A 70568-nucleotide genomic window follows, 5' to 3' on the forward strand; every position below is an offset into this window, starting at 1 on the left:
CGGCCAAGACCGACATGGCTACTGCCTCGGCAGCGCGCACACTCAACCCGTTGATGGTGGTCCCCGGGCTTGAAGCTGAGGCGGCGGGTGACGGCCCGTGCTGAATAACTGCCGCTGGGGAACCGATGGATTCAGTAGAAGTATCTCTAGAGGCTTCCTCTCCACCTGCAGCTACAGACAGACAGAGCAACATTCACCCTTAGAGAGGTGAGCGAGTAAAAATAGCTCATTAGATGGATGAGATGACAGATGAATCTTGATATAAGAAGTGATGTAATACAGGAGGGTTATTAGTGAGTTCATGATCTACCGAAGAATGCTGCCTTCTTCTGCATGACAGTAACAGGGCAGTCTTTGTGAGCTAGAAGAAGCTGCTTCAACTGTGCCACCTCATTCCTCAGTAGGGACACTTCATTCTGGTGGCAACAAAACATACAACGTACAAATGATTTCTAGCCTCATCAACAAAAGCGCATTTAAATGTCTTATACACAGTCTGGAGAAGTCTCACCGTTAAGGAGACATTCATGTTGGCGAGATCGTCTGCCTTTTTCTCCAAAGAGTTTACCCAAACCTTTCGTTTTTGTCTGCAGCGGGAGGCAGCTGCCCGGTTTCTTTCCAGAAAACGTTGCCTCCTCTCATCAGGGTCCATCTCTGCTGCACGGCGGCGGCGGCCCCCTGTTGGCTGAGCAGGGGACACCTGGAGAATGAGGAGGGGGTAAAAGTAGGCTTGCAGAGAAAAATGTGACCACTTGTGGGAGCTGAACTGCATGCTTCTTTAAGTGGAATTTCCCTGTTGTGATATTCAAAAGGTACTGTATATACAAAATATTTTTGTAATATGTTGCATTAATTGTGCATTTTTCATACATAGTAGATACTAGGCGAGTGCAGAGTACACAACTTTCCTGAACTGACAGTGCATATCTCAGAGTCAGGAATAAACGGTAAGCATTCTGTTTCTCTTTTGATCCACTCCTAGTCTTCCTCTTAGAAGTCTCTGGCACCTTAAAAATTTAGCATCAGTTTGTTATAGTGAGCGATGCGACTAGCAAAAAAAAAAATACAAAAAAAGATGAGTATACATGTATAAAAAAAATTTGCTCTTTTATCAGGCATAATTGCCCAAGTAGTAATAGTATGGATCTGCTCAAAATTTGGCAGCAGCTAATAATTCAAGTTGTATAAAGTCCTGTGTCCGATCACCTCTAAATCACAGTCTCGTTCTAAGATGACTTTGTACCTGTGGTTGGGCGGGTGATGGTGTATCAGAGCTTTGAGAGAGCTGGCTGTGTTCCTGCCGGTGGGGTACAGCTGATCCACTACTCGCTCCATCTTGTACCACTGGACCTTGATTAGATAGAGCTGCTTTGAGACGCTGCAAAGGCACACAGACAATAATCCATGTAGGTCAGATGATGCCAAGCTTACAAAATTAGATGGCAACATTTGTGCTAATTCTGGTTAGTTTTTCAACAATGTAGCACAAGTTAAAAAAACAACACAAACTTAACAATTTGTTTTATTTTTATTTTTTTTAAATGACAGCATAACTAGTGATCTCACCATCTTGGTCTCGGAGTGAAGGCTGTATCCAGATGGGGAGGATGATGCACTGCTGGCCCCTCCAACAGGGGGTCCTGGGATTCCAGGGATATTAGGCACCGTGTTCACTGGCCTTGCAAGCTACACAACATCCAAAAAGTGGGAAAAAAAAACAACAAGTCAAATACCATTTGTTTGTGTGTGTATACACTTACTACGTATGTACGCATGCATTTAACAACTAAATTACTTACAGATATTACTGAGGTCATCTGCACAGGACTGGGCAAAAGAGGGACCGTCTGCCCATTAGGAAGATGCCTCATCAATGGATAAGCACTTGTGGGGGAGCTGTGACAAGATTACACACTTGAACATTTAATGGACATTGCAAAATATGATGGGTCATTAGTCTGATTAAATATATGTGTATTTTCATAACTGACGATAACCTTGTGATGGCGGTATTTTTATTTTTTAGAAGAATTCTGAGGTTTAATTGGAGTTTTGAGACGTTTTGCAAATACGGCTGCAGTCAAACAAACATCCATAAAGCAAACAGGAACGTAAAGTAGTTTACCCGAGCTGTCTGTTGGAAGGTGGAGCTTGCGTGATCACAGAAGTTGGAGAAGGCAGGGTCGGGTGTAATGGGTCATGGCTTGAGTGAAGGGGAAGAGAACCTGGACGCACAATGGTAGAAGTAGGAGCAGAGCTTGCCAAAGGCTTTGCGAGAGTCTCCTGTTAACAAATTCACAAGAGATGTTTATCTGTATACATAAACAGTAAATCTTAAAGGCACTAAAGTGACCATATAGTTTGTGGGTTCACTCTTACCCTTGAGTCTCTGCTGCTCTCAGAAAAGCTAGACGAGGAATCAGGACTCCCAGGAGGGGAGGAATCGACTTGTAAAGGACTATCATCTTCATCTTTTACTTCAGACGGTGTTTGTAATGATGCGGCCTTAAAGATCAAAAGGATACATAAGAGGAAGTCTTTCGGCTCATCAGAAATTATACAATATAAAACCTTAAACTAGCTTTAAGGAAATAGAGAAAACCAACAGAATGCCAATGATTCAACATTCTTTTTCCCCTCACAGAGTGTTTTGGCCTTTGCTCTTCATCCTGTGCTTTGCAAAACTCCTGCTCAAAGGAGCTGGCCAGCTCATTGAACAGACCAACCTCCTCGCAATTCTTTAGGAAGCGTGTGGGGGTGGGCGTCTGATCTGAAAATACATTTTTTTTTTAAACAAACAAAAAACATGACATTAACTGTACACATAGGCCAAATAATTGATTCCATGTGTGTTATAATATTACAGGTCTTCAGAGTGCTGAGACCTCAATTACCTGCGATAATAACAGAGTCTGTTCTGGCAGGACCAAATTTCAATGTCATTTCATGCTTGTGTTTGTGGACTGACAGGTGGTCTTCATTTGTGAATCTCTGCAATATACAATAAATAGAAAATATAATGGTAGTATTAATATAAGGACACCTTTATATATCAAATTTAGGTAAAGAACCAGTGATGAAAAAAGGTCCCTCAGATCAACAGCATCATAAAACAGCAGAGGAACAGAAACAACATCCAACAGCCTCCTAGAGCATCTGAGTTATGTCTTCACAAAAAGAAAGACCTAAGTATTTAACAAAGAAGATGACACAAGTATGTAAATTATTCAGTATAGGAAGCCCCAAAGGATTATGGAAAATAAATAAATACATAAATTATTTGTATTGTTTTTTTTTTTGTTTTTTTTTAGAAATGTCACAGAGGTGATCTCCCCTGAATCAGCTGGTCTTTACTTTATTCAACATACATGGCTGTGTTCTTGTGAAAAATTGCTGCTTGTTTTGGAGAAATAACGTATAGATAACAAGAGATAATGTTGAAATGGCAGGGGAATAAAGTCTACACCATCTCAGAGTGCATACAGTGCATTAAATAATGAAAAGACAGCTGATAAACCTTTGCTTACACCCCCAAAAGCCACATATTGTATAAAGGCCTTAAAACAATGACATCCCATGATATTATGTTATTGAAAAATAATAGGAATAAGAACATAAAAACTGATGTGAGATGAACACCAGTACCCGTTTCCTCAACAGAAGAACCCAATGGCGCCACAATAAAAGCAGTGTGCTCATCAACCTATTTACTGTAAAGCATTTTATATCAAAAGGTTAACTACAAACTCACAGCAGTGATTCTAATGTGCTTTTTTTGTGTTTACATTGGGTCTGACCTGCCAACTATATCCTTAAACTTTTTTTTTTTTTTTTTAAGAAAAAATATTTCACAGCATATTCATCAGTATCCTCTCTTTGCCCTAGTAAAGCAAAAGTCAAAATGAAATGCGGAATACTAGTGGAAGAAAGATGTTTTGGACAAGCAGCTCAGTGTACATCTTATTACAGCCGAGAAAAGGCTTCATTTACACTTGTATGTCATTCTGCTTTTGAGTGATCAAGAGGGTGCATCTGTTAAAAGCAGGTGTATCACACACATCAACAAATCAATCAGTGCATCTGTTTTCTCCTGCAATAAGAGTAAATGTCTTTGTTATACTCCTGTCGTAGAAGATTATATTGTGTCAAGTGAAAAGAGATTTCTTTTTTAGGAACAATATATATTACATGCTTACAAATCTTACCTGCCCACATCCAAGGGCAGTGCAGACAAAGGGTCGATCATCACCCATCTCAGACAAATGTTCTGCAAAAGAGAGCAAGAAACAGCAACTGATTTACCCGTTTATGTACTTGCTAAAGTTGTCAAGACAGCTGTGGCATTAGAGGCAATGGTTTAATACAACTGAAAGCTCAAATAGAGGCACCTTCCGATTAACTGATGCTGGTTTTAAAATCACTGATAATCATTACTCCGACGCTGTTATTTCAAGTGAAAAAAAAAAAAATCCCACACGTGTAGTGTACGTTTTTGACTTGCATATCTAAATGCAAAGCATCCGTTTTAAAATTAAATTTTTTGGCTAAGCACGCTTTATTTCATGTGCTCACATATCACCTTTAACATTTAAATAAATGGTGGGAAGGAAGGGACATGGCCAGAGCTCAACGATGAGGCTGCAGAGCCAAGCAACATCTGACACACTGGTTAAACAGCGTCAGTAAAGGCTGATTTATGGTTCCGCGTTACACCGACGCAGAGATTACGGCGTAGGCTACGCGGCGACGCACACCATACCGCGCGCGTCGCCGCGTACCCTACGCCGTACGCTACGCCGTAACGTACGGCGTAGACTCTGCGTCGATTTAACGCGGAACCATAATTCAGGCTTTACTGACGATGGATATGTTAATCCCAGGTCCCAAATCTTAGTGACAAATAACGGACGACTCCATTGTGCCTTTGAAAGACGTTTATTTGGTCAGTGTTGTGCAGGTACAGGCGCTGCTAACAGCTACACGGAGATCACTCACACTGAGCTCCGCCAAGTCAGGCGCTAGCGAGCTAATGCTACAGGGTCCCGTCCGTGTCTGCTGCTGCACTTCGCAGGATTTGCACCACAGACTTCACGAACACTGAAATAATATAACTCGATATCGAAATACAAGTTGGGGGGCTCGGAATGAGCCCGGACTCACCAGGTGTTTACACTCCCCCCCTCCCTGCTGCGGACAGTAGCGCTCCGCCGCTGCTCGTCCGGTGTTGACACATTTGACACTGCCATTAACCAAACCTCGCGAGATCAGGACCCGAGCGAGCACGTTGTTACGTAACAGATTGGATGTGGCTCATCTGTCGTCTTAATATTTAACCATCTTGCCTCTTTATTATTTATGTGACATCTTTATTCCAACTGACGTGTAACCTTATGGCGGATCCGATGTGTTAGTTACAAAAAAAAAAAGTGTTTAAAATGATATATTTTAAAAGGGAATTTTAGGGTGTTAAAGGGGACCTATTATGAAAAACACGTTTTTTCTGTCTTTAACATATATAAAGTGGTCTCCCCTCAGCCTGCCAACTCAGAGAAGGAGGAAAGCAACCAAATTCTGCAGTGTCTGTACAGCCGCCCGGATGAGCCATCCAGTGTGATGTGGCTTCTACGAACCGTTCAGATTCTGCTCCCGACCCTTTCGTTACGTAACCAAAATGCAAACCACGCCTACAACTAAACGTTTCCTAACTGCATGCGAGCATCCGACTATCGCGTCGCACTGCGTGACATCGGACGCTCTCTGTCCATCTCCCTCCAGCCAGCTGCCACTTTATTGAGGTTTTTGTAGTGAAATGAGGAGGTATCATGGAGATAACTTCTCATTTCAACTAACTGGATCAGCCGTTCCTCATCCGTGACCGTTTCCTACAGCGCTTTCAACCGCCTTTCAACGCGAGAGACATGAAGAAAATAGAAGCGGGGCGTCCGACAAATGTTCAGCTCAAAACGGCGCGGCGCGTTGCGCAGCGCTGCGGCCAGTTAGGACAGTCCAATAGAAAATAAAGCAAATGGATGGATGGAATTGATTTTGTCGCTAACGCTCGCTCGCATCGCATGCAGTTATGACACGGTTTAACTCTGCCGGCCGGAGCTTCCGCCATTTTTTCGTAGCGGCGCATTGCATCATTCAGGCAGCCAATCAGCACAGTGCCTCATTATCATAGCCCCGCCCACTCAGAATCCCTCATAGATAATGAGGTTAGAGAATGGGAAGATAAAGACATGGCTCAGAGGCTGAATTTCTAATTTATTTAGCAAAAACAATCAAAAGCTTGTTTTTAAGACATTCAAGGCCTGTTTAAAATAGGGATTAGATGCCATAATAGGTCCCCTTTAAATTATTGGGGTGGGCACCAAAACTAAAAGCCATCATTACAGGATTTTATACTACTGTTGTAGTATACAGGCTCAGAAATACCTACTTACTTTTTTTGTTTACTTCCTAAATAATTCAGGCTCATTATTTAAACATTTTCAAGCCCAAGCTCTTTTCTTTTAAAAAAAAAAGTAGGATTCTAATATGATTTGAAATGGCAAGTTAAGAAAAAAGTACAATGGTCAACAAAGTTTCCACATGTTACATCCCACTCCAACTAATTTGTCTTGTTGTTGCAAACCAAATTGCCCTTCAGGAACATTAAAGATTTTCAAATCAAATCAACCAAGGTACCTTTGAACTACTATTTAAGCTGGAATGAATATAGTCAGACAAATGTGACGAAGTGATGACTGTATTTCAACAACCAGCCAAAAAGCCTTGGTCATTGTGAAACACGTGTTCAAGAGGATCAGCAGGCTTGGGCATACTTTTATGTACACCACTACAGAGTCAGAGTTAGTCCAAGTACATGAACTCACAGGTTTGTATCCTGACAAGAATTGCATTTTTTTTTTTTAAATATCATACACATATTAAACTTAATCATGCAATGTCTACATCTTACTGCGGAAAGCATTAAAAGCCTTGTGATAGCAATATTTTATTTTACCAAGACCACTATAGCACAGGTGTGTTCATTACTTAGCTGACTTCCTCATCCAACTAAACTGTTTTCTCACATCAGTGAACACAATTTACAAAAGCCTTAATACAGCGATGAGAAATATAAATGGACATTGAACGGCATTGTGCTGGTGTAGACAGTTTTGTTACATTCATTAATACAGTACTGACCGAGATCACAAAAGTCAGCTAACCAGAGGACAAATAAGCCTCACCAGTGGTTATAAAGTAACAAACTCTAGCATCTGAAACTTTTAAACATATTAAAACAAACTGAAGCCATAAATATTACAAATATAACACCAGTTTACATCAAAACAGCTGAACACCCCAAAAATGTCTATGATGGTTCCAGGTTTGAACCTTGGCTGAGGATTGTGAAGTTTTTCTTTGGTTCTCTGGTTTCTTCCAACAGTCCAAGATCAAATGGATGTTGGGGTTAATTTGCGATTTTCTAAATTACAATCCGATAGTAAGAGCAAGGTGGGAGTTTGCACACTCGTCTTGTTTTTGGTCCCACCCAAATGTGAGTTATGGAACACCTAATTAAAGGATTAAAACCAGATTTATACAGTTCTTTGAAAGCTTTAGACATACAATTCTAGTTAAAACATTACATGTTCCTCTCTTGTGAGACAATTACACATCCAGTCATTCATTTAGTTAAAAAAAAAACAAAAAAAAACACACACACACACACACACACACACACAAAACCCTAAAACCTTAAATCTGTGTATTGAAACACTGAATCTCTACAATTAAGTTTAGTTTAGTTTAGTTTGAAGTTTGAAGTCAGGGGCTGACAGTTGGGTATGAGATTTCCAATTGTATTTATTTAACAGCAATTAGTCTGATCTTCAACATGTTTATGAAGATGTATGACCCAAACAAGTGATTTCTGACTCCATATGGTCTAATTTTCACAAGTACAAGATTGCAAGAGCAAAACAACAATGCACTCTTAAAAAGAAAACAAAAAAACACTACTGCCTCTGCAGTACGATGAAGATCACATGGAAAACACACAACTTTCTGGTGTAAGCTATAAAATGCGGGGTAAAAGAAACTTTAACAGGATTTAATCATTATCCAATCCGGTGAATCTAAGCCACAGCAACTCAAAATCTTTGATGGAAACAATACATTAAAAAAAAAAAAAAGGACATTTTGAGAAAATGTTGGAAAGAATTGCAACACAACAAAGTACTCAAGTTGTTAACACCAAACAACAGCAAAATAATCAAGTTAATCATCTGGAATGGCCAAGCCAAAGATGTCACCTTGCTCCAATAAATGCTGAGGACAGACCTGGAGCAAACAGGCCATGTCTGGTAAACATGAATGATCAAAAAAAGAAAAGTCTATTTCTTAGAGGCCAATTGCAAAGAAATAGATTGCTTGGTATGGAATAAACTTTTGAGGACACAAACCTTCAAGCACTACTGTTGCAGTGCTTACAGGATTTCTTTCAAATGGTAACACTACTGATCAAACATTCGCTTCACTAAGCAAACTACTGCAAATAAAGAAAAATGTAAAATAAGGACTACATTAATGCAGAATTTTTCCAGTGTTATCTGCAGAATTTGTACAGCCAAGTTTCACAATCATGCAACCAAAGTCTCCTTTCAATATTTACTTTCCAATCTTTTTTTTTTTTTAAAGGGCATTGCTGCACCACTCCAATTATTCTGCCACAGATTTAAAATGTTCCATGTCATGCTCAGATTTATAAATCATACATTCCAACATTAAAAGAAATGTAGAAGTATACACATGACTGAGAAAAATAATGTGCCTCTTTGACACTGTTCAACTGTTGTTAAGATTATACATCATTAAATAGAAACAGAATCCCACTTTTCTCCGCCGACTCTTTAGAAGACAGACGGACACAAACACAGCCACTTTTCTTAGGACCTTCCTGCATAAACCTCCATTTATTTTGTACAACCTAGCTGAAACCAAACCTCAACCCTAACCATTACCATATAATCCTAACCCTAATCTAAATTCACACTTTAGCTTAAAACCTGAACCGCAGTCCCACAAATCACATTCTGCCTCACTGGGACAAGAACTACTGGCCCAAACAAGGTCAGTGCTTATACAAAAAAAAGAAGCTCACAATGAGGCAGCAAAAACACATGTAGGTACATAAACATACAGTTATATCATCTATTTGTTCATCCAATTTCAAAACCGCTCAAAAAAAAAAAAAAAAAAAAAAAAAAAAAAAAAGGAGGGTGCAATATATGATATCCAGAGCCCCTGTATGTTGCACAGAACACCGGCGTCTCTGACCTAGATCACAACTAGACATTGAACCCCTCAGTAGCTCCTGGGCTTCTCCATATTAAGAAACCAGACCAATGGTTTTTGGTTTTATGAAGCCTTTTCAGTTCAATAATGTGATTTCATCAGTTGAGAAAAATGTCACCATCAGAAATCTTTTGGCATGAGGACGACCAACTTAATTTTAGGCAGGTGATCATGATTTTTATAGCTGATCAATATGTTAAATGGTCTTAAAATTGTATAGCACCTTTTTAACCTTCTCTAGGTTCAACAAAGCATTTTACGATGGGTTTCTCGTTTACCCATCCACACAAACACTCACACTACATTCACTTTATATACACAGAGCAGTGCTTCAACTTTACACTCTATACTGGGAGTTTATCCCGTACGGGGCAACGCAGGGGTCAGTGTCCTGCTCAAGGACACTTCGACGTGTGACAGGGCTACACATCAATCTGGCCAGGGACTCGACCCGCTAAATAACCATCTCATAATCAAATCAGCAATACTCAATTTAAAGTATCAGTGAAAGTATGAAATGTTTCTAAATACATCTAGAGATTATTTACTCTTCCTGATCAGTGTCAGGTCTGTAACAATATCAGGAGATTGACAGTCCATCCATTTGTCTACTTACAGATTATATATACTTACTCCTGCTTTAACACCCGTCTAAAGTTTTCATACACATTTTCTTTTTAGTTATTTTGGTGAAGTTGGAGGAATGTTCTGTTCTTTGCCACTGTGCCTGGGTCCTCGCTGCGGGGAAAACCATTTGCCAGTATTAGCCCCCCTCTGATGCTCCCGCGTCTTCATGCCTGAACCTCTGACTCGGCCAGGTGCCTCTCTAAAGGTCCGTGACGACTGCCGAGGAGGCCCTTTCTCCCTGGGTTTCTCCGAAGTTTGCCTGGACTTCAGCCGAGGATCTTCCACCATGTTGACCTCAAGCTCTTGCAGCGGCTGACCGGCTGAAGAGACGGGAGGGGAGGGAGAAGGCGTCTGTGCTGGTAGTGGGTCTTTGGCACGTCTTTGGCACACCTCTGCATAGCTGAGCTTTTTGAGCCCCTGGTTAAACAATGAGAGGAAATAAAATAAAGAATCATGCATACATTTCTTCTAGGGATGTTAACAATTAATCGATTTTCGATTAATTGCTGTTATGAAATTACCCGATTAAAATTAACGATTACAATTAATCTATTTATTTATTTATTTTTTTCGTTTAATTTCACCAGCTGGTATTACGCCCGGACCACATTTAATGCGACACAACGCGCTGCGCCGCGCACATAAAGTTAGAAGAAAGAGACGGCGGATATGTTTGGTTTTAGTAACATGCTCAGGCAATGAGTCTGCAATGGCCCAGACGGGAGACACATGTAGCTCAGTGCTTAACTTTTATTTTTAATCCACTCTATATTCTTCTGGTTGTTCTCCGATATGCTCCCCTAAAGCCTGAATTATGGTTCCGCCTTAAATCGACGTAGAGCCGCCGCCGTAGCCTACGGCGTAGGCTCTGCGTTGTTGTAACGCGGAACCATAAATCAGCCTTCACCCGGTACATACATAGGTTTCTCTAAACATCTGTCCCCGCTACAGTTTTAACTAAAAGAAAATGTGCTCCAATACAGCAGGTCTCATAATTTTATTTTGAACACTGCCAAAACTCTAACTTAAAACATAACTAGAACTTAAAATTTGCTTGACACAAATGACACTATTATGGCTGCTGCTACTACTAATAGCCTTGAAGTGCACTTTATATTATATTCCTTGTGGTACAAAAATGTCTTTTTGTTACTTTTGTATCAAATACATATTTGATTAAGGAATACATTAAAATGTCCTTTGTATTTTATATAAGCAAAAAAAATTATGTTTGTATCTCAGATGGGGGAAAAACGCCGCTTATCAACTAATCGATGATCGATCGATAAGGTTATCAACTGTCAATTAATGAAATAATCGATAATTTGCACCCCTAATTTCTTCCCATAGTAGCATTTTCCATATAATGTGTCACACATCACTTCTTTCTCCATATGCATCTTATGAAACACACGGAAATGAGCATTTGCTTTTAACCCAACCCATCCAACTAGGAGCAGTGGGCTGCCACTCTTCTAGTGTCTGGGGACCAATTGGGGGCTAGTGGCCTTGGCCAGGGGCCCAAAGTGATTCACCTCCATTGGCATCATAGGATCCTCCAGACCCAATCCCACCTCTGTAGCCGCTAGGCTACCACTCCCACTAGTAACTGTTATCTGAAGGATTTTGGGTTATAAACTAATGTAACAGAGAGCTAAACAGAGAGCTCATGTTACTCTAGATTTGGAAAACATGCTTTACCTTCTCAGATGCTTGAGTAGGGAGAGATGGGGAAATCGTTTCTGTGGAAACAGCTTGACTGCAGGTTGGAGGGACATGTTCGGCAGCTGCCGGAGTCGGGGCGGGCGTGTTCGAGGCGAGGTCTCCCTTTGGCGTTGAAGACTCGGCTTTTTCCTCTTCTGTTACAGGAGGAGAAGCACTGAACAAAAAAAAAAAAAAGCTTGTTTTAGTGCACTTCTCTTTTTTCATACACTGGCATCTAGAGTATTCTGAAGAAAAAGTAACCTTGAGCTTGGTAGTACTGCAGTCTGTTGCACAACAGGGGCAGGTTTAGTAGCTGGTGTCTCAGCATCAAGTCTGCTTACGGTACTTTCTTTAGTGTCCTTTGCCATTTTGGTCAAGGAAACATCTTGGACTGGAGCCTAAAACAGAGAGTTTCAAAAATCAAGCAAATAAACACTTTAAACCTTTTTTTTTTCCCTCCCCACAAAGATTGTCAAGACTAGAAACCATGAAACAGCAAAACTCACCTTAGTCGTAACCTTAAGTCCACGTACAACATCAGAAAGGCGTATTTCTGTCACAGTTTCTCCCTGGGCAGTGGCCACTGCTCCTGGCAACGGAGGAAAACTAGAAGCTGCCAAGTCAAACTCTGGAGGAGGCGCCTTAACCTCTGTCACATGGACAGTTTTCTGTGTTTCATTAAAGCGGTGGAAAGAAGGAAAACTTTTTAGATACATGTAGCTTTTGGGATAAATACCTACTAGTTAAGAATAGCAAATGTGCTTACCGTCGTATTCTCAACTTCTTTTTTCCTTCTGACACCTCTGGGGATGCTTCTTCTGCAGGGGAAAAAAAGAAAGAAAAATACATAAACATAATCAAAAAATTACATTAAAATACAATTATGCTACAACAATAATAACTGTGTACATTTCTTTGGTACTGCCAAAGATAGGAAATGCTTTAAATTTATTTTATCTGTCAATTGCGTGAACTATAAAATGAACCCAGTTTGAGAGAGGAGTTAAGTGCAAAAAAACAAAAAAGCGGACACACACGCACATATATATATATATATATATATATATATATATATATATAAAAAACTGTTCACAACATACATAAAACACTGATTTGATATGAGGCAATCGCATTCTGATTTAAGTTTTCATTATGAAAACATTGCCTCACCTGTCCCGCCCAGCCCGGCTCAGATCTCCACTGGGTATGGCGGCCAGTGAAATGTCCTTCAGATTGAGGGGGGACACAGAGGCCCAGTTCTGTGTGGTGAAAGATGGCTTCCCCAATTTAATGTCCTGTGGACTCAAAGGACTAAATGTGACATCCATCCCAGTCTCTGGAGCCGAAGAAGATGGGTAGACATCTCCAGGTCGAGGGTGACCTTTGACTTGGTTTCTAGGTCCAAAAAAAGTACACACGACTGACTTCCATGACACAAACATCAGCTCTACTACAGAAACAACAATGTTTAGTGTTTTATGAAAACTATACAACACTAATTTTACACATACTGCTGACAGAAATGTAGTGGATACAATTACACATGGCTCGTCAGTGTTTCTATAAACAACCTTGGTCTCTTTTTAAGCTGCTTAACATTATTGAAATGCATGGAAGTGCAATGGCATAAAATTAATTTTGCCCTGATAGACCTCTACCAGCTTGGAGGTAGTAACAGACGTGCAACAATGGGGAATCAAGCTCTGTGTAGGCACAGCCCAGAATCATGAAGACAGCACTTTTACTATTTTGCACTGATATGACAGAGCAGCTGTGTGAAGTTCCACCTACCTGTTTCTACTTGTGGGACAATGTCCTTTGATAAAACTTGAGTTTGTCTTGTAGTTCCCTGGGCTGCTGTAACCATTTATAAATCCATCGCTTGGGAAAGGTGCCTAAAATGTTTAAAAAAAAAAGAAAAAAAAAAAAAATCAAATTAGATTATCATCACCAGAAAGGAATATTTCTGATGCTCTGAAAACCTCTCTAACCCCCTTTTTAGACATGCACTTGTGCTTTTCATTAATATGGTGGCAACTGAGAATGTGGGTGTCTTTTCTGAGTGAACACTAAGGAGCTTTTTAGTCCATTTGCTGCTGCAATTTGACATGATCAGATCCGGAAAGATACTTGTAATCACTGACTTCTAAAACAGCCTTCCCCCATACAATTGAATTTTCAGAAGTTCTAAAATACTTTTGTGAATAGTTCTCACCACTGGCATTTCAAAGCGAGGCACGAGGGCGGGGCTCCAGGAAGGGGACACCACAGGATACACAGGGTACTGCTGCTGAGGGCCGTAAACTTGAGGCATGTAGACTGAAGAGTCACACTGGGTCTGTGGTTGTGTATGTTGCTGGTACGCTCCTGAATCGATGGCGCAAAAGCCATTCTTTGCAAAGAACGTGTTGATGGCCTTAATGCGGGCCTAGAGAAAAAGACAGTTATGTTGTTTTTTTATCAGTGAAGAAGCAAACATTCCCCTGCAATCTTAACTTCTAGTATTATTGCTTTATCACTCCATTCTCCCCTCAGATCTCATAATCTCACGGTCATACGGCCATAAAACACTGCACCACCTGGGAGAAAAGACTAAGGAGGGTTGGAGAACGAAGGGCAGAGGAGGAGTGAAGGTGAATGAGAGTGAGGGAGTACAGCATTGAAGCACAGAGAGAATGGGAGAATTAGAGGTACAGAAGTTCCTCCCAGATAACCACAGAGCATATGGGTCCTTCCAAGCGCGATACTGATCATCACTGGGGGTTTGAGACAGACCGCTCTTATTCTAATGAAGGGTTATATAAAAAAAAAAAAAAAAAAAAAAAAAAAAAAAAAAAAAGGGCAGGACACAAAAGATCAAGCTCAAGAAGTATTTATGCAACAAAGACAAACTGCCCTAAAATATGCATTTCCATACGTTCTTGATTAATACTAGCATAGACAGTCTCATCAAGTTTCTATACAATCTAACTGCAGTAGCACCCTTCAGGCAAAGTTCACATTGCTGAGCCTTTTATTGTCTCTCTTGCCAAAGACCAAGTTTATGACCAATAATAGGCCATGGAAAAGTAATTACCAGTTACTCACCATAATTGGTTTCCCCTGGAACATTTTCACCTCCTCTCTGAGGTATCTGTATGCCTGAATGGGAGGAGAAACAACATAAACCTTCAGGTTACTGCAGATAGAATTTTGACCTTCAAATATGAAAATGAAACTTTTAGCATTTAGAATTTAGTGCTTTGTGAACAAGCTGACAATGAGGAGGTAAGAACCAAAGAAACACAATTTCTTCACAGTGACTACAGCTGCAATATTGCATTAAAAAATAAACTAACATAATTGGGAGATGTCCATCTAAAACCTTCCACCTCAAATCACATTTGGTTTTAAATAAAACTTTACGACGCACTAAAAATGACAAGTAAATCCCATGATTGGCTGCACAGTTACAAGTAACATGGTTCATATGCTACATGCAATCGGGCTTTCTTTCTGAAAACCAGAATTGTACCAAACTTGGAACCCCATAGGTGGGGACCTTGAACTGTAACCTGGCATGCACTTCCCAAGAAATGCAGATGTAAAAAAACGCCAAGATCTACGCAGACTGCACGAGTTGTCGGCTTAAGCTTGAGATACGGTTCTGCGTCAAAACGACGCTGTGCCTACGGCGTGTGCTACGCGTCGACACGCAGACCGAGAGGGCAGTGATTGCTTCGCTTGGAAGCAACGCATTTCCGGTTCGAAGCAGTCGTGAACTTTCAGCGCTCTTTTCTTCGTCTATGTGTGATTTTTGTTGTTTTGTTTTTTTGCACAATAGTTGTCCTTATCTCCTTGATTTACTGTGACCGGAAAAAGTCGGATAAACCATTCAGGAAAAGATCGCTAACTAGCGGTCGCGGGGGTACTGCACCGTGACGAAATGGAGTGACGGAGAAGTCCGAATGGTTCACGACGGTGTCACGGCGACGGCGTGTGCTCAGCGTTGGTTTGACGCAGAACCATAATTCAGGCTTGAGTGGCGCTGCATTTCCAGCGACTACTGTTACTTTTTTATTCAAACCGGATGGATAAGACTGCTGTTATGTCAGTAACAATAAATGTTTTCAAAACATTAATCTGCTTCACTTGTATAAAATCTGCACTGTTACCATGTCTGAAGTAGAAAAAGCAGCCACATAAAAGAACCCACACCACGATCCAGTGTTCGGTGGTGTAATAACAGCTACACAAATGATGCACGAGTACAAAGGCCAACTAAGACATTGGTCCCATATATAGGCTATACAATAGTTGTGTAAATGCAGAAGTGGAAATCATGCATAAACCACTTACTACTCACTAATACTTTCACCTCTGAGTAAATTGATATATCTCTTCAATGAGCAGACGTACCTGTAGCGCATCCATATCCGACTGAAATGTGATGTACCAGTTGCTGTTGTGAGCAAACTCAGCACGCAACACTTTTGGACAGTTGTCACTCTTAAAAAGAGCTTCCACTTCCTGTAAAAGGAATGCAAATAACATGTAACATTTCTGCTTCAGAATAGCTGAGCTGTTTTTACCAGTCACCTATAGTGTAGTTTACATCTGATAATAAGCTAACAATGACTCACATCACACAGAATACAGGTGGAGGGAAAAAAATATATAATATAGTTTACCTCAACTGGGGTAGTGTCTGGCACTTCTCTCAGAATAATGATACAGCGACTGTGGTTAGGGCGGACCTTCTCCCCAGCTTCATCAACTTGTACCAAAGGATAAGCTGAAAATAAATCCATTAAAAAACATTAAAAACAAGTGTTTTTTCTAAGGGGCCATCCAATTGAAATCAAACTTGGCAAGTAGATTTTAGATCATTCTATTCCACTTTTATCCACAGCAAAAAAGATGAATTCAAAAAAAATTGGTAATTCACCTGGACCAAAAATCTATCTGCCATTACTGTAATGTATCGATCGATTAGCCACCATGTGGACCTTGTACTCTAACATGTTAACGTCTAACCCTGTTAGCTTTCATTAAGCAGTGACCTTGGTGAAGTTTATTCAAATTTATGTTCAACAAATCTGTCTTCACTCTACTGCATTGTGACAACAGCAGATGGTATACCACTCAAAAGTATTCATCCTAAACTGTAGGTGTCACTACTGACGTTAATGCAACATGAATAACATTAGAATGAGTCTGAGGCAAAGTACATTCAAGGACAACTATGCAGTTTCAGCTTACCCGTTTTAATTTTAAGTTCTTTTTGTAACATTTCCAATAAGTGTATCATGTTATATTTGATGGGTGGTACAGATGCCTACAGTTTGGGACTGCACAGTAAAACGTTTAAAAAAATAATTTAATTTAATTTAATAAAAAAAAATAAATAAATGTTTAAATCGCCAGTCTTGAATCGTACCTGCAATCTCATTTCCAATAGACAACGTTTCTCCTGGATTTTTTTTCAAGGGATGCATCACAAAAAGACACTAAAATTTTAAGTTTCTCAAATGCTCCTGCACACACCTATGGGCTGCGCTGTCATTACCTTCTCCCTCAACCTCTGACAAGGCACCTTCATATCACAGGATTCATTGGCAGAGCAAGGCCAGCAGTACTACAGCCGTGTTGCCTACTTAACGACTTAAACGCTATATTAAGCATGTTTTCTGACCTTTTTAGCCACAAACCTCCAGCCTGGGATACCAAACAAACACCTCCCGTTATAAGTATGAATTTTGCAGTTTGAACCACTAAAAGTATCTTAATTTGTTGAGGTTTCACTCATACTCAGCTAATGTAAGGAACATTCAGTATTTTAAATCAAACCATTTCCACATTTTATACAGATGCCAGCTGAATTTTTCAGTTAATCTGACAGCGTTTCTCATAAAATCAGGAGTAAAGTGGCATTAATACCTCTCAGTATGTCCAGAATTAAGTTGATATCATCGGTAAGAGCTTTGATGTCCTCCAGGGAAGCAATGGTTGAGATGGGAACAAACTGATCACTGTCCATCTGGGATATCAGGTACAGGTCCTGGGACAAGTTCTCTCTGTAAACACCCAACATAAACATTACTGAAGATTTTCTGTATAGATTCTATGTATTTTACATGTTGCCTGGTAAAACAAAAAAAACAACAAAAACAGGGTTTATTATGATTTTTAAGTTAGGTAATCGGTGAAATGTCTGTATAAATATACTGATGTATTTAATCTCTTCCCTCCTCAATACTTCACAAAAACGACATGCAATTGTCATGTCAAAAGCAAAGTAGACCCACTTATACAGACTTATGACAAGCAGGTGTATAATCCAGGTGCCATAAAGTAAAAATCCTGTCCAGCAGTTGTTCCATCCAATCACTAAACCAGCTCCCTCTGCAGGTAGATGGCAGCGTTTTTACTTTATGGCACCTGGATTACAGGTCTGTCTCAGAAAATTAGAATATTGTGATTTTCTGTAATGCAATTACAAAAACAAAAACGTCATACATTCTGGATTCATTACAAATCAATTGAAATATTGCAAGCCTTTTATTATTTTAATATTGCTGATCATGGCTTACATCTTAAGAAAACTCAAATATCCTATCTAAAAAAATTTGAATATTCTGGGAATCTTAATCTTAAACTGTAAACCATAATCAGCAATATTAAAAGGCTTGCAATATTTCAGTTGATTTGTAATGAATCCAGAATGTATGACATTTTAGTTTTGTTTAATTGCATTACAGAAAATAAAGAACTTTATCACAATATTCTAATTTTCTGAGACAGTCCTGTATACACCTCTGCTTGTGGCCCATCTTGTGAAAAGATTAAAACAGATATTTATTTTCATGAAATTCTGTTGCCCCCAGTACTGACATTCATTTCCATTTTGGTGCAAACATGCATTCGGAGGTGTATAATCCAGGTGCCATAAAGTAAAAACGCTGCCATCTACCTGAAGAGGGAGCGGGTTTAGTGATTGGTTGGAACAACTGCTGGACAGGATTTTTACTTTATAGCACCTGGATTATACACCTCTGCCCACAAGCAGATGGAGATTCAGAGAAATGCACATCTACGGTAGGTAAAATTTGCCCACTTTGTCTGTTGGGACACAATTTACACCATCACTAAAATGGAATTAAATTTTTGAGTCAGGTCTGATGCCTAAAACAGCAAACATATTGTTACAAATCATATACATATATATACACACACACACACTTAAAAAAAGAAGAAGAAGAGACTACACACTACCAAGCTACCCACCTAGACAAGCAGAATTCCAGCCGTTTCTTCAGAGACTCACGCAGACTATCTTCCGACACTGGTTGGAGCTTAGAGACTTCCAAATCTGTGGCAGGTTCACCTTGTGGATCAAAGGCTAAATATCCCACGTCAGACTGGTCCATCGTGGCTGTGGGTACAGGGGTATAGTCAGCAGTGCTGTCCAGATATTCAGTGTTGTATACTTTACTTCCCGAAGAGGAAACATTTGAATAATCTAAAAAAATAGGTGTGATTGTGAAGTGAGTCATGTTTTAAGAAATACACTGTTTGTTATGAACAAACTTTGCAATTACTACATATTCCCAAAGCTACTAGTTACAACATCCTCATAAGCTAGATTTACATGTAATTATTGTTGTAACGTTTAGTAAATACAATTCACGTTCATACTTGCCACACAGTCTCTCTACATTTCTGTATTTATTACAGGGGAATAGGACATTAGTTTCTATCACATTACTGTATTACTGCATTTACATTCAATATTGAATACATACTTCCAGGCATCTCAGCAGAGGAAGGGTTGTTCTGCAGCCATGGAGAATCATCTGTTCCCTCTTGGATCTCATTCTGTTGGGCAGGGATTTCCTGCCACACTTTGGCATTGGGGTTAAGCCCAGCTCCCTTTGTAGTAACCTGCACAATTACCACAACATATAAAGAATGATATCAAACACCTGAGAATACACTTGGTGTACCTTATGCGCCACCAAGAAAAAAAAACAAAAACATGGTGAGATGCAGTCTTTTCTTAAATGGGGTGTTTTAACAAATTATATAGTTGCATGCCCTGCCCGTTGACGCATGTATACTATCAACTATTAAGAGAGGAAACTAATTCAAACTTCTTTACAATTTCCTACGGTGGAGTAGGACTTGTACTGATTAAACCCTGGAATCGGTTAGAACAGAAGTATAAACCTAAAATCTGCAAGATAAAAATAAAGTTTGAAAAAAATGACAACATGTGAAATTCCGTTATTTCCATTAAACAACTCTGCAAGTCAAATCTTAGCCAATACAGCAAATGAAATCAGTAAAGCCTTGAGTCTCTATCAGACATGTCAAACTCAAGGCCTGCAGGCAAATCCATCCCTTATTTATCTAGCCCGAAGGAACATAAACATAATGATGTACTTTCAATTCTATAATTTTCTAAAGACATACATAGACCATATCAAAAACATATATCTTGATTCAGTTACCTGCACCATGATAGCATCTAGCAGTTGAAAGGAATTAAGCAATTTCCTTCAACAGTTTTGTGGTTAAGTCATGGATTTCAAACAAAAATGAAACATATATATATATATATACACAAATTTTTTCATATCTTTAAGTAGCCTTGCAGTAGCTGTACAACCGGCCCAATTGAACCTTACCATAATGCTGATGTGGCCCAGGATGAAAGTCTGACCTAGACAGTTCTTCTGATTGTGCAAAGTCAACATACACCCCCCACACCCTTCTCCCCCCGTACACAGATCTGAGTTTTGATTGGCTCCCTGGTCAGTGTGGCCCCGCCCCTATTCGTGACGTGTACAGATAGCTGGCGAAGCCCCGCCCACCAGCTTCCGCATGGATTCAATGAGACCCTGCCCTTATCACACTGCAAGAAACACACGACCACAGCGGTCAATTAAGCAAATAATCACATTAAGTAAATTAGTATAACATCAAATTCCATGGCCTTCCAATCGAAACTCTTTGCTGCCCAAACTCTGTCATAAAAACAAGGAAATTTGGGTCCAACATGAAGCAACGCGGAGGACCACGTGGCGCCCATGCGGCTACTCCGGTTTTAAAACGTACCGTATTCCAAAAGCTCACTTCTAAATTTCATTTTCACGCAGTGCCAATGATTAATATTAAGCATGTCACCTCACCCTGATATTTCACCCTTTTTTTTTTTTTAGTGTTCACGTTTCTGCTGAGCCTTTTCTTGGAGAAGCTACTCGGCTACAACTGTTCACCGGCTAAAGGCTGATTTTTGGTACCGCGTTACACCATTAGAGCCTACGGTGCGCGTCGCCGCGTACCCTACGCCGTAGGCTCTGCGTCGATCGAGCACCGGTTGTTTCTGGCTAATAGCTCCGGGTTTATGGCGGACCGGCCCGACTTTACCCTGCTAACATTAGCTCATTTGTTTGACAGGCTGCCAGCACTACTATAAAAACACACAAGTAAAGTCCTGCTCATGTAAGGAGTGTGAACCGCCGCTAATGTTGACATAATTACAGCATGTGTTCGTGCGGAGAAGAAGCTCCAGAGAACACGTGTCTAAACTTGAGCAAAGAAATGACTGGATTACAGGTTAAAATAGCTGACAAGGCCATGCACTTACCATGGTGTTGTGGTACTCGTGTTTCTGTCGCTCCGGCACACTTGGTTTTCTTCCACAGGTCTCAGCTTTGTATATTTCTGTCCTTACTTCACTTGATCTGCCGTATTCAGTAATAGTCGCACCGGCTGCACGTGTTTCTACCAGCTCGTCCCGCTGACTTTGACCATCTCGTCAAACTACCTACTGTTTCATAGCATGTTATGGGAAACCCATATCACCAGTGGCGTCGGCCTCTCGACTGTGCAGCCCGTGGGTTATCAGCATGTGACAGCGGCGTCTCTCCGCTCAACAGGCTGCTCTGCATCCGTCTCTCATGCTGCTTTCCGTTTACCTCGGGAGTCGGAACTCGGAATGACGTCACAGCCGAGTTATCAGCGTTCCAGTTACAAAGTAGGAAAACAAGTTTGTAGGTCGCATATACCACATGAAAAATGTAAATTACACTATAGCAGCATATATATGCCGAACAATACTTGTATACGACTGATTTAGTGTGACCAAAACTAGAATGAAGTGCTACGAATTTTTACAGAGCTCTCTTCTACTGTTTACAACCGGGGCAGCCATCTTGGAATGTGAACTCGGGGGTGGTGAAGACTCTCCCACTTTCCCAGTGGGAAATCCTACTTCGAGGGGCGTTCCAGTTGAAAAATCCAACTGGGAACTGGGAAATCCCCCACTTCCGAGGACAAATGGAACGCGGCATCAGCCTCGACGGAAAAGCCTGATTTATGGTTCCGCGTTACATCGACGCACACCTACGGCGTAGGGTACGCGGCGACGCGCACCGTGGTCTGCGTTGGTGCAACGCGGAACCATGAATCAGCATTGATGTGACGTCTGTGACCTCCGAGGAGGTCAAACACTGAAGCTGCCTGGTAGACTCAACTTTTCCGTCTGTCTTGTTGCAGGATGGGGGTATTAAGCAAGTTACACAATTGTGTAATAAGTAGCATAATGTTACATAAAGTTACGAAATCTGAGTATTAGGGCTGGGCGATTTTGGACAAAAATAAAATCCCGATTTTTTTCTCTGAAAACCAGATTTTTGATATCGATTTCGATTTCTTTGGTTAAACTACCAAAGACAATGGAATAAATTGTTTCAAATATTTTATCTTTATTTTTAAAGAAAAATAGCAAACAAATTTCCCTATTGGGAATGAGGAATTTTCTTGACCAAACAAAGATGACTAGACGAGCTCTGTCTGTAATGCAAAGCTGCAAAAAAGGAAAATCGATTTTCCGATTTTCCTTTTTTTAACATCGATTGTGATTAATAAATCCGATTTAGATTTAAAATCGATTAATCGCACAGCCCTACTGAGTATTTTTAATCACACAGTCATATTGCACCTGAGACACTAATCGTACAAGGTGAAAGAACTGAATTCTTGATATATATATAAAAAAAAAAAACTAATTGGTCATCAGTGCAAAATTCATGTCTCAAACGGGATGGGATGATGGGATATAGTTTAATGTATTGTGATGGTTAGTTTTAGTGTACTTTAGTTTGTTTTAATTTGAAGCCTATACAGTTTGTTTTGTTTTGTTTTTCTATGTTTGCTTTACTTGTTTTATTGTTTTTATGTTTTGTCAGATATGATATCTATTGTGTCTCATTTGATGTTTTGTTGACGTCTTATGTTTTTACGTTTTGTATATTTATTGTGTGTGATGTTTTGTTGTGTGTGGACCCCAGGAAGAGTAGCTGCCACTCTGGTGGCAGCTAATGGGGATCCAATTAAATAAACAAATAAACAAACAAACTACAGATATTAGTTGATCCTGATTAAAAACCAAACAGAAAAAACACTAATATCCTTTGAGTCCACAGTAATCACTTTAATTATCAAGCCTACATCGACACTCGGTAACAATTTAAAAGTCATGAAGTACACTTTTTTTTTTTTACTCAATGTGACAGTAACATAATTGTACTTGAAATAAGCTTTGTGCATTCCAGATGCTTGTCATTTGTGGACAACAATAAAAATGCCCCCATCACAGAGCTCAAACATCATTAGGCCTTGGTGGTCCCAGCCATCTGTGATCCTTGTTGGTTCTGTTGTAACTGCTGGATCTTCATGTTCATTACTTCAATCACAGCTGCAAAACAGAATATAGTTATACATTTTCATGTAATATGCCATTATTATTATATGGTCAGCTTAAGATTTCAAAGAGTCATATTATTCTTTATGATTCATCAAATAGTATCTTAAACTCCAACTTTGACATCCAGTTACCATATTGTGTACTACCTAGATCAGATACTATACTTCAGTACCTGGACAATCAATGTTGGATTCACAGAAGAACATCCGAGTGACAGAGTTTTTACATCCAGTTTGCCAGAGTGCACTACTACAAAATAAAGTTGAGGTCTAGACACAAGTAACCTTTGTTACAAGTGTAGAGAAATTTTGCTCCAAGGTTCTCATTGGTAAAGCTCTAGAACAACTGAAATTATTTTTATTTCTTTAAAAACCTCCATGGTATCCTTTGTGGGCTTTGGGGATTTTTCCCAGACAAAACAACTGTTTTAAGTACAAAACTGATTCAAAATCCATCAAAAAATATTTATTCACTGTAATAAATACAGGACATCTATAGAATCGTGATGATTTCAGCTAATCAAGCCCTTAAGTCTAGATTGTGTTGTAATCATAATTATCGTCATGCACTAGGGCTGCACGATTAATCGTTAAAAAAATCGCGATCTCGATTCATGCTTGAACGCGATCTCATTTCCAAATGACGACGATTTAAAAAAAAAAAAAAAAAATTTTTTTTTTTTTTTTTTTTTAAAGATGGCTGCATAAAAAAAGGACTAGGCATATGTTCTAGGTTGTTGTAGTCCCGTCATGGTCAACTATCATGTTGTCATGTTTGTTATATTTTGTTAATGATTGTGGATTACATTTGGAGAAACATCTACCTTTCTCATCACCTGACACATATTGCACATAAATATTGTTAAAATTGTTATTGTTAAAATTATTTAAAGACAAGAGAGATGTTTATTGTTTTTATGTTCAATGTCAGCTATTACAGCAAAAAGCAGCCAGAGGAATAATTTGTTGCCTCAGAACTACAGGATCTGTTACAAGTCCCCTTTCTGAAAGGGTGTTCAACTCAGGGAGGAACAAATATTGTTCAAAATTGTTATTATTGTTTAAATTATTCAAAGGTTTGTGAAAAGAAGACAAGAGATGTTTATTGTTATTATATTTTTGTTCAGCTGTTGCAAAGTTAAAGTAATAAGTGCAATAAATTTTATATTGGAAAAAAATCGTGAGAGAATCGTGATCTCAATTCTAAGCAAAAAAATCGTGATTCTCATTTTGTCCAGAATCGTGCAGCCCTATCATGCACTGATACTTAAAGAGGCACTATGTTACAAAGATTGAATAGACATGAGATGACACTCAAATAGCCTTGACGAGCTACCAACCCTTACCATTTCACAAAAAAGGTAAAGAGCCACAAGCCCAAACACAAAAATATTCAGAAAAAAATATCACCAAAGGCTCAACAGATGAGCATGACGCCAGACCCACTCCCAAAAAACAAAAACACTCAAAACATCCAGCAATAAACCACATGGTAGAGGAACTAGTGCTTAGGAGCTGGAGCAGTTTAAATGGCTGAGGCACATTTAAGATGAGCTTGGAAAGAGACAGAATTATTGCTTGAGTCAACAGTTGCTGCAAATTACAGCAATCCCCCAAGGTTGTTTTATTTTGTACGAGGCCTTTTCAGACTAGGCGATTCGCCCCGGTTTGCCAGTTGCAGAGCTCATAGATGCATTGGGGGCAGATTTGCAGGAGTTGGTGTTTGGGAGTTGGCACTAGAGCCTTATGTAAAAAAAAATAAAAATAAAAAATAAATCTCTTCCTTCCCTCTCATCAAAGACGCTCATCAACACGAGACAGAGCTATTGTCAAAGCGGTCAACTGATATTAAACAAGCCAAATATCAGGAGCTTTTGGAGTAATCCCTGTTTGAGCTATATCCAATGACAGAGCAAGGCATGGGATGAAGTCCCCATGAGGAAGGGAATCCCAGAGGGGAAATCAGTGAAGCAAGGGGGGATGCACACAATGCTCCATACCACAATATAGCAGGGAGCTAGTTTTTCACAATAAAGATTTTTGTACTTGTCTTCAACAGACAATCTTCTGCTAACCGTGTATACTAATCCCTTCCTTCACACGTGATCTGACTTTTCCTTTTTTGATTAGCAAACAAATAGAAAAAAGTGAGATGTTTGTTTCTTCCCCCAGAGCATTTTCAAACAATCAACTGTGTCTTGTGCATGTTTGATTGGTTGATAAAAAGTAGTTGTAGAGACCAGTCAGGTCAGTCAGGACAGTCCCCCAGCAGATCCACTCAGGTATCATCATTAACTTTATCATTTGTGTGCACACATGTATGTTTATTCACTGTGTAATCCAACTCAATAAATAATGCACTATAAATATATTACATTTTCTGTCTGTCTGTCTTTATTTCATAGGCAGCACCCTGCATAAGAGATGCATGTCTCCTTATGTTCAACTATTGTGAAAACCTACCTGTTTCAGGTTTATGCCAACATGCAAGAAATGAGTCACCTAGTTATTGTTGTTACATTTTAATTTGAAGGCACTGCAATCTAGATCAAGCTTAACCTCACCTGCAGGTTAAATCACAGAAGAAACAACAGCGCATTGGTGTTTTAGGAGGTCACATGACCATCTTACGTCACACAGGATTAAACTATAACCAGAAACTAAGCTATTACCAGTATACGGTAAGTCAGATTTCCCTTTCATATCGATTATAAAATGAAAGTTGCTATATTAGGACATAATACTTTTAAATTGAGGAATATGATGATCCATATGGAAAAATAAAGAGGAAATTTGGACTTTTCATTAAAAAATATCCCGTCTTGGGCCGCTCGGTGGTGCAGTGGGTTAAGCAAGCGGCTCATATGCTGAGGCTACAGTCCTCCTGCAGCAGTCGCAGGTTCGAAACCCGGCCTGCGCACCTTTGCTGCATGTCATCCCCATTCTCTCTCTCTACCCCCTTCCTGTCTGCAACTTGAATAAAGGGCCACTAGAGCCCAAATAAATCTTTAAAAAAAAAACATATCCTGGCTTACCTTGTTTCATTGCATGTTTTTCCTGAAGAGTTGGTTGAATTTTCTCTATCTGCTTGGTGAGGAAGTCTATTTTGCGTTTGAAGAATCCTTTTGAGGCGTCCACATTCTACAATGAAAAAACACAAAATACAGACGATAACAATCTAATTGTTGGGAAAACAATTTCTTAGTTTAAAGAACACAAATGTATGCATATAAATTAAAGTGTTACCTTTTCAACATAATATCCTGTTCCCACATTCACTAAGACATTTTCCACATCATTTAATTTTCCTGGGACATACATCTAAACAGAGGTAATGGTTAAGGACAAGCACATGTTTGTAATGCATGTTCACAATGCAGGGAAATGTTTGACGTTTCTTTTTGGTTGCCATTAAGAATTCATTAGTGATTAATAGTCTTAAAACATGTGGTCTTGGCACCTTTGACTCCCACCTTTTAGCTACAAATGTGAGACATTTTGTTATTGAGCTCAAACCAAAACATGTCCTCGAAATATACTCTGCAAAACTATGGCACTGACGTAAAGGGATGTTGATGACTGTGTGAAATGATTGCCATTGGCTTCAAAAGTAGCAGGTCAGCTGATCAGTGGATAAAGGATACAGAGCTGGAGAGAGGTACAAGCAGCTCCTTTCCTGTATGCAAAAAGAGAAAAAGTAAGGTGCACAAATGTAGAAGATGGTTTCAACAACTTTGTCATTTGTAGATAATTTCAGCGCCTTTAAAAATTAATTATTTCAACAAATGAATGGACCACACTGTTCAAACGTTATAGTACTTTTTTTTTTCTTACATATAAAGGCTATGCCTTTCCTTTGTAATTAATGACAGCAAATATTAAGTGAATATAATGAAACACTTTACACACCTTTATTGTTTGCGTTCAGGACATTCAAACTATCTTTTGCGTCAACGTACTTGGTCTGGACAACCTTGAACTGAGCTATGGAAGATGTTAAGAATTCAACCTCCTGGAAGAAACACAAACAGGCAGAACAACGGTGGTGAAGTTGGGAGGAACCAGGCGGGCTGAAGCCGCGGACAGACACACCGAGACACGGCTCCTTCACCTCCCCGCCCTCGCAGTCACTCATTAAAGCACGAATGTTGCAAATATTGAGTGAAACATGCGTGGTACCTGGTCCAGTTGGTTTTTCAGTCCCTCCAGCTGAGGGAGGGAGAGGTCTAGAAGATTCACCGCCATGTTGAGAGCGTGATGACAAACGAGGCTCCAACTGTGTTTCCGGGCGTCAGAGGGAAAGGCTCGTCTTGGGAAACTGGTGGCGCCACCTGGCGGTCTGTCCATGTATGTCCGATCTGCTTATGTGGGCGTACTCAAGTGTTATGCCGAAAAGTGCATGCCTGCTGAGAAATATGGAAGCATATGAGGGCCTAATTAAAATGCATTTGCGGAAATGCTTTTTCATTTTGAGAATGTGGCTGCATTATTTGAGTCAATAATCAAATTAATATTATATAATCCGATTTGCATTTTAATTTCCTTTTTCAAGACTGCTCATTCTTGTACTTAATTCAAATTAAAAAGAAAAAGACGTTTGAGATTTAATTTTCAAATCATGCCTCAGCAAATAGTTCCCAATATTCAATTTTAAATCTAAAATTTGAAAATTAAATGCATTTGCAGAAATGCTTTTTCTGCAAATGCAGAATTGAAATATTTATAATATAATATTTTATATTTTTGAATGTAAGCCCTCATATGCTTCCATAGAGAAACGCATCCGCAGTCTTTCACCTCTCCCATTTAGTGGTGACAAAAGGTTGCAATTATTTACATAGGTTCCAATCAATCAATCAATCAATCAATCAATCAAAGTGTTAGTTGGTTAGTTATTTTAAGTTTATTTCAGTCATATATACCTTTAAAGGCAACAAGGAAGAAAACACATTTTACAATTTGACTGAAAAAGGCTCAGGCAGAAGCAGAGCTTATTATTGCCCGCCTACTACACAACTTAAGCTACACAATACATGGTGTCAAATGTGAAGAAAAAAGAACAAAAAACAAACAAAAAAACAAACATATAATATATACATATACTGTACATACACTTGCATACATACATGTACACACATAGATGCATATACACACACATACATATCTCTTTTCCCCTTTTTTCAATTACAGCCATAACTCCAAAATATTATACACATAATAATTTTTTGAACATAACAAAGGAAGTACATTGCTTAAGTTTGAGATCAACACTATTCCACAGCTGGACACCTTTAAAAGAAATACATCTTCTTTTAACTTATTTTATCGCTTTTGGTAACAAAAATCTGCATCCATCTCTTAACTCACATTTACCCTCAGACGCTATGAAAAACTTCTGCACACTGTCTGGTAGTGTTTTATTTTTTGCTTTAAACATGATTTGCATTGTTCTATAATAAATCAAGTCTCTAAACTTCTAAAGTCTAAAATTGTGACATATGTTACTCTAAAAACACACCTAAAACTAAGACGTTTGTTTCCTTTAATATTCAGAGACAGTTTTTTTACTTGTTTAAAAAATCCGGTCGTCACCCATCATCAAAAAAAATAAATCAATCAAAATAAAAAAAAATAAAGCATTCTGTTCTGTTCCCTGGTTTTGCCTTATTTAAGTTACTGTTTAGAGGTAAAAGTTCACTGCAACCACCATTCATACTGCAGAAAAGAGCCATCAGGATAATTCATAATGCTGGTTTTTGTGAACACACCAATTCATTATTCTTCAATTCTAAAATAATCACATTTTTTGACATGGTGGAATTCCAAACAGCACAATTCATGTATAAAGCTAGGAACAACTTATCTCACTTACAGGAAATGTTTTATGACAGAGAGGGGAGGTATAATTTAAGGGGTACTCTAAATTTTAGGACTTGCAGAACACGAACAACAAAGATTTTCTATATCAGTCAGTGGAGTTGAATGGATTCAGAATTAAAACAATGTCCAAACATTAACCAGTTTAAAAACAAATATAAAAACATGGTCACAAGGTACAAAGAGGAAGGGGTTTAGTGGCTTTTAGGGGCCTGCAGATAACAATATTGGGTGAATGGGTAGATTTGTTTATATTTATGTTCATAAATGGGCAGCTAATTATAATTATATGTGTATGTATGCATGTGTATATATATGTGTGTGTGTGTATGTGTGTGTGTATGTATGTATGTGTATATGCATACAGTATATATAAATACGTGTGTAAGTAGATATATACATAGATATACAGTAAAGCAGATCGAGTTAATTTCGAGATAGTATGGTGTAAATAAGTATATTTATATAAATATTTATATGGGCATGTGTGTACAAATATATAGAAATACTCAACTATGTGTATGTATGTATAGGTAAATGTGTGAGTATAGTATAGTTAGTTATTATAAATACGTGTTAATAAATGATCAGTGAATGGGGGTAGGATTAAATAAGTTTACACTTCTCACTACTACTTTTTGCACATGTAAATTAAGATATTAAGTGTTAAAGTTTGTTTTGTTGTTTTGTTTTCTTATCTTCTCTTTAATTGTTGTTTTTACATGTACAAAAATCAAATCAAATCAAGTCCTTTAATGTGAAAAGTTTGTTCGACCCGTTCAGTCCAGCTTTTAGATACGGCTCTTTAACATGACTTTTAAAATACAGAAAAGACATTTAACTCAGAACCAAGATGTTTTTTCATAGTTCATCAATGATCCAGGAACCAAAAGAGTATAAGGAAACTATCTCAGACCAAGACATAAGAAAAGAAATTGCAGTCATTGTTGCAGAATACATCAGACCAAGGATGGCGATCTTTCTGAACCAAATTATTTCACACAACTGGCCACAGTTGGTCCCAGATAATCCAGATGATCTCGTCAAAAGCATGGTGGAGGATCTTAAATGGGACCTGACGGAGGTCATCACTGCATCAGTTATGGCTAATTTTATGACATCTGAGAGAAAAGTCCAGAGCAAACGGCTCTATGTGGAAATCTCACGCATCATCAAAAATTCACCCGTCAAATATGCAGACGAGGGTTGCAAACTGTCCACCCACCCTAATCCAGACCCTGCAGCACATTTTGAACTCCGGATCAATGAGTCCTACTTACAAGTTTGGACCGAAAGCATAAATGTAAAAGTAAAATATGTAAAAGTTGAGGAGAATTTAAAAAAAAAACAAAATAAAAAGCATAATGATAACATATTTCACAGAGTTAGGAGGATTACACTTTACTGTTGTAAGGACAGGAGAACTGAAAAAAGGGAGGAAAACGTACAACATCACTTGCCCCAATTTCTAAAAATCGACATCAATCAGAAAGAAAACCAATATTGGTGAATAATTTCCACAACACAAGCAGCTTTGGTCTGAGCTCATTTATTTAAAAGGGCATATCAACACTTCAAAAAATTATAACCACTTTAAACAATATAAAACATTAAATATTGGTTTTAATGAAAGATTAAGCAGTATTTAAGTTGAACAAGCCTAAAAATTAAGCAACTAAGCTAAGCAATTAAGCAACATCCACATCAAGTTTGTGTGCTGAATCAATAAAATTAAAATGCAACGCTTGCTGGTTAGGAGGTTCAGACACAGTCTCACTGCAGCTGAATGGGGAGGCCGTAGACCACAGGGGCTGCTCCGATGAGGTATTTCAGGTTTGTGGCCTCACGTGATGAACTCATGTGCTCCAGGAGAGGCGCTCCAGACCCAGCTGAAAACCAAGACTCGAGCAGGGCTTTAGTGAAGCGATCAATATCCCGATCCGTCACGTCCCACAAGTTGCCCAAAATGAACGGGCTAGAGAAGAAAGGGGGAAGAAAAAAAAATAGAAGTAATTGAATAAAAGTTAGACATCCCATTTATAGAAGAAATTGATTTACCACTTTTGGATGAATACATACTAACAATGTGAGGGCATTAGTTTATTTTTCCTCTTGTAAATTTTCATTCAAAAAGTATTAAAATATACACCAAACAACTTTTTTTTTTTACATTGATGAAATGTGGTTTATTTTGAAATCAAACTAATCTGAAGACACTAGAACAAAAATTCCAAATTTCACCTCACTTAAAAAATAAATCTAAATTTTGGATGACAAGCCAAAGATTTGGGACCAATGTCAGTAGCTGATTTAAAATAGTTTATAAAAGAATATATTTAAGCAGTATTCATTTATGATTTTATAATCAGGTAATTTTAAAACCATCATGAAGATAAAATAGCCTCATGGCAAGATGGATTCTCCATGTACAAACCGGATTCGGTTAAAGTTGGGAAATTGTGTAAAATGTAAATAAAAACAAAATACAACGATTTAAAAATCCTTCTCAACCTATATTCAGTTGAATACACTACAAAGACAACATATTCAATGTTCAAACTGATAAACGTAATTGTTTTTTGCCAAATAATAATTAACTTAGAATTTCATGGCTGCAACACGTCCAGTAGAAGTTGGGAAGGTGGCAAAAAATACTGAGAAAGCTGAGAAAAGCTCATCAAACACCTATTTGGAACATCCCACATGTGATCAGGCTAATTGGGAAGAGGTGGGTACCATGATTGGGTATAAAAGGAGCCTCCCCAAACATGCTCAGTCATTCATCATATCATCAAAACGTTCAGAGAATCTGGTGAAATCACTGCACGTAAGCGCCACGGCCGGAAACCAAGACTGAATGACCATGATCGTCGATCCCTCAGACGGCACTGCCTTAAAAACCGACATGAGTGTGTAAAGGATATCACCAAATGGGCTCAGGAAAACTTCAGAAAACCACTGTCAGTAAATACAGTTCGTCACTACATCAGTAAGTGCGGGTTAAAACTCTACCATGCAAAGCAAAAGCAGTTTATGAACAACATCCAGAAACGCCGCCGGGTTATCTGGGCCCGAGCTCATGTAAAATGGACTGATGCACAATGGAAAAGGGTTTTGTGGTCTGATGAGTCCACTTTTTGTTTTTGGAAACACTGGACGTCGTGTCCTCCGGACCAAAGAGGAAGCGGACCATTCGGACTGTTATTAACCCAAAGTTCAAAAGCAGCATCTGTGATGGTATGGGGGTGCATTAGTTCCCATGGCATGGGTGACTTACATTTCTGTGAAGGCAACATAAATGCTGAAAGATACATACAGATTTTGGAGCAACATATGCTGCCATCCAAGCGACGTCTTTTTCATGGACGCCGCTGCTTATTTCAGCAAGACAACGCCAAGCCACATTCTGCACGTGTTACAACAGCGTGGCTTCAAAGTAAAAGAGTCCATGTTCTCCCCTGACCCGCTTGCTGTCCAGACCTGTCTCCCATTGAAAATGTGTGGTGCATTATGAAGTGTAAAATACGACAGAGAAGACCCCGGACTGTTGAACAACTGAAGTGGTTCATCAAGCAAGAATGGGAAAGAATTCCACATGAGAAGCTAAGAGAATTAGTCTCCTCTCTTCCAAAACGTTATTAAAAGGAAAGGTGATGTAAGGAAGTGGTAAACATGCCCTTTCCCAACTTCTACTGGACGTGTTGCAGCCATGAAATTCTAAGTTAATTATTATTTGGCATAAAACAATTAAGTTTATCAGTTTGAACATTAAATATGTTGTCTTTGTAGTGCATTCAATTGAATATGGGTTGAAAATGATTGTCAAAGCATTGTATTTTGTTTTTATTTGCATTTTACATGATTTCCCAACTTTAACCGAATCCGGTTTGTATTTATTCTTCAATGTTCAGTATTAAAAGTCACCTCTCTCTTGTCAGATATTGTTTCCTACTAACTTCTAACTTGGAAAACACACAATCACATTCAGATGCAGTGAGTCAAGTGTGTAAAGACGGACGTCTCACCATCCTGCTATGAGGTAGTTCAAAAGTATGCCTTCTCCCTCCTGACTGCCTCTCACAACCAGAGCAGCACTGCTGCAGCCGAACAGCAGAGAGGCCGCCTTCATCTGCTGCTTGAGGACCGACTGGCTGTTCAGGAACTTGGCACCGGCACCGTGGCCCACGTAGCTACAGTAACGGACAGAGGGATTTCATGTCAAAGCGAATGGAGGTGGAAAAAAATAAACTTATAACTCTTTATCTCCTAAACCTCTGAATCCCTTACACCCTTGTGTTTAGATACAAAGGTGTTTATTTAAACTGTGTACAGTCCTCAGTTTGCCATAGGTGGTCTGAATGCTTTTGTTCAGGAAGGGCATCAATTGCAGACAGTTCGTGATGTAAAGTAAGCATCTTTCTTCATAAGAATTGTATACTGCAAGTGTAACACCGTTATTCAGTGTAGATGGATGACAAAATGTAAATCTTACTTTCAAATCAACATTGCAGCGAGGTTTGCAAAACAAATGGAATACTTAATCTTTCTGTGCCTCATCCAATTTGAATATTGACATAACATACTCACATATATAAATCCTTGGTTGCTACAGCTTCTTTTAGTTTACCCGCATCAGGAGCGACACCACACACACCTTCCCAGTCTGGTTGGCTTTGACAAGAACGATCATTTAGTAAGTTTTTCAAATTCAATTTGAAAAAACAAAACAAAAAACAGTTAATTAAACCCCAAAGGGAAATTATTTAGATGGGAAAGAACATGTAGGTAAACATCAGTATTTTCCATTTTAAATCATGAATATTTCCCTCACCTGCAAAACCAGTCTTTGAATCGATCCCGGGCGTTTGTTAAATTGCCATCAGGGTCCAGGACATAAAACACCTTCTTTGCATTTACACCACGAGTCAGGATGGACTGAGAATCCATCTGTCAGGGAGTATTGAATCAATGATATTCATATTTACAAACTGAATATGGCTGTGTATTAATTATGACACCACCACTGGCCATTGTAACACTGAGCTCACCTCTCTCTGAACATGGAGTCCAAGCAGTGAATGCAAAGAAGGCATTCGACTCACAGAGCAAGGCTTTAAAAAGGACATGCTCTCCCATGGCAGCTTTTGAAGGTACTGCATTAAGAAAAAAGAAAAAAGCTGATAAACAGATGTTTTCCAACAGATGACATTGCAATTGCATTTAATATTAGACAACTGTAAAGCCTGGCTTCTGTCTTAATCTACATAAAGACAATCAAACCTTGTCTAAGATTAGAACCACATGAGTTCGGGGTTCATCTCTCTCCGAGAGCTTAGACATTGCTTTATGAAGAAGATGATCACACTCCATGTCCCACTGTGGAGAAAATCCTAGTGCAAATCTTCTGAGATCTTCTTCCGACAGCAGAGATGACGCAGACAGCACCGCCTGAGGAACAATTCAGACAATTTATCAACTTTGGCCTTACTTTTCTTCTAGTTGCGTGTCAAAAATAAAGCTGATGCTAAAAGTTCATGCAGCAGAGAGAAAAAAAATACCTTCAGCATCTCCTCACTGACTGCAACTCCTCTTGCAGACAAAGCCTTCCAAAGGTGATCGGCCTGTTTGGAGAGCTCAGGATCCGATGAAAGTGGGAGAAGAAGGCTCTTCCAGCATCCAAGCAATCCCTCCATTTCCTTCAACAGTTGCTAAAAGATGGCAAAGTGTTTTTAACTTGGTTTAATGGTGAAAAATCTGATGAAAGAGCACAGCTTAGTGAAATGATTACTTTACATCGGGGTGGAATACATTTCTGATTGAAGTTATAACGACCCCTCGTCATCTTTCCCATCAGTGCCGATCTGAATGTCTTACCTCTAGTCGAGAGTTGAGAGCATGCCGACCGTCCCACCACTTCGCTTTTTCAGCCACACAACTCACAACCTTTTGCTCCACCAGAATGCTGTCCATCTCTTGCACCAGCCAACTAACATTGTGCTGAACAACACAGACAAATCTGTCTTTAGCTCAAATTATAGTCATAAAAGTTACAATGAAGTTACAAGAGTATACCTCAACTTTTGGCCAACGTCCTTGGCCAAATTTCCTTTCATGTAATCCTGGTGTGCTCTCATTTCAATTATTTAAAATTGTGTGTAGACTGGTCGGTACTAAAGCCTCATATTAATTCCTTTATTGAAGCGCTTCAGTGTCCTAAAGAACCACTCTGTCCACGCCCAACAGAGAATCTTCATTTGTATTTTCATATTCAGGCGTTGGACCCCCACCAATGAGTTAGCAGCAGAGTTATGAAACGTTTCAATTTTGTATGTTTTTATTTGTATTACATTTTTCAGTTTGTTTGATAATTTCAGTTTTGTTGTTTTACCAAGTGCATTGGTAGTTTTAGTGTTGAAAAATTGGTTAGTTTTAGTCTTGGAGCTAAGGATTTACTACTATACAGACAAAAGAAAAATCCCATCAACAATCCTTTCTTCTTGATTTTGAGTCATTAAATTTGGAGAAAAAAAAAAAAAGAATCCGAAAAATAAAGCTGCATAAAAAAAAAAGTTAAAAAAAAAAAAAAAAAAAGTGCATTTTAACTATGATTCTATTTCATTTCAGTTAGTTTTGGATTCATAATTTTAGTTTTTACTCAACTAAAAGAAAAATTAAAAACTAAAGATTTTTATAGTTAACGGGATCATTTCTTTCACTCTTGGTTCCAGTGTAAGTGTTAGTTTTCATTAAATATAATTACTCTGCTTGGCGGGGACAAGAAGAAAGGAAAAACAAAAAAGGCACCAAAACAAACAGCTGCTGTCTGCATGCCACTGTCATTCAAGTCTCTGTTACATCATGCAGTGTTGTTTTTTTCCTTGCAGCCACTTAGTGGAGGATCAACATGGCCTCAGCTGGACATGTCCGCCTTATGTACCGGTAATGTCAGAGCTTAAAAGTTGCTGACATGACATCTAATATAGACTAAACTGAATTGCACCACATGTATGACTAAATCAGTTTGAGAAAACTGTTTGCTTTTCACTTTCTGAAGAGTGTTAGGAGCAAACCAGGAAGACACTAAAACTATATACTTAAATACTTGCTTATAAATCAACACTCATTAAAAATGTCAGCAACATTGCATGTTTTACTAACAACATGCAGTCCTGTGTGTATTCCATCTTCTTCCCCAGCCAGTCCACCCTGCCCATCTTAAAATTGTACGGAAAAAGAACAATGTAGTTGCAATATGTCGTTATTAAGACATTCAAATTATGTTAATACTGAAAAAAAAAATGCATGCAGCACAAATAAACAGAGTAAAAATACAAAAAGTTAAGAAATAAAAGAAGCCCCATTACTAAAATGCTTTTATCCCAGATTAATTTACAGCTACAACTACTGGACAATAATCTCTAGATTCCTAAAGCTGCAACATATGATCACCCCCACCTGTTGCTTAGATGTTGAGATATGAAGAGTGACAGGTGCAGAATCCTTCCCAAGACGTGATAATAGGATACTGTCCCCCATCTGCCCTGGTCTAACTCCAAGCACAGTCATCAAACACACAGTCACTCCTGTACAAGAGATGCAGAGGAAAAAGATCCATTACATGAATTATTTAAATAGGTTCCTATTTATCTTCAGTTTAAGAATGAAAGAATCAGCCAAAACTTGAACAGGCTTTTGAAAAAGGCTAAAGTGTCTAACATATACTTGCTTAGTTTAGCAAATATTTTATGTCACGCTCAACACAACGCATACCTGGAGGAAGGTGTTGAATTTGTTGGGTAAATTCATGGCAGTGGCTCTGAGGGAAAGATGAGGGGTCAGCAGTGGAGAATGAGAAGAGGTCCTCCATCCGAGAAACCCTCTGTTCAGTAGAGGTTGTGGACACAGTCTGGGGGACCTCATTCAAACTCAGAGAATCCATCTTCTCTGCTATGTCGTTGGTTTTCTTTTTCAGTCTTCTATCAGGATGACAAGAAAACAAAAAGGTGTTCATTTTTAAACACAAATGGTATTAATGCAACTCGGTAGAATTTTAGTAGTTGCACGTTGCCAGGGTTTTAGCAATATTTTAAAACAAGCATTTAAAAAAAAAAAGTGTAGTAAAAAGGTAAACTATAAAGTAAGAAAGTACATAATACATCAGAAGATGTGCTTACTGGAGAGGATTGGACAGATGCCGGATTGTGCGATGGCGACTTGTGACTCCTAAGGACTGGCTATGTAGCATTGCTGTAGTTATGGGGTCTTGTGCCATACTCGAGGCCAGAAGAGCACAGATGGTCGGATATATAACAGGACAGGGAAAGTGCTGAAGTGCCAGCCAGGCTGAACGGAGCAATGATTGTACATCTTCCAGTGAGACATCATCTAGGAAGAGGAGGAGAGGAGAAAAAAAATAAATAAATAAAATAAAAAGGTGTCAACAATTTAGGCAATGCAATATAGCACTAATCAACCTTTTGTCATAACATTTGAACGATATAGCATCGTTGATGAAGCAGAATTTACCTGGCCTGCTGTCTGCCTGAGCCACATCGATTTGCAGATCCTCTCTTAGATGACCTCCGCTCCTCAGTTCAAGCAGCTCATCTTGCTCCAAGTCACGCATATCCCTCCGCACCACCTCCAGATCTACGTCTTAAGAGAGATTTTTTTTTTTTTAAATATACAAAGACACTGCGCAAACGTTATCAAAACTATGAGCTGTGTTTTAAACTCTAGGTTAACTGTGTGTGCACGAAATACATACTGTTATCTTTACTTGAAGCTGAATCATCTTCAGCCTCAGTGTCTGATGTCCTTAGCTTTTCAAAGCTGATGTGTAGAACTTCCATAGCTTCCTCCTCAATGGTCCTCATTATGTCTGGCTCCTCCTCCGATTCCTCCAGTTTAGGTGCCAATCTTCTGCTTCTTCCACTTCGTGTGGAAGCGGGCTTGCAGATCAAGTAGTCATCATCCTCAGAAGAAATACGTCGAGGAACGGCAGTGGTCTTTTTCCCCTTGGCCTGCCTCTTAACTGGCATCTTGTCCACAGCTGGATCCGGGGCTGTTTTAGCACGGGTGCCAGCTCTTCTACTAGTTAGTTTTTTTGGGACTTCTGCCTTTACTTGGACCTCCGCTTGGGTTTTAGCCTCCGAGTCACTTTCGTCACTAAATTCCACCTATGTTAAAACATTAAAATATTTTTCATAAAAACTTGTGTAAATCTACAATCTTAAAATTATAAAACTTGTTCCCCTCCCGGCTAATAGCCCTTTGAGAATCTTCTTTACAGAAAACTGAAATGCAATCGCATTCAATACATTTGTATACTTACAAAATAAAAACTTTAATAAAAAAGGTCACGACGCCAAATTTAAATTGTACTGATTCAAAAGTACTGAATCTATCTTGTAACAATAAAACTTCTCTTTTGCTCACCATAAAAAGCGACTTCTTCGTCCTTTTGGGCGCGGCAGGCACAGGCAGGGGTGTGTCTTGAACCGGTGACAACTCCTCGTACACATGAAACTGCAGCTTAGTGCCGGTCCTTGATGTTTTCTGGACTGAAGAGGGGCATTTCACCTTCTGAACAGGAGTGCAAGCTAAAGTTGGCACCACTGTGTTGAAGTCAAAGGGTTTAAGATCTTTCAAGGATTTAGACTTTGCCTGTACAGGTGTCCTGAGACCCAGAGCCTTTTCCTTGGTTGAAGAACTAGTCACTCGAATCTTGGGTTTGACAGCCTTGACTTTCTTTGTCTCCTTTTTTCCGTCAGTTGTATCAGGCTTTTTAATCAAGTCTTTTGTCTTTCCAACAATGGATGAGGGGGGGGCTAATTTCTGCTCTGTTTTGCCCTCTTTATCATCTTCAGGTGGATGCCATGTCCAGACATTTGAACAGAGTTCCTCTGGACTGCAACCTTTTTTGGCAGCCAAGATCATCAGTGATGCAATGGCTTTGGTTGCCAGTAGGCCTGCTTTTACAGGCCTTATGGCAGGTGCACGTGTGGAATCCACAAATGCTAAGCCAGCTTCCAGTATTCTCCAAATACTATAGCCCTTGTTAGGCCTCATGTCCAGCCGATTCAGGGCCATGCTCAGGTAAACGCGGCTCATCACATCTTGCATCAGTGCGGGTTTAGAAACGCCTTTGGCAGGACCGCAGGGAGGGAAGAGCTTAGACAATTCTTCCTTAAGTCGCATGGTAACACTTTTACAGCGGCTGAGAGTTGTCCCGTAAAGTTTAAAACCAGTACTAGTATCACTGGGATCGAGCTGAAGAACCAGATCAGCCTGTGTAACTGCCCAGCGAGCAGTGGCATGGCTCAAAGAGGGCTCAGAGCAGCAGGGGCACCAACAATGCGCCTCATGTGTCAAGGATGGGAGCCAGCGGTTAGGCACAGCTTTGAAAGGTGGGGAGCTGGACAGATTCTCCATTACAGGGACTTTGTCAGGCCACCTTGTGTTCAGAATGTACTTCTGATCATCTTCCACTGTCGGAAGTGGAGACTGAGGTTTCCGAGCTGGACGACCTTTCCTTGGTTTGATCTTCACATCTGCTCTCTGAACCTGATCAGAAAAATCTTAAAAAAAAAAAAAAAAAAGAGGAAAGTTTATAAATCCAGGAGAACCACATTGCAAACAAATTATTTTTAAAATTGGGCTTTACAGTCTTAAGCCCCTTTCACACAGCCAGTTCGAGGCGGGAACGTTGCGCCTTTAAGCCGCCTCGCTGTTCTGTGTGAAAGTCACGGAGGCGGAATGGGGGGGCCAAGTGGCCCCACCAATAAGCCGGCAGCGGAGGTAGTCACAGAGCCGAAACGGGGTCTGTGTGAATGACACAGCCGGCATGCCGGCATGCCACTAGACGCTGACGCTGTCGTCACGCCTCTGATTGCGGAACGCCGGCATGCTGTGTGAATTTACAGACGGGAGCGGCGTTATGCCGGCGTTGTATGGTTCTGTGTGAACCAACAAAGGCGGCGTATTGGCAGGACTTCTTTACACCAATATTGCGGAATCTCTGTGTGAAAGGGGCTTAAAACAGCATTTCCCAACCCTACTCAGAAACATCTGGCTCAAATTATCAAAAAAATATTTGTGACAAGCTGATGGTCATCCAGTCAGGTGTGTCTGAGCAGGGAAACATCTCTAAATATGCTCGGCTGAGGACAGGGCTGGGAGACACTGGTCTAAAATATCATTACACAAAAAGACTGAACTGATACAATATGGAAAGTATGTGTAAAAATTCATAAATAAGAGATGTTCCAATACAGATATTAGAAATAAATCACAGATACCTCTTAAAATAAGTACAATATCACAGAATATTTACATCTATGCACCTCACCACCCAATACCACAGTTTTCAATCAGAATCCCAGTTTTTTTCCATTGTTGCTTTGAAAACCAGCATAAGTTAGATGATATTGGCTTATAACTTCCTATTTCGAGTTAGCAGCAGCACGTGAGTTGTTGCATTAGCGTTATGTTGGCAATAGTGTTATATTAGGCTGAAACATCCAACCAGGGAAACCGTGACATACACAAGTGTTTGTTAAGCCATGAATAGGATCACACGACAAAGCGCAACTTAATCAAATCAAAGCAAAAGAGGGACTGCAGCAGCAAACCCTGGAGTTTGCTTTTCAGAAATGAGAGAAATTCCTCAAAGAAAATTGGACCAGAGTGTGTTCAAATGTCAAATTATAAACACCTTTTCTATAAATTCCAGCTATTAAAATTGGTATTGGGAAAAAAAGGCATCAGAGTATATCTAAATTAAATGGTCAAAGTAGTGAATGCAATTGTATATTTTTCATGTTTTATGTATATTTATATCAAAATTATAACAATGAAAAACAAAAAAATACATTGTTCACAGACCTGAGCTGCACTCCAGAAGGTTTTTGACAGCATCTAAATCAGCTCTACTTTTCGCACTCTCCCCCTGCATCAGCTCCAACTCTGCTTTGATCACCAACAACTCGGCACATCTAAAGCAAGTTCAAAAACAGAATGCTGATTCCAAGGGAAAGACAGTTCCATCATGATGTTTACAGCCATTTATAATGACCATGTAAGCTTTGTGTTCAGTAATAAAAAGACAGAACATAACATCAAGCAACAGATGTCCAGCTAAAACTGGATGTTCGCATCCCTATTTACGTTTTAGCATGTACTTCTACATACTGCGTAAGTGCTTGTAGCTTGACGGCCAGTTTCAGGGCATCCAAGCATTGGAGTTTGGCATCATTTACAGCACCGCAGCTGCTTCGCACAGCCACCATCTTCATAGAGCAGGTCAACAGCTCTGACAGCAGCTGCCACTTTAGCACCAGGTTGTCTCCTGCTCAAGAGGTCAGAGAAAAGTGGGAGAAACAGTTACCGGTATATAGAAATGCAAAAAAGGCACCAGCTTAGTTTTACAGAGTAGGACAAAACATACCTTGGTTAACGAAGTGCACATCTGAATTGCTATCATCATTCCCACAAAGGCCCCTTCCCACTAAAGTGACTAGCAGGCTTTGGAGGAGTTTCAAACTTTCATAAAGGGCAGCATCAGGGGTGCTTGTACCTGAAACAAAAGACTCTTACCATGCCATTTTCTCACAGTGCAAATTGACAACTCAAAGCCATGCAAGTTTGTAACGGTATGAATAGTTACAAACGCTCTTGCTAACCGTGCTGGGTGATAAGGCTGCGTTGGCTTTGGGGCAGTTGAGCTGTGTCCAAACTCAGGTAAGCGCTGCAAGTCTGGAGAGCACGTGCATGCAACAGGTACCAGGTCTTTGACTGTTTTGGCTCATTGACTATTTTAAGCACCTCACACAGATACGGTACTCCATAGTCAATCTGAAATATGTCCAAACAAGAGAGATCAGTGCCTTATGTTAACTATTACAAAAGTCCACATGTTACAGTGCTACATACCTGTCCAACACTGTAGAAATACTGAGCCTTCAATAAAACAACCAGGGTGGAGAGGGAAGAAGGTCCTTCATCTGCAGAATCCGAAGTTAGAACTTTTTCAGCTTCATCCAACTGGGCCTAAAAGAAACAAATTACATCAGAAAACTCCAGCTTAAAACAAAAACACCAGTTAGAATACTGATATGATTAAGACACACTTTACCAAGGACAAAAATTTTAAATGTGCATTACCAGAGCCAACTCAGGGCTGCCCATATCCAGGAGGATGCTGGCTGACTGACAGAGAAAGCTCGCACAACTCCGAGCGTCAGCAAGTTCACGGGAAAATCCAATTCCAAGTTGGTAAGTTTCCAATGCCTTCAAAGACTAAGTAAGAGAATAAAGCAATTTGAAAAATATGTATTTATGAAAATAATTGTCAGTCCTTACCCTGAAGCACACTATGAAATGGCCATTACATAAAAACAAACTTGCTCCAACAGTACAGCTTCAAATACGGTATATACACATTTGGACGTGTATTACTCTGTTTTAAGCGGAGATGGATATAATAAAATCAGGGCATGTCAATAGTCAAATAAAGAGGTCTATGAATTAGAAAAATGTAAGTGCATATGAATAAGTAATAAAATCCTTTATGAATCATGAGAGGCACTTAGATATTTAAAAAGAGGCTCAAAGCTTTTGTCAGTTCAATTGTATATAACCAATTCAAAACAAAAATCGCACACATACTGTAATTTAGTCAAAATCCAATTAATTCTAGTCGAATCTATATTTAGAAATCATATGTTGGCCATAACAGCCTAACCCAAGAGATTGTATTGTGTCTTCACTATGGCGCAAATCCCCGTCCTGTGCGAGCTCAATACGACAGAGGGGAGGAGAAGGGGAAAATAGAAAACCTAAATTAACTAGGAAAAAAAAATGCTTCCAGCAAAACCGGCCATCTGCCTCAATCAGTTGGTGTATCTTTTTTCCTACTGTTTTTATTTTCTTCTTTCTACAAAAGCTAAGGAAATGATAAAAAAAACAACCACCAAAAAGTAACCCCATGGAATAGTTTGCACACATTTGGTGTTTGTACCTTTCCCATGAGTCTAAAGAGTGCAGCAGCCACAGCAATGGATCTGCAGGTTTGTCTGGTGTTCCTGACAGAGGGCAGGGCTCGGCTCTTAAAAAGAGCAGACCACACATCCAGAGCTCTTTCCAGTGGCTGACAGAACTCTATCAAGAAAGAAAGGAAAAAAAAAAAACTTAAGAGTTAAAACTGTTATTTTTTAGATTTATCTGACCAAGCAAGCACACATGCCTTCTAAAGCAGCAACTACTGGTATAGTTTACAAATAAAGTGTCTGCAATGGGATAAGTGTTACAAGAACAAGGAGAAGAACAAGAACGAAAACGATTGACAACATGAACAAAAAACCAAGACCAACAAAAACACTAAGATCAGGAAGTAGAACAAGAAAACGGCCATGAAGAAAATGAACAGGTAATTCCTACCGTTGTCTGTAGCCAGGTTGAATTTGAGGCCTTCATAAACCAGAGTGTAGTCACACGTTTTCTTCTTGTCTTCGTAATCCAAATCGTTATTGCTAGGGGGATTACCTACACACAGCATCTGTTCACGCAACTCTCCCCGTTTTCTATTACACTCAATTGCCTGGCACCAAAAAAAAAAAAATGTAAATGCTTGATCAGCTTTGGAAAAATACTTGCTTCTTAACAGTATAACACAATTAACACTTCTTTAAACTCTCAGCTCCAAATTGGCAAACGTTGAAGCCTACCCCCATGCGGTCATTCCCACGCAAATTACATACATTTTTTTTTTTTAAATAATAATAAATATATATATATATATATATATATATATATATATATTTTAACCAATCACCTCCTGTAGCTTCTTTTCCAGACTGCAGATATAATCCCAAAGCAAGGCATGAGCTTTGTCATCCTGGAGTCTGTCTGTGTTCTCTGGAGTCTCTGGTTCTTCTTTAAGAAGCCGCAAAGCTTCATGGGTGAAATCAACCGCCGAACTGTGCAGTCATAAACAAACATCAATGTGAGCGATGCACAGCAGCCAACAACTCTTTGATGTGTTATTTATTACCATATAGTTTAAAAGGCAACAAAAATGGATACGAGATAAGTTTCTGCAATTAATTTAATTGTAATTACTTTAGAAGATGTTCTGTGTTTGCGGCAAAAAAAAGGTTTAGTTTAAAATGTAAGTAATTTCAACACTTTTGCAAACCAAAATATTCACATTTATTATAAAAGATGTAGATAAGTAACTACCAGTCAGTCTGCTCACTGAAGTCCTGGAAGCACACAACTTGTGCCATTTCACAGAGGTAGACAGCACGTAGATGAGTCAGAGGACTCTCCTCATGGCAGATTTCTAAGAGATCACACAGTGTGTTGTAACGTTCTTGGGCTGTGTCTTTTGGCAATTCCTTATAGACACGCAACTCCTCCTCCAAAAGGCAAAGCATTACTCGCTCATCTGGGACATCTGGACCAAAGCCATCACGTAAAGTCCTTTTCCAGGAGATGACAAACAGAAGACAGACAATTGTTGAATTATTCTTAATGTTCTGCACAACAAAGTCAATAGAAGCACTCAGCAGAAGCTGCTTTATTTGTAATAGTCTGTACCTGAGTTTTAAAACCTCAGAGTTGCAGGCATCCATTTTTGTTTTCACCCAAAGAGTGACTGGCTCAGCCATGTGAGTAGTGATGTTGTCCCCAAGAGCCTTCAGCCACAGGATCACCCATTGCAGCGCTCGCTCCAATTCTCCAGCCCGCCGTGATGTAAGCACAGCCAGCATGAATGGTCGATTCAACTGGGTGTTATAAATAAATAAAACGTTACAGCAAAGCTCTAAAATATAATTTATCAAAAATATAAGTGATGCTTGAATTTGATATAATTAGTGAAATATAACCAACTCACTCTATCAACAGGCAGTGAGACGGGGCAGTTCTTCCCTAGATCCCTGCAGAGGATCTCGATCAGCTTGAAGGCCTGGTCATAGAGGCCTCGGTTGTACAGCCCGCAAGCAAGGTGGCTCACAGCAACCACTATAGTGCATATGGTGAACGACACAAGATTAATAATGAGTAAAAAAATAAATAAAATGTAAACGTCCATGTTCTGCAATTATGGAAGCAAGTGCAATCACCTGCTTTGATGAAGAGGTTCTCATTGGCACACTTGCGAAGCTCCGTCATCAACACCCCAGCTGTGGCCTGGCAGTACAGCACCACTCGGTTCAGCGTGTCGCTGTTCTCTAACTAAATACAACAAATCAATCAGTACCTAAAGCCCAAACCAGAACTGCTCTTGTAACATTCTGTCAGAGGGATCCATTTTTCCTTTAACTAGTTATTGTTATCATCATTATTGTAATCTTCATCAACAAAGTGCAATGTACAGAAACACGTACCTGCGATGCAAGCATGCTCTCTTTTGAAAACACCAAGCCTTCACAGATGCTCAAGCAAAGGGCCTGTTGCAGTCTGCTGCCTTCAACCTGTTAATCAAAGTCCAAATGGAAAAAAGCAGAATAATTATCACTACAAAAGAAAAAAATAAAGAGGGTTATTTTCTAGAAAATAAAAACCTTTTCCTCCTAACCTTTTCCTCCACACTAACCTTGTTTAGCATCCTCATTATCCGCTCTTGGTACTCCTCAAGAAAAGAAAACAGAGACAGAAGCACTGGTCCGCTTAATACCTTGTTGGACTCACTTTCAACAGCCCATACCACAAAAGCACAACCGTACAGAACTGCGTGGCCATCTCTGCTGCTCAGGTCATCTGGGAGAGACCGCAAGGCCCTGGCACACTCAGTCAAAGCCTGGCCACTCTGTTTGCTGGCCTGCATGTCAGAATGAATGTTCACTCCCCATTTACTAAGCACAAGTGCTGTAGGCTGGTAGTCAACCAAGCCTGAAACCTTGCCCTCTATTTTCTTCAAGAATTTGGAAGCCAGATTGTGATGACTGGATTTACAAAGTATTTTCATTGTGAGCGGCAACATTTTAGAAAAAACATAAAAACTCGATCCCTCTCCATCCTGCTTTAAGTTCTTTTGTTCAGAGCCCTTGTCATGAGTGAAAGCTCTGCTGAAAAGTGTGTCCATTTCTTGAAGGAGGAAAAGAGCATCTTCTTTTGTCACGACTCCACACCTACTTTCGAACTCATTCATGAAATCCTCTGTGAATACAGGAGTTTTGGAGAATGAAGGACTTGCATTTTCCATGTCCAACAACAAGAGGAAGTTTAAAGCTTGCATCTGATAGGATAGTTTGTCCCGATGACTCAGGATTTTCTTCTCTTCGGCATCCGATGACTCATTCCAAAGCACAGAGAAGCAGCCTCGCACAACACGACAGTAATCATCTTGAGCCTAAAGATAATAAAAACATTATCAATTCTGAAAAACGCACTGTATTGTAGGTGTTGGACATGCACAAGAACAGAACCAATAATTCATACCTCTTGTCTTGTGGAAAGCCTGTTGTAAAGCAGCCCAACTACGTGGGTGCATAGCATAGGGACCTCCAGGGATCGCAGTTTTTTGACAATATGGAAAATGATCTTTTCAATGTACAACGGACTGGTCTGTGGCACAAATTCAGCAGATATCTCATAGCCATGAAGAGAAAGCTCAACAAGTTTTACCAACTGACTGATATGATCAAAGTCCAGAGATCCTTTTTCAAATTGATGGTTACAGGCTCTGATCACCCTGTCACACACTGTTCGCCCCTGGAGTCCGGGCTGACTCTTGATATATTTCTGCAAAATGTAAAACAGAAAGACTCATTGGCCACTGTGAGTTTATAGTCACTCAAGTGCTATAAGATTAGAGAAACAGTACGTATTTTGGGAATAGGGTTGCCAACCCTGAAAAATAAATAAGGGACACCTCATCGGCAGAGCCGGCCAAACCGATTGCCTTCACCCTTCCTGGCGTGGTTAATTTTTTTAGCCCCTTTTTTTGTGAATGAAACGATTTTTTAACTATTTGACTCAAACCTGAATTGAATTAGATGCATATTTTTGAATGCCATGAACACATGGAAAACAAATTATTATCCAGCAATTCACTTTAATACAAAATAAAAAAAATGAACTGACTAAAATAAGTATCCTTCTTAAACAGAAACTTGTCCTGCTTAACTTAAAACTGTATAAATGAATATAAAACAATAGAAAAAAGCAGCATCTATTCTGTAATAGTGCACATTTTTAGTGCAACAACAAAAGTGCAAACAGAAAGTCTGTAGAAAACGTGTAAACCTATTTAATAATAATAATAATAATAATAATAATAAACTTTATCTATATAGCACCTTTCCTGTCATAGAATGCAACTCAAAGTGCTTTACATGTCAAGAGAAGATAAGCAAAGCAAGCAAATAAAAACAAAGCAGCTTTATGACAGTGGGAAAAAAAACAATATAGCAAACAGAATAAAACCAACAATTTGTGCCTCAAAGGCCATGACTGTAGGCTACAGATGTGGTAAAACAGAATATAAAATAACTTATGAACTCAACAGCTCAATGACATTTTCCATTGGCATTTTATGACTATTTTCTGACTCTCACAGTAATACAGGACAAAGTGCGTCCCTTTTCAGCTCAATACGTGACGCTACTTTAGTTTATAAATACGGGACGATTCCGTTTTTCAAGGGACGGTTGGCAACCCTAGTTGGGAATAAATGTGATTCCTAAAACTGTGGTTATACTAACCTCTAGTTCTTGAAATAAAAGCCTCGTCCCTTCAACGGACGCAATCCGCTTGATGTACTCGTCCACTTTCATGTTTATGCCTGTAGAAGACACGTCGGTAAAAGACAAACCGTGCTACATTTAACCGGTGATAAAGTGGTTGAAGCAGCTCGTAATTAATGTTGTAGAGTTAGCAGTTTAACATTTACGACAACGTTAACTAGAACTTACTTGATGCGTTCAACGTATGCAACGACTACTTTTTCCCCCGCTAAAAAACAGTATGTTTACCATACATAATGTTCGTTTGAGGAGCAGGTATTCCCAAATGTATGCTATAATTGCTCGTAGCGTTTAGCTTCCGACCGGCCGCCGCGCACTGCTTTTTGAAATGTGTCTGCTGACCAATCACGCAGCAGGAAGGCGGGGCGGAAGAGCGGTATTATGGGTAATGGAGTTTTACTGCCATTTCCAACTCAAGCGGGCCAGAGCCCCAAATTTCACTTGTCAGTACCACTCAAGGTGACAAAACTTGCTTATAATTTTTGAAAATATCCATGTCTGTAGATGATATTTTGGTATGATAACCCTTCCTGAGTGGCAGCTGTATCAGAGTTTGACTGACATTATGTGATTCTGTACTTGGTTAACCTACTTAACACTATCACGTACACACAGAGGGGTAAAATAAGGTAGTTTCCCGGCCAAAACGGGAGACTTGACAGCAGAGCCGCCGCAAAGGGTGTGCGAACCGTGCGACGGTGTGCACGGGGCCTCGCGCTGTGGGCCGTTTTTTTTTTCTTTTTTTTTCGTTTTTTTTTTTCGTTTTTTTTCCCCTTATAAATATCAACAGTCACGTTCCATCGTAAATTGTAGGCTATAATTACGATAAAATGTACATTGTGCGGCCAGTGTAGGCTGATTCTTACTTTACAACTGTCCTGAACGCATCAGAGCTGTGAGCCAACGCTGATTGTCTGTTAAAGCTGGTTTATGGTTCTGCGTTAAATCGACGCAGAGCCTTCGCCGTAGGGTACGCGGCGACGCGCAACGTACGTGCATATCGCCGCTTACACTACGCCGTAGGCGCTGCATTGGTGTAACGCGGAACCATAAATCAGCCTTAACAGTTACAGCAATTTACCGACTTGGCAAATTTGCTGCCATGAAGGAGTTGAGCGCTAAACTTTAAAAGAGGACTAAGCATGTACAAAGTTTTGAATGTTACCCCGTTTTCCTTATTACCTGGATTATTTTGGGTTATGGAAGAGTCAACTATGGTGAGTCAGTGTAACCTTCTTAAATAATGTCTTTATCAGAATGTTGTGGTATTCTTGACCACCTGCCTATTTGAATGTGCTTGTGTTGTTGTCAACGAGACCGCCGAGTCTATTCTCTGTTAGAGTTCAGAAATGATGTTATAGACCGCTGTGTCTATCTATCTAAATAGATTGTGTAATTTTAGACCAGTTATGTTTTTTTTTTATATTTAAGCTGCATCCAAGATGGAACTGAGTCAGTCCGTGACTATCTGAGTTTTCAGCGCCATGTGATTGACAGCTGTCAGGCTTGTGTGTGTGTGTGTGTGTGTGTGTGTGTGTGTGTGTGTGTGTGTGTGTGTGTGTGTTCTTCTGAACAAGTTTGTGACTTTACTCTGGTTTCTGCAGCATTGGCCTATAGGCTTGGCTCAATAAAAGTAAGAATAAATGTTGTTTGATGGGTAGGATGAGGTGTTGTTGAACATTAAAATGACTATCATAAGGGCCCATCGAGAATACTCCACCCCGTCTGTACTGAGACCCACGCTCCGCTACTGCAGGGGAAGGTATCCAGTATTTTGCTAATTGGAGAGTTAAAATTGCGCATATAGACACCCGATATGACCCGAAAAACCCCCAAAATTTGCGCGCACTCGCTACGCTCACGCACGAGGGCCCTCCCCGGCCATTTCGCACAGGGCCTCACAAATCTCCCAGATGGCTCTGCTTGACAGGTATGCTAGACACTTCCTCCAGCTCTTCCGAGGGGAGTCCGAGACGTTCCCAGGCCAGCCAAGAGACATAAGCTGTGTCCCAATTCAGGGGCTGCGTCCTTTGAAGGCTGGATTTGAAGGCCGATTACGTCACAGCGGCGCGCCGAAGGTTGTACCATTTCGAAGGCTCCTTCAAATGCAGCCCACAAATGCAGCCTTCTTTTCCCGCTGTTTGAAGGATCCATCGGTTGTATCCTCCGCGGCCCACCATATCCCAAGATTCATTGCGCACAGTCAGAAAAATATTTATTTCCAGAAAAATATTTTCAGATTCAAATTTTGTCAGAAAAATATATTATTTCCGCCGGCGCCGGCGGACACGCCTCTCCCTCCTCCAACTAAATGAAAAACAAAAAAAAACAAAAACAAAACTTCTGGCTTTTTTGGTTCTTTCTTTCTTTTCTATCGTGTTTTCTTTCTTTCTTTCTTTTTCTTTTTTTCTGTCTGTCTATCTTGCTGTCTGTCTATCTTTCTTTCTTTCTACTTTGTTTAGTGTAGGCTGACCAAACGTCCTCTTTTCCCCGGACATGTCCTCTTTTTACGTCCTGTCCGGGGCGTCCGGGCGGGTTTTATAAATTGATGATAATGTCCGGTTTTCCTTTTGTGTGTGTGTATATGTGTGTGCGCCCCCCAGTTATCCTTGTTTGGTTCAGCGTGTGTGACGTAATCCGCGCTAAATCGACGCAGAGCCCACGCCGTATGGTACGCGGCGATGCGCAACGTACCTGCGCGTCGCTGCGTACCATACGGCGTAGGTTCTGCGTTGGTGTAACGCGGAACCATAAATCAGTTTACGGAGGTCCCGGGAGTCGAGAGTGTGCCAGAAAGCATTACCTCCTGAAATAAAAACGGTCAAAATCATCCCCCCTGAAATAACAATGAATGTGGTTTTACTGCTATTTCAGCATTTAGAGTCATCACCAGAAAAATAACTTATTTGACAATTTTCATCTGTTTCAAGTAAATTTTCACTTGAAATAAGTAGAAAAATCTGCCAGTGGGACAAGATTTATCTTCTCATTACAAGCAAAAAAATCTTGTTCCACTGGCAGATTTTTCTACTTATTTTAAGTGAAAACCTACTTGAAACAAGTGAAAATTGATGTTTTTTCCAGTGATGAGTCTTGTTTAAAGTCTAATGAGATTTTTTTTAACTAAAATAAGACATTTTAACTAGAAATAAGACCAATATTCTTGTTAAGATTTTGAGTTTTTGCAGTGATCCATTTTACTTATCCTGTGAAGGACAGAGTCATATTGATAAGTTCAGAAAAGTGTTTTTTATTGTTGTGTTTTGATGTATTTGATGTAAGCCCAGTGGATATTTAAAGTTTACAGAAGGCTGCATTTAACTGCTGCTATGTCATTCCTGCAGTATTTCTGCAGGTGTTTTGGTCACTGCTATTATTTGTAATATATTATATTATTTGTAATCAGCACAATCTGTCCCCATATGATAAAATCCACCATCCCCCCTGATTTTTTTTTACAATTCGAGTACTGACTGTAACTGTTATTATTTTAGACATAATAAAAAAGTTGAGTAACTTCTGAGAAGCCTATCTAATTTCCGTCTTTGAGAGATATTATTTTGTAATATAACTGAATATTATATCCATACATATTAACTTTAAATATATTAAAATGATAACGAATCTTTGAGTAAACTGCGAGTATCATTTAAGTAGGCTATCTCGTGGCCGGGCTGAGTGTCCTCTTTTTTGAAAATCAAAATATGGTCAGCCTAGTTTAGTGACGTAGGACAAGGGCGGGAACAGCTGGTGACGCAATCAGGAAATCCCCCACAGGCTAGACCGTCTCATTTCACTAGCATCCGTCCAGCCTTCAGTATGGCCTTCGCGGTCTTCGAAGGCGTGGCCTATGAAGACCGCGTCCTCAGAAGGACGCAGCCCCTGAATTGGGACACAGTCATAGTCTCTCCAGCATGTCCTCCTGGGTCTTCCCCGGGGACATGCCTGGAACACCTCTCTGGAAGGTGTCCAGGAGGCATCCGATACAGTCAAAGATCCTGAATTCTTTTTAAAATTTTGACCTTAATTTATGCAACAGCTTATTTTTTTTTTTTTACAGAATTAAATGATTCACATTTCTAAATATTGTAACATCCATCCATCCATCTATCTTTGTCCACTTATCCGAGGTAAGGTCGCGGGACAGTAGCCTATGCAGGGCAGACCAGACTTCTGTCTTGCAGCCACTTCTTTCAGCTTATCTGGATCTGTCTATCAATCTTCCCTCACTCGTGAACAAAACCCTGAGATCCTTTTTTTTTCTCCCTTATCTGCGTATACTGTATATTAATCATTAATACCAAGTTTGGTAAAAACCTAATGAATATATATGTATTTTAATCTTTTTTTGTGTATGTGTGCATGGGTGTGCATGTGAGTGTCCCTCCTTCACCATGCCTCTTGGCAGTTTACCATATTTTATTAGTCCTTCAAGAAAAGGAATGAGAAAGAAGAAGAAAAAAAAGGAAAATTCTGGCGAAGAGGACTCTTGATACTTGAACACCTCAGCTTGGGGCAGTATCTGATACCCAACCTAGAGAAGCCACTTCACCCTTTTTTTGACTGTGGACCACTGTTGAATGTCTTGGCCTGATGAAGCCAACAGAAGCAAGTCGTCTGCAAAAGCGGAGACCTAATTCTGAATCTGCTTACACATAGAACGTGGTTTGTGCTGTGCACACCGCTGGGTAGACACAGAGTCGGCGCAGAGTCGGCACAGAGTCGGCGCAGAGCAAGGCGCGCATGCGGGCATCGCGCACATATTTGTTGCAAGTTGCTAGGCGACCGAAAAAAGTTTTTCTGGTGTGGCGCCCTTTTCCCACTCGTTTGGAGGTACAGTAGCCTACAGCTCGGTTTGAAAAATTTATCTGTCCCTGCTTCAAAGAAAAGCCCTGGCTTTAGTTCTTCTTTTGAGGAGGAGGAGACGAGCAGCAGCAGCAAGGAGGGTATGGGTCCATGAAATCTTCATGGCAAGACAGGATTTGGGGGAATACAGGCTTGTACCACTTTTAAACACACCTGGTATGTCCAAATGCTGGGAGATTTCTCTCCACTTTTGTCCTTTTTTATTGAGGTCACGATAGGTCTGCAGTCTTGTATCACACCAGATTCACAGCCAAGATAATTTTTTCCTCCATCTTGATCATCTCTGATCTACAACCTGCAAGTTTTTTTTCACCCTCCACCACCTTCTCTCCTATTGGACGCGCCGAGATGTCGTCACAGCGCGGCACGGTGAAATTAAAAAATCTTCAATTCGGGCGCAGGCAGGCGCGGCGCAACGCCGCGGCAGGCGTTCAATGTTTTTGAAGCCAGGTATGCCTGGTCTGCTGGAACCTCTCTGCTGCCCCAGGAGTCCCACAGCCAAAGAAGCCCTACAGCACTCCTTCTTTAGCTTGACGGCATCCCTAACCACTGGTTTCCACCAGCACATTCGGGGATTACCTCCACGACAGGCACCAACCACCTTACGCCTACTGCTAGACAATGGAGGCGCGGAACATGGTTCACTCAGACTCAATGTCCCTGCCCTCCAGACCCTACTAGGTCTAACTGGCATCCCCCGTCACCACCGGAGCCAACTCACCACCAGGTGGTGATCAGTTGACAGCTCTGCTCCTCTCTTATCCTGAGTGTCCATGGCATGATGTGGCTGCAAGTTTGATGACAGAACTACGAAGTCAATCATTAATCTGCGACCTAGGGTGTCCTGGTGCCAAGTGCACTTGTGGGCATCCATCCCTATGCTTGAACATGGTGTTTGTAATGGGCAATCCATGACAAGCATAAAAGTCCAATAACAAAACACTGCTCGGGTTCAGATCAGAGGGGCTTTTCCTCCCAGTCACACCCTTCAGGGTCTCACTGTGATTGCCTGCATTAGCATTGAAATCCCCCAGCAGAGTGAGGGATCCACGTCCGGGCAAGGGCAAACGGTTGTCCTTGTTTTAATTTTTCACATGGTGTTTTTTGAGCTGCTCTTTGTTTGGGTCCTCCCCTAGCCCCTGGTAGGATCACCTGGTAGGGACAACTGAGCTCCTCAGATCGTTGTAAAATGCGAACCCCTCCACCACTATAAGGTGGTGCCTCAAAGAGGAGTATTGTACTATCAAATAATATAAAACATAGAAAGAGAAACATAAGAATGTAAAAAAAAATGACAAAGGGAACAAAGCATGAAGTACAAGTTTATTCCAAACTTTATTCTTTGGTTAAACTACAATAAACTGCATTATATCTGTTTTTCCCCCACTGTTACATCTTCCCCTCACAATTCACAATGTTATAAAGCTGTTGTAGATATGTTGTTAGATATGTTTCAATGAATGGAGTGATTTATTCATATTGCACTCACATTGAGACATAGTTTACAAAGTGCTTTAAAGGAACAGAATAAGCTCATGTCCTGAGTAATACGGCTGAAAAACTATTGCTGAACTAAGCCTCTCTTCTTGATGACATGCTCCATTGTAGCCTTCTCAGAAGTATCCAGGTTGATGTTGTACTTGGCAAGGATTTTCATGATGGGCCTGAGCTTGATCCACCACTGGGTCTTTGGTATACGATGTCTGCGAATAACAACATTCATAAATGGAAGGAGGGCCGGGCAAACAACATGATTAAATTCAAGTCCAAATATTGCACTTAAACCTTAATTAAATTATTTTTTAGACATCTACAAGGAGTGCTATTGCCAACATGTATAAAAGATACATATTGATCAAACACTGATTCTAAATGTAATCTTGCTTTATCATCCAATTATAAGATTAATAAAGACATTAGAACTTAGAAATACTCTTAGAAATAAAATCCTGACATCATTGTTTGAGTAGCAGTGGGCAACACCGTTTCATATGGGACAAAGGCCATTGGGTGGTTCTGCTGGAGGGAGAGCTCACTGATCTAAACCTCTCTTTACTTAAGGGCAAAATAGTAATGAGCAAGAAAACTGAACACATTTCGATATGAGCAGTTCCATATCAATCAGGACTTGCAGACTGGCTCCCGATCCAAACTACTCTCAGTCCTGCAGCTCTGTGAGCAGTTTGGAGATGAAGAGACAGGTGTCAGGAGCAGCCAGATTCACAATGAAGAAAGAGGCAAGATGTTCTTAGATACCACATTCTTGCACAAATGAGTCTGAATGCTGATTAGTGTTTTTAAGATTTTTCAAAGGTCTGTGTGAATGGTCACATTTTTTCCCTCATACTGTGTTGACAAAGTGTTCAATAATTGGGTTGTGGGTCTGAAAGCAGTGCAAGACTTACTCAAAGTCAGTCTGATCTTTGAGGTCTGCCAGAGGCTGGAAAACCATAGCTCTTTTCCGCATTCCCAGCACGCATGCTGAATCCGAAGAATTAGCAAAGATACGACCTAGGGGTATGAGTTGAAAAATACAACATACATTAACACACTATTCACAGTGGGTGAGAACAGCAGCAGTCAAAACAGTCCATGCTAGAAGTTCTAACCATGTCTGTAGCATTCTTTCAGCTTGTCAGTCAACCAGAGAACGGATTTCATCCCCATCTTAGTGCCAAAGTTCCTGTCAAATGGACTGGGTGTTCCACCCTAATAGAAAGGAATAGATTTATATGCATTTATGAAACTTAAGTATTAAAGTAATGAGCATGGGCAGGACAAACAGATGATCTGGACAGATTAGCACACCTGCTGCATATGGCCGAGCACGTTCTTCCGGCAGTCAAACACACCCTTTCCTTCCTCTGAATACAGGCTGTAGATAAAGTCAGTAGTGTAGTGGGTATTGGAGTTCTCATTTCTAAAACAAAAGTTGAATAAAAGAAGAAACTGTAAGCCCCAAGGAACAATGTAGAGTTGATTATGGTGCTAAAAGGAACCATGCCAGTTCCCTCACACCTCAGAATGAGTCCTCTCTTCACTGTGGTTTTCATTTTATCCACCAGATGTTCCACGTTCATCTACAAACAAAGCATCTATCAAACAAATGAGCTTGAAAGTACAACATTGTTGAATGATGTCTGTCTGTTTTTTTCACCCTTTCCTTTGTTCATTCATCAAAACACATACAGACCTCGAGCTCACGAATGTTGAAGGGGTCTTCAAAAATGTAAGCAGCATCAGCACCTGATGCTAAGCCAGACATGGTTGCAAGGTAGCCACAGTAGCCCCCCATTGTCTCAACAATGAACACTCTTCTTTTGGTGCCAGCAGCAGATTGCTTGATCCTGTCACATGTCTGCAAAAGTACACAGGTGACAGGAAAATAATAAGGTGAAAAGGGCAGCTTTGGGATTACCTTGTATTTTCTCGATTGTGTTTAATGAGAAGTTTACCATGGTTATGGTGTTGAGGGCAGTGTCAGCACCAACACTGAAGTCAGTTCCTGGAACATTGTTGGAAACAGTAGCAGGAACAACGACAATTGGAATACAAAGTTCCTCATACTTTTCTCTACTTTGCACCATCTCCAGACCTCCAAGGAATGCCTGGAAGGTGGAAAGCAGATGAATGCTGTTAAGTGCGGAGAAGAAAGTTTATAACAACACACAACGTGGTCAGAGTCAGTGATGTGCTACTCACCTCAAAGCCTCCAATTAATATCATGGCATGAATATTGAACTTAGCGATGGCCTGACTGATCTCCTCCATGTGCTCATGTGGCAGGGATCTTCATGACAGAAAGAACACACATATTAATAGATAGCTCAATTGTAACTCTAAAATAACCATGTCAGCCTTTACACAAGAAAACACTAAAAAACTTTTTTTCTTTGCTCAAACACATTTTTCCCATTTTAACATAGGAGTCAATGGAGCTTTTGGACCAGCCTCCAGCGGTCAGTAGAGGAACTGCAACAAATCTTAGTTCCACATGAGCATCAATGAGGAAGTAAGATGGTTTGCACTTGTTTTTTGCATCACTGAAATCCATCCATCCATTTTCTATACCCGCTTAATCCTGTACAGGGTCACAGGGGTCTGCTGGAGCCTATCTCAGCTCATTACAGGTGAAAGGCAGGACTACACCCTGGACAGATCGCCAGTCCATCACTGGGTCATCTCTGAAATGATTACCAAATTAAAAATTCAGACATAACACCTGTAACTTAGTTTTTGGGAAGCCTGAAACAAAAAAGTTAAAGGGGACCTATTATGAAAAACACGTCTTCTCTTGCTTTAACATACATATATATAAAGTAGTCTCCCCTCAGCCTACCAACTCAGAGAAGGAGAAAAGCAACCAAATTCTGCTGTGTCTGTACAGCCATCCAGCCATCCAGTGTGATGTGGCTTCAACGAGCAGTTCAGATTCTGCTGTTTTCGTTACGTAACCAAAATGCAAACCACGCCCACAACTAAATACCGTGTCCTAACTGTATGCGAGCGTCCAACTTTCGCGTCGCACTGTGTGACATCGGACGCTCTCTGTCCACGCTCTGTTGTCATCTCAAACATGAGTTTCTCCCTCAGGTCATAGCGGGTTTCTTTTATCTGGAACAGGTCCTGAATGTAGTTTGGAAGCAGTTTCTGCTGGGCTTTAAAGGCAATTAAAACAGTTTTCTGCTCTACTATATCATGGAATTTTAAAGTATTATATTTAATAAAGAGATTATTTTTTGGTTTATAATAGTCAGATCTGTTAATTATCCTTAACGCTCTTTTCTGTAACAGGAAAATAGGCTTTGTATTTGTTTTATAGTTACCCCATACCTCCGCACAATAAGTCATGTATGGGACTATGAGTGAATTATACATCAAAAACTGTGCTCTTTGACAGAAAAAATAATTTGTTTTATTTAATATTGCTAGGGTTTTGGACATTTTTTATTTTACACTATTTATATGTGATTTCCAGCTACCAAAAGTTTATCATCAATTACTACCCCCAGGAACATATTTTCATATGTTGTGTAAGGAAGGGTAGAGCCAAGTCCAATGGCTGAGAGAATTACATTAGTATGCAGAAGTGACTTGAAATTGGACTGGAACGCCCCCTGAAGAAGGAAACACTTCAAACACTGAACCCATTTTACTTTTACAACCCTTCTGCCTTATCTTATTCGCATTAAGATTAAAAAGAAACACATTTTACTGTTAGGGGACATGTAATACTGCATGCAATGTTGTTATTAATTAGTTTGATCGATATTTGAGTAAACATTTTAATAAGTTTCTTCTGGAGCATCCATGTTTTTTTTTTAAAACCTTGTTACTGGAACATTGTTCACTAAAGTGTGACATCAGTCCCAGTTTTAAAACCCAGTTTATGAAAAACACTATCTATTTTCACCAAAGTGTGTCCCAGATATCTCATATATCACCTCATGATATGATGTCAATTTCTGAAAAAGGAAAAAGGATCCAATAATAATCATCAAAAAATGCACTGTTAACTGTGGTAAGGTAGCTCACCTCTATTAATATTATTTAAAAAAAAAAGCTCACCTCTTTGTGCCGAGGCTGGAGCCTCCCTTTCCGGTCCATCCTGCCACCCCAGACCAACCAATAGGCACAACCTGTGTAACAACAGAGTATGTGCTCTATCATACATTTATGCCAGGTTTTGTTAGAATAAAACTAGTTCACTCCCCAAACAGAAATCCCCCTGCTAGGCTAGGTGTGTGCCAGCACATTACTTTTCCGCGAGCCAAGCCGTCAAAGCTGTCGTGCACTCCCAGCATCTGGTGGCCTTGGAGGAGTCCGGTCCTGACAGCTGAACGCACTGCTGCGTTCATTCCCGCACATGGAGCACCCACATTCAATATGGCGATGTTGATGTTGCTCTGGTAAAGGGGATAACAAAAAAATTTTGATGGATAACCAAGAGGAAGTATATTTTGAATATGAGTATGAAAATAGTTATATTCTAACCTTAGTTTCCGGGGGGCGCACATGGGCCAGCATTTTATATGTGTTCCAGTTATTTTCAAAACTCCTGATGTCAAAATAGATAAATATTTGAAAATCCAACAAAACACATGAGATTTTAAAAGAACAAGACAAAGGTGCATGACTCACTTTCCCCTGAGCTTCACAGCATCCTCAAAGCGTCCTTCAGACATGGCTACGGTGACATCTTTAGTCTGAATATTATGTCAGTTTTCAAACATAAATTCAGTTATTTCTTAGATAAGTACATTTGTGAATTTAAGTAAATCCCCCATCATAAATTCCAAGTTTCCCCAGTTCTTCTGTCTTATATGTTGAAAGGGACTGACTCACCACTTGCACACACTCCATGAGGGGGAGCCTGACAGCATGGTTTCCAGACAAGCTGACCACACAAGCAGGAGTGTCAGGTGTGGCCTCCAGCAGAGCCATGACAGCCTCCACACCCATCCTGCTCGCCTGAATCACAACCATGATATAGGGAGAACGGGATAGTGCATTAACAAGAATAAAAGCTACAAATAGACATAATAATAATAATAATAATAATAATAATAATAATAATAATAATAATAATAATAATAATAATAATAATAATAATAATAATAATAATAATATTGATGATAGAAGTAGTTTAGTAGGGTATTACCAAGATTCTATCAAAAGCGGAGGGAGTTCCTCCTCTCTGTACATGACCCAGGATGGTGGTACGAGTGTCAAAGCCAAGATTCTTCCCTATAAGCTGCACAGACACAAAGTTTATGAGCAGTCTGCTGAGTCTGACTTTAGAATATCATCAATTTTGGTCTGTCAGAGTTCTGCTATCACTGACCTCTTTGATAGTATCACAGGTGATCGGGACATGCGTGCGATCCATTGCTCCCTCTGCAACAATTATAATATTCAAACGGGAGCCACGGTTTCTTTGCTGTAAGAGAGACGGAATAAAGATTTAAGATTAACGTTTGTGATGTGTTTGAATTCGTCAAACTGATCGAGGATGTGAGGATATAAAAGGAAGATATTTTACGTCTGTGAGTCTTCTGCACAGATGTTCCTCCCACCCGATATCTGGGGGCATCTCTGGGATAAACACCCAGTCAGCGCCGCAGGCCAGAGCTGTCACCAAGGCAAGGTAACTGTAGACGAATGGTCATCGTCAGGTAAAGCTCTGTTTGCCAAATGGACTTTTAAAGAACTATCTAAAGGTCAAATTTTGTGTCAGACTTCTATAAAGGGGGTGGGCATAGTAATATAAAATTGCAAACATTTCATCAAAAAAACGATAACTTGTCTTAGCTTTATTTTTTTTAAGATAAATGTCAATTTGGAAGATCAAGTAAAATCTCTTTTATCTTTCTCTTGTTTTTGCTGCCACCTGGCCATAGTTCTAATCACCTGACTTCAAACAGAGATCATAAATACAGCTTTATGAACCAATACTCACACTGTATCCAGACATGCTGTACTCACCCACAGTGCCTGCCCATTACCTCCAGAATAAAGGTCCTCTGGTGACTGTAGAAAGAAAAGTTTTAGGTCAAGATACATGCTGACTTCAGCTTTGAAATGTAAAAATGTTAGAATTGATACCTCTGAGCTGTGGTGGTGATGGCGTCCACTATCTCTATGATGCGATGCAGGGCAGAGTCAGTGCCGATGGTCATGTCAGTGCCACAGAAGTCATTGTCAATGGAGCCAACCATTCCAACAATGTTGAGGTGGGAAGAACTTTTAGCCTCATTTGCTGTGATTTTCCCTGCATATAGATTAAAATGGCAGTGCTGTTGGGTATACCGCTTCAGCCAAATGTTTGTCGGAGGAATGCATGCTGTGCAAACTCATGGATGTTACCCGTTTTAAGAAGGTCTGCCAGTAATTCTTTCCACTCTGTTCGGAACTGGTTGGCACCTGTCAGACTGCCATCACCTCCAATAACGCACAAGTTGGTGATACCAAGCTTGACCAGGTTACATGCAGCCTTGGTGCGGCCCTCCTTTGTGCGGAAATCCTGACAGCGGGCACTTCCAATCACAGTACCACCCTGATTTTGCGCACAGAGGAAAAAAAATTTAACTCCAAAACAATAATGACACAGAGGCATGTATGGAGGGGGGGTGGGATTATCTTAAAGTTATAAAGTCCATGAAGTCTTGCTATTCAAAAAACCCTCTGTGATTGCAAATTAGATTTGTGTTTGGTAGATAATAAACATACCAAATTTTAACATGTTTTGCATTTTGTATTCTTTCTCACCAGCTGCAACATCATTGACACACTCTCCCAAGACGCCAGTTCGATATTGTCTCCCCCATCCACCAGACCCTGGTAACCCTGTCAACAAACAAAAATACAACACCTCACCTCGTTGAAGATGGTTATTACTTGGAAGGAGCTTTAGGCTCATTGACGCATGTATATTTTTACTCTGGCATGGATGACTACTTCAGTCCAGCAAATGTTTTACTGTTACAACCAGGCAATGCAATAGCATTGACAAGCAATAGGTGATTAGAATCAAATCATGTCATTGATTAACTGTTTACATAAGTTTCAAAGCAAAAACAGGCAAACATACACTGGTTCCACATTCACATTCAGGAGCATTTATGTTTGAGATATATTACCTTTTGAATTTTTTTATTTCTAGGATGGATACAATGCAAACTCTTTTTCAGTTTATTTTTTGTTCCAGCTTCTCTTTGCGCTCATCAAAGTTTTCACAAGTTTTAAAACAAAGAAAGTAGTTTGTACCTCATGAACAAAGTACACCTTGGCTCCCGTGGACAGTCCCACTCGAACAGTGGCCCTCACGGCTGCATTCATGCCTGCAGGAAGAGTGTATGCATGTGCTGATTAAGATAAATATGACATGGTTCAGTTGTTTTCATTCACGACTTTCACCATGTTAGGTTTCATTGTGAATTTTCAGGGAGGATGGTTAAAAATCAATATTCACCCCCCATTTTTAATCTGTTCCCTTTGTGTTTGTTTCTTTATTGGTGCTCTTATTGGGCTTCCATCCCCTGCAGTCCCCTCTCTGTTAAAATAAATAGGAAATCACCCTCTGTGTGTGTTATATTTAACTTAAAATCGAAGTCTGTTCAGTTCCCTGTTATTAAGCATAGTAACCTGTGTGGGCTAAATTGATAGTCTTTCCAAGCCACACATCTACATGATGATAAGCTGAATTAATGCTGCACAATTGATGGGCAGAATAATTTTAGAAATTCTTTTTATAGATCTTACGTTAACTTGTTTATGCAGCTGCCAAACATCAGATCAGAGGAACAAGCACCATGACTTGGATCATAACACAACGAGATGTTGTCTCATCATTTCATTTGACCTTAATTTCATCGTTGGTAAATTGTCAGTGGCTAATTGTCGTAAACTTGTTTTGCTGGAAATGGAATGAGCCTAACTCTGCCCTTAAGAGGAGGTCGCTTAAAGGACAAGATGTGGCTAGATTAACTTTGAGGGTGCCAAGAGCATCTCCACTTACATTGCAAAGGAGGATAGGTTAGGGAGGAAGGGGAGTCAGACTGCCCTCCTGATCTACCTCACCCATTTACATGCATGATAGAAAGGTCATGTCTCTAAAATAACCCTTCATATCTGATACTGTCCTGGACGGAAATTAAGACGGAAAAGAGAACACTTAGATGAAAGGATACCAAAGTTGTAGTAAAAATGAAGAAAAATAAGGGCTAGCCAGCTTTACGTTACTGTGAATGTCTTCAGGTTTTGGAAAGTTCAGATAGAAAAAGAGATGGATTGCTCAACCTCTCACATTTTCACACCACAGGAGCGTAGGGTCACTAGCCCACCTTTCAAAGGTCACAGTAGACATATTCCTCATCAAGTTAAAGGTCAGGGGACCGTCTGCCTCATGCTGTGGTTCTAGCAACTCATGGCACACTTTTACATAAGTTAACTATATCTCTAGTGAAGAAATCAGAAAGGTTAAACAGTCATAAAATTTAAGGGAGATTTGATTCAGAGATTTGATTTGATATCAAACCCTAATTGTGATTGAATGTTGCTGTAAAGACATGACTGACCTTGCTGCTTTTCAATGAACGGTATTTCTCATCAATTATCTAACAAAGAGCAGCACAGTTTTGTCATAGCAAACACAAGCATTAAATCTTAGGTCAAATCCAGTGATAAGTATACAGTTCGAGCTTGTCCAACAGCCGCCCACAAGTACAAAGCTGTCCAGACGTAAATTCTGAGCTAACTGAATATTGACTCACTTTGCATCTAATTTGCATGTTTTGAGTCACTAAGTGCTGAATAACACACAGCATGCCCTCTATGCCCCCTGCTTTGTCCCTACAACCTCATAACGCCACCCTTACAAACTACGCACTTACCCTGGGCATCGCCTCCTGAGGTCAGCACTGCAATTGCTCGACCCACACCCATCTTGGTGGTCTCAACGTGAGCATGTTCTGGTTCTGCCATGGTCCTGGAACTCCTGGAGCTGAAGCTGGCTGAGAGAAAGAGGCCTTTAGTGCGAAAACTCCTGCGTCCCTGCAGTGCAGAGCACAACACACCTCTAACACAGTCTGCCTGCTGTGGAAGCAGCAGTTGCAAAAGTGCCCAGCTTAACTATCCTCTTGGCAGACAAGTGGGCACAGATAGTTGTACTGACGCATTTAGACACACACACACACACACACACACACACACACACACACACACACACACACACACACACACACACACACACACACACACACACACACACACACACACACACACACACACACACACACACACACACACACACACACACACACACACACACATACACACTCGTGCCCAGAGCCTATTAAAAGTAATTTGAATACTTCTCACTCCCTTCTAAATGTTAATGTGAATGTTAATGAAACATACTCAATGTAATTATCTTTTATACTCATTTTAAAGAAATACTTGAATGTAAAATATATTAATAAAAGTAGCAGTAATAATAATTATATGTGGAATCTGACCTAAATTTATCTGGCTTTTTACATATCTACATTTCTTTCACATTTTGACTTGCATGACTAAAAAATTTGGAGTGTAGCAAATCCAGGAAAACTGTAGTATAATATTGATCAATTGTTTTTTTTGTTGGTATGTTGCCGTTTTATTATAGAAAGTGAGGAGTTGATGTCACTATACTGCCATCTTGAAAGGATTCAGAGATGTTTATGACGTTACTGATCTTTGGTTCATGACTTTGTGATGCCAGAACACCACTGCTGTGTCGTATGGAAAGGTCATGCAGTTCAATGTTATTGATCTCAATCAGTTTCTCCAAATACCACTGCATGGTGCTGGTATTTAGCTTCTCCCGGCACAGTCCCTTTCCTCTCATTTCCTCCTTCTGCATTTCTTGCCCAAGAAACTGCTCCATTTGGTCAAAGTTAAACAAATAAACGGCTCTCTCTCTGTGTCTGTCTATCGATTTTTCTTGAGGTACTGCTGTCAACATCGCTGCCGTGGGACTGTATCAATGGCTAGCGTGTGCTTTCAATATGGCAATGCCTTCTTGAAATGCTTGCATTGGGTGAAAACATCATGGTGTCTTTCTGAAAGATTCAGTTTTCTTTCAGCGGGAACGACTCTTGAAGATGGTTATAACTTTAAGTCATAGGTTACCCCAGGCTCAAATTTAAATTTGAACTATTTGGCAACTATTCAAAGCTGTTTCACTCTTTAATATTAATCTAATAAACATGATAAATGTCGTGACCCTGGGGTTAGGTCAGGTTATCTTTGGTCACATACACTCATCTATGTGGTTCATTCCAGTTACAGTCTCTTATTCACTGGACTATTTAGAGGAGTGAGGACCATCTCTGCCTTCCCCACCAAGGTAAAGCTGCCAAGACGTTTGCATAAAGTGCATAAAGCTTCATCCTACCTTTGGCTCTGCTGCCACAATGTCTCCTGTCATGTCTGATTCTTATCGTGTACCTCGTCTCTTGTTTATAAAGGAATGTGGATTTATTCCAGAGACGGCAGCTCAGTCGCTTTATGTGCAGGGATGAGAAGCTGTGCTGCATCCTGCTGCACAGCTCACGTTTTTTCAATAGCTCATGGTTTGGTCCGTGGTCACCAGCTCTGCTCCTGAAATGTTCCAGTTTCTTCAGTTCCTAACTATTTAAAGCTATTTCAAGCATCAACACATTTGAAAGAATTCATCTCCCTGAAGGAATGTTTTGATATGCTGCACCATTATTCACTTCCAACATCATGCAAGTCACACTCACGTCCTGCTGACGTCACACTCCTCTGAATCTGTGTTCCATTAACCTGATAACATGTTGCTGCATGTCAGGTGGTTACTGGGTTTCCATGTTCATTTTCTAGTTATGCACTTTCATTTAATTTTACGTCTTGAGTTAAGTTGTTGTTCATCAGTGGGGGAGGGGTGGGTCAGAGCCCAGACTTGTTAAGTATTGTTGATATAATGAGTTCAGGACCACGAATATCTGAAAGTAATAAAAGTCAATCGCTAGAAGTTTCCCATAATCAGTTGAAAGAGGTACAGTACAGACCAAAAGTTTGGACACATTCTCATTCAAACAAATGGGGAAGTGTGTTCAACCTTTTGGTCTGTACTGTATATATGTATTTAATGTTTAAGTTTTTTATGTTTACAACTGTAAATAAAGATAAATTATTTTATTCAGTCGTAAAACGCACCGTCACCATCTGAGGAGGTAGAACGATGTAATATTACCCAAACTGTGCAGCCCCTTTCATGACTCACGCTAAAGTGCAAGTTGTCATCTTGTTCACATGATAAACACTCTCTGCAGGCTTGTTGCTCAAGCATTATTTCTCTCTATCTTCTTATTTACGGAATCAACCTTCACTTGGTTGCATCCTCCATCCGTCATCACAGACACGGTTTCTCGTACTCGCCTTCTCTTGTGTTTTGCTATGTGGCCAAATTGATAGGCTTCAATAAGAGACAAAAAGACCACTGGGTATTCTAAATGTCCAACTCTGAAAGCCGACAATTTATACAGCAATGTGAGCTTGTTTGTAATTGCTGTATAAATACATGTAAACACTTATATAACTGCAAACTGGCTACTTTTGCTTTCTAATGAACTCTTCTTTTATAGAATAAAATGGAAAAGAATATCATTATGAGCCATTTGTTCAGCCACTAATAATGAAGTCAAATTCAAAATAAAATCAACCATGTCATTGTAGAGTAAATGGGGTGACGTGGGACAACATCAGCGCACTACGAGGAGATTTCAATGTTTATGTAAGTGGAATCAACAAAAGATTCAACACAAGATTTGGTAAATAAGATAAATAGATAAATAAAGATAAATAAGATGAATTGTAAAGCTTTACACATCTAACCTTAAAACAGAGGATTTCTCTTAAACCCCGTTATTTTATTGAGGATCATCTTTTGTTGCTACACTAGAATGTTGAATGGATAAGAAAAATATACCCTTTAGTTCAGCTAAATTTGAGGGTTGTTCCTCTGACTCCCTGCCATCTGTTTCCTCCTCATCATCGCTTGCCTCTTCAGTATCTGTCCCTGTTTTTGAACCTGATACCCTCTCGTTTTCACTCCTCACACCACTGTCTTCTTGTTCGTCTTCTTTCTCACTTTGTTGCTGCTCTGTCTTTCCATCAGTGACCTTCGCCAGGTCTGAACCTCTTGAATTCTCCTCCATTCTCTCTTCTTCATTTCTATCCCTTGCATCTGCTTACTTATCCAGGTTGCTCCTCCCTTTTTTTTGCTAAAATAACTTGTAATATTTCTGTTTTCAAATGTTCTTTTCATTTCGGCCCAACAGTGACAAGATTTGAAAAGGTCAAACTTCTTGTATAATATTTCACAGTAGGGTCACAAGTACCCCAACATATGAAACTACAAAAACATACATCACATGCCCCCAACCATAAGACTACCTATTTTCACTGTACTTGTTTACGCAGTTTGACAGTCATGATGTGAAAACCCATTTGGCTAGCATTTAACAGACGTACTGAACAATCACCTTTGGCGCTTCCAGGTTGAAATGTAACTTGGTTAAATAAATTGAACTTGACTTGAATATAAGTGAAAATGTCGCCTGTGGACTGTAGAAGCTTATTTAACCGACAGAAGTTTGCCACCTCGTTCCCTCCACTGCTGCCCGTGTTGTCTCATCCACACAGCAGCGCCGGCAGGAGGGCCGTCACACAGACTCACAGCACGTGCAGGGACCAAGCAAAGTACTTAAGGGGCCAAAGATGATCTTTTATAGTTAAAAAAAATATATCTAAAATCGTGCCTTACGTCAATGGACCGGAGTATTTTGGGTATTTATTTGTTTTTAGTATCTTTAAGAACATTAAAATTAGGGGGGGCAACCGAGGGGGGCAAGACTCTTGAGGGGGGTGGGGTGCGGGTGGACCTATCGCTTTGCCTGTTGACATCAGGGATAGACTCCTGCCCCTGTCCATGAATCCGTGATTGACACTGATGCATGTACATATTAATTCAAATCAAGAAGGACGGCATCAGAGTGACAGCAGTGGGGCTTGTGAGCTGCAGGCGGCTGACCGTAAATAGATGCAGCTAACTATAAAACTGACAGAGACCCTCCCCCCAAAGCCACCATTACTGTGAAACTGCACAGTCATCCCCATAGCTGAATGTGTCAATAAGAGTCATGCGTGTATACTCGCTATTCAATAACACACAGTTAAAAATAAATAAATGATTACAAGTCAGAAATGTAGGTAAAATAATAATCTTGTAAATTTGAATTTGCTGACCAGCCTTTCATTTACATCAAGTAAATGACCAGTAGATTTGTAACACAGACATGCCATTAACATGCAAAGAAGCAAATATCTAAAGCATCTGCGTACCTTGATATTTTGTTTCTGAGCCAGAACAGCAGGTCGCCAAACATCATTACACAGAGAAGCCCCAGAACTGAGGGGACGCCCAGGAACTTCACAGTAGCGCTGTTGTCTGGAAACTATTTTTGCATCTGATCTGTATTAATAGCATTGATCTCACTTCTTCATCGTGAAGTAATGACCCTCATCATTAAAACATATAATATCATTAAGAATTATCTGATGGCAGAGTCGCTGGATGTTCAAATATCATGTTTTTTCATGATTTATTAAGGAGAAAAAGTAAGATGGCTGAAAGTAAAAAAAAACTAAAGGTATTGATTGATTAACTAATATAACATTTTGTCTTTAGGCATGTTAGAAGGTGATGAAAGAGAAAAAAACAAAACACGCAGACAAGCAAACAAGTCAAGATACTTGTCTTTATAGTTTTTCTTAATTGACATTTAGCATCAGACATTTCCACAAGGTGCACCTCAAAACACTGGATGTGTACAGTACATCATATATGTCTCCCTCATTTTTTTTCTCTCCTTTTTGTGTGTTTCAACCACTGAAAAGAAGACACTATACAAATAGAGAATAATCTTTTTACAACTTTGCAATACAAGTCATTGATTTGTGAAAACAAAGTCAGGACTGTGGGCTGTGAAATAGTTTACCCAATATTCTCAGTCGCAGATAGCTCCAGTTTATGGTTGAGGGATGCAGTTATCTTCTCCATTTTATAAATGCCCACTCTGATGACCAACTATGCATTTAGAGCTGAGTTCTCCCGTGGGAGCCATCCCTTGGTGAGGGTCTTTTTAGCAGCTATAGTGTGTTCATTAAAAATCTCTTTTGACCATTGCTGAGGTATACGTATGTGAAGAATATAACCTCACGATCAAAGGAGACTTGATGTTCGGAAAAGTCTTATAGGGTTTTATGTGTCCCTCTCCGGTAATTCTTTAGAACAAGACAATCCTAGAAAACACAACAATCTGAGCGGGCGTAATAAAATACATCGTCAGACTTTTCCATTCAAAGTTCCTCCATTTCTGTGAACTGGAACACACTGATATCTCAATTTTTTTGTCTACTCTTCTTCAGATATTCAGATTAATTTCTTGTACTGTTTTAATGCATGAAGTTTAAAGTGTTTTAAGGTTTGAAAAACCCTTGTACTACTTGCCTCAGTTATATTTTTCACCCTCCTGCAAACATAATGCCAGATCTGCAGATATTGATAGAAATCCTGTTTTTCTAAAAACAGAGCTAGTCTTCCTCTGACGACCTTGCATTTACGTCTAGTATCTAATTTATTATAAAAGATAAAATCTTAGTCACACGCACATAATTTAAGTATTGCAATAACTCCCTTTAGTCTATATTCTTTTATTACACTTTTCCATATTTTAAGAGTTGCTTTCACTCAAATGTTATCAATGGTATTTATGTAATGTCGTAGATTATTGTCTGCTAAAACTTCCTGTATAGGAGAGAAAAGTATCTGTATCTTCTGTTCAATGTGTCACAGTTGTCATATGACGGGTTGCACCAGCATACCGCTGCATTCATCTGTGCTGCAAAACAATCATCTCTGAGAGAACGTACAGTAGGCCCCCTCCTCGTTTTTCTTTGGCCGGTGCAAAGTTTTGTCATTTCCCCTTCCATATGTACCTTGATAACATTTTACTCCACTGGCCAAATTGGTTTTAGTTAATTAGTATTGGCAGGGTCTGAAATAAATACAATCATTAAGGTAATATATTAATATAAAAGGGTGTCCAGAGATTTAAGTTTAATATTTATGTCCCCTGTCCTCTTTTTCTTTAGCTGTAATCTGATTTTTTTTTTTATTTTAAATTCTTTGTGGTATGTTAACGCCCAAATATATTTAAAAGATTAAGCCTGCAATACCATGGGGTACCTGCTTTTAATGTTTCCTGGTGGGTTATAGTTTAATGAGAGTAACAGGGCTAATCTATAATAGAAAAGATTAGAATATATTTCTCTGCCAAAAAAGGACAGTAACCTTCATCATTCTTAAACACCGAAAGGGGGGAAAAAACAAAGTAACTAAAAGATCTGGCTCTGGATATGGGAGAAACTTCCATCAACAGCACACAGTAACTAATACGTTTTTCCAATCAGTGTGGTCACAGGAGCCATTCCTCCCAGGGGCGGCTGTACTTGACAGCTTCCTGGGAACTTGCCGAAAGACACCTAAATGCCTTTTAAACCACATGAAGCAAAATCAACTGACCTGAAGGAAGATTAAACTATTTGGTATTGATTCCCAATGGTGTGAGTACAGGAAAATCCGTTACTGAGTTTAACTGTATTAACACAGTCCCTGCAGTCAAGCACACTGATGCTTGAATCTTAAGTGATGCTGTTTTTCAGAGATAGGTAGTGGGATACTAGTGAGGACAGAGGGAAAGGTGTATGTGGAAAAGCTGAGACAAATCCACTTTTTTGATGAATGCCAGGACATGAACTGAAGACCAAGCTCCGTAAAGCAGATCTGAGGTCTCATCTTGTTTCTGTTACTATACGGTGAATTTGATATATTCATGTCCATTTATTCCCTTTATTTTCACCTTCTTATTCTGTCACTGCTATCATCCAATCATCTGTTTGCCTAATTTTGCTGAGTCAGTAAGCCTTGTCATTTAAATATCACGGTGTAACCTGGACGCATGTCCCTCCCTCTTATAATAGATGTCTAAACTGCTGACCTTGGGTATAATATTTACAATA

At 39.8% G+C, this 70568-nt stretch overlaps 5 protein-coding genes across 8 annotated transcripts in view; all 5 read right to left on the minus strand.

Annotated features, from left to right (window-relative positions):
- atf7b (activating transcription factor 7b) overlaps positions 1-5249 on the minus strand; it is an 8503-nt gene extending 3254 nt beyond the window's left edge. The window contains exons 1-12 of one of the 4 annotated variants that reach the window (XM_061727573.1): positions 5161-5249; positions 4206-4267; positions 2895-2991; positions 2643-2770; positions 2380-2505; positions 2126-2283; positions 1800-1896; positions 1567-1686; positions 1244-1378; positions 512-700; positions 311-416; positions 1-171 (exon numbers count right to left, since the gene is read on the minus strand). The exon at positions 1-171 is cut by the window's left edge and continues 3254 nt beyond it. In XM_061727573.1, coding sequence (XP_061583557.1) covers positions 1-171; positions 311-416; positions 512-700; positions 1244-1378; positions 1567-1686; positions 1800-1896; positions 2126-2283; positions 2380-2505; positions 2643-2770; positions 2895-2991; positions 4206-4253 — 1375 coding nt within the window. In that variant the 5' untranslated portion in view covers positions 4254-4267; positions 5161-5249. Of the gene's footprint in view, positions 199-310; positions 417-511; positions 701-1243; positions 1379-1566; positions 1687-1799; positions 1897-2125; positions 2284-2379; positions 2506-2642; positions 2771-2894; positions 2992-4196; positions 4268-5160 lie in introns of all 4 variants that reach the window. The other 3 variants (XM_061727574.1, XM_061727572.1, XM_061727575.1) reach the window with 3 other exon arrangements.
- Positions 5250-7836: 2587 nt separating this feature from the next.
- larp4ab (La ribonucleoprotein 4Ab) lies at positions 7837-21681 on the minus strand. The gene is made up of 15 exons (XM_061727571.1): positions 21308-21681; positions 19461-19599; positions 18943-19090; positions 17596-17732; positions 16347-16450; positions 16075-16185; positions 14764-14817; positions 13892-14104; positions 13468-13571; positions 12847-13071; positions 12443-12494; positions 12183-12344; positions 11938-12074; positions 11674-11851; positions 7837-10389 (listed from the first exon to the last, which is right to left on the minus strand). Exons 1-15 carry the CDS (start codon positions 21308-21310, stop codon positions 10027-10029), a joined length of 2130 nt encoding a protein of 709 aa, XP_061583555.1. The 5' UTR covers positions 21311-21681; the 3' UTR covers positions 7837-10026.
- A 1453-nt stretch (positions 21682-23134) lies between these two features.
- On the minus strand, positions 23135-27718 carry pfdn5 (prefoldin 5). Its single transcript, XM_061727577.1, has 6 exons — positions 27607-27718; positions 27337-27439; positions 27072-27103; positions 26674-26748; positions 26463-26568; positions 23135-23419 (listed from the first exon to the last, which is right to left on the minus strand). Exons 1-6 carry the CDS (start codon positions 27670-27672, stop codon positions 23334-23336), a joined length of 468 nt encoding a protein of 155 aa, XP_061583561.1. The 5' UTR covers positions 27673-27718; the 3' UTR covers positions 23135-23333.
- A 3130-nt stretch (positions 27719-30848) lies between these two features.
- espl1 (extra spindle pole bodies like 1, separase) lies at positions 30849-48360 on the minus strand. The gene is made up of 32 exons (XM_061727565.1): positions 48225-48360; positions 48015-48094; positions 46750-47052; positions 45905-46660; positions 45696-45782; positions 45432-45543; positions 45203-45330; positions 44905-45092; positions 44545-44787; positions 44138-44282; positions 43744-43903; positions 43325-43464; positions 42469-42603; positions 42238-42354; positions 41988-42159; positions 41753-41881; positions 41497-41653; positions 41191-41300; positions 38743-39884; positions 38072-38483; positions 37831-37959; positions 37479-37689; positions 37075-37280; positions 36760-36887; positions 35179-35301; positions 34863-35012; positions 34585-34752; positions 34353-34457; positions 34136-34251; positions 33892-33975; positions 33330-33494; positions 30849-31279 (listed from the first exon to the last, which is right to left on the minus strand). Exons 2-32 carry the CDS (start codon positions 48084-48086, stop codon positions 31078-31080), a joined length of 6495 nt encoding a protein of 2164 aa, XP_061583549.1. The 5' UTR covers positions 48087-48094; positions 48225-48360; the 3' UTR covers positions 30849-31077.
- A 5871-nt stretch (positions 48361-54231) lies between these two features.
- pfkmb (phosphofructokinase, muscle b) lies at positions 54232-63556 on the minus strand. Its single transcript, XM_061727578.1, has 22 exons — positions 63314-63556; positions 61689-61762; positions 61191-61268; positions 60789-60978; positions 60528-60693; positions 60408-60452; positions 59965-60073; positions 59767-59862; positions 59584-59676; positions 59268-59393; positions 59064-59128; positions 58917-58980; positions 58682-58828; positions 58491-58561; positions 56625-56712; positions 56378-56530; positions 56116-56280; positions 55941-56002; positions 55731-55842; positions 55532-55631; positions 55328-55433; positions 54232-54625 (listed from the first exon to the last, which is right to left on the minus strand). The coding sequence occupies exons 1-22, from the start codon at positions 63402-63404 to the stop codon at positions 54484-54486; spliced, it is 2343 nt and encodes a 780-aa protein (XP_061583562.1). The 5' UTR covers positions 63405-63556; the 3' UTR covers positions 54232-54483.
- Positions 63557-70568: the final 7012 nt, after the last annotated feature.

The sequence above is a fragment of the Cololabis saira genome, chromosome 8, assembly GCF_033807715.1.
Source record: "Cololabis saira isolate AMF1-May2022 chromosome 8, fColSai1.1, whole genome shotgun sequence".
In the NCBI taxonomy this organism is placed as follows: domain Eukaryota; kingdom Metazoa; phylum Chordata; class Actinopteri; order Beloniformes; family Belonidae; genus Cololabis; species Cololabis saira.

What these genes read in the sequence shown, in the direction of transcription:
- larp4ab (XM_061727571.1), bottom strand. An exon ending in CTCTGCTGAGATGCCTGGAA is followed by an intron (nt 19,091 to 19,460) that starts GTATGTATTCAA and finishes CTGTACCCACAG; the next exon opens with CCACGATGGACCAGTCTGAC. An exon ending in TGTCCCACAAGTAGAAACAG is followed by an intron (nt 13,072 to 13,467) that starts GTAGGTGGAACT and finishes TTTTGGACCTAG; the next exon opens with AAACCAAGTCAAAGGTCACC.
- pfdn5 (XM_061727577.1), bottom strand. Translation starts at nt 27,672, where the DNA reads ATGGCGGTGAATCTTCTAGACCTCTCCCTCCCTCAGCTGGAGGGACTG. An exon ending in CCTGAACGCAAACAATAAAG is followed by an intron (nt 27,104 to 27,336) that starts GTGTGTAAAGTG and finishes TTTTGCATACAG; the next exon opens with GAAAGGAGCTGCTTGTACCT. An exon ending in TTGTACCTCTCTCCAGCTCT is followed by an intron (nt 26,749 to 27,071) that starts GTATCCTTTATC and finishes ACCTCTGTTTAG; the next exon opens with ATGTATGTCCCAGGAAAATT.
- espl1 (XM_061727565.1), bottom strand. Translation starts at nt 48,086, where the DNA reads ATGAAAGTGGACGAGTACATCAAGCGGATTGCGTCCGTTGAAGGGACG. An exon ending in TCTGAGGTTTTAAAACTCAG is followed by an intron (nt 44,788 to 44,904) that starts GTACAGACTATT and finishes CTCCTGGAAAAG; the next exon opens with GACTTTACGTGATGGCTTTG. An exon ending in TTCAGTGAGCAGACTGACTG is followed by an intron (nt 44,283 to 44,544) that starts GTAGTTACTTAT and finishes ATGACTGCACAG; the next exon opens with TTCGGCGGTTGATTTCACCC.
- pfkmb (XM_061727578.1), bottom strand. Translation starts at nt 63,404, where the DNA reads ATGGCAGAACCAGAACATGCTCACGTTGAGACCACCAAGATGGGTGTG. An exon ending in GGCAGACCTTCTTAAAACGG is followed by an intron (nt 60,694 to 60,788) that starts GTAACATCCATG and finishes ATCTATATGCAG; the next exon opens with GGAAAATCACAGCAAATGAG. An exon ending in GTAATGGGCAGGCACTGTGG is followed by an intron (nt 60,074 to 60,407) that starts GTGAGTACAGCA and finishes ATTCGTCTACAG; the next exon opens with TTACCTTGCCTTGGTGACAG.